At 36.9% G+C, this 72,089-nt stretch overlaps 1 protein-coding gene across 1 annotated transcript; it reads left to right on the top strand.

Moving 5' to 3' along the window:
• Nucleotides 1–25,193: 25,193 nt before the first annotated feature.
• Nucleotides 25,194–54,170, top strand: LOC150106984 (alpha-tocopherol transfer protein-like). Its single transcript, XM_090393529.1, has 6 exons — nt 25,194–25,322; nt 30,554–30,708; nt 35,704–35,862; nt 41,027–41,266; nt 43,928–44,124; nt 53,982–54,170. Exons 2-6 carry the CDS (start codon nt 30,564–30,566, stop codon nt 54,168–54,170), a joined length of 930 nt encoding a protein of 309 aa, XP_090249655.1. The 5' UTR covers nt 25,194–25,322; nt 30,554–30,563.
• Nucleotides 54,171–72,089: the final 17,919 nt, after the last annotated feature.

The following is a 72,089-nucleotide window of genomic DNA, read 5'->3' as shown; positions in this document are numbered from 1 at the left end:
CAAATCACTGTCGACACAATTTTCCTGTGTAATATTTCTAATTACATAGACTGTTATACCGTATCTGAGTAAGGATTCACAGATACCGTGATGTAGGAGTTTTTTTTTGTGTTGGTTGGAATAATGCCTTTTACTTGAAGAGTTTTGCAGCGATGATCCAGATTTCGGTATGTAGGTATTCTATATGTTTTGCGCATTTAAGTTGGCAAGCAATCTATATAGAGAACAAGATATTTTGCATGTATTGCAGGTTTGATTTCGGGACATTATAATAATAATAATAATAATAATGATAATAATAATAATAATAATAATAATAATAATAATAATAATCATTGAAGGAAACTGGAATACATCAAAATCAAATATCACCATACTTCGAAGGCGCTTTGTGTGATCTGTGAATTTCATGACTGATTAATTATCTCTTTAGAAACTTGCAGATCATTTATAATTTCATCTTAATTTCATTTTGTTTCTTTAAATAAAACATAAGTTGTTATACAGATGTAATTTAAACTCTTAGGAGCTTTTCAAAGATATGTAAAGGATCTCACTGAAAGTAATTTTCTCGCCTGGTTGGCAGAGTGAACAGCGTATCCCCTTTCCAGTCAACAAAGTAGATTGGGAAACAACCAATCTTGTTCATTGATGTTTGTGATAGAGTTTATGTGGAAGGTTATACTCACGACTATTAGCATAAGTATGGTCTCTAATAGATGTCTAAGCACTCCACTCAAAAAAATAAAAATAAAATAAAAATTAATTAATTAAATACATTTAAAAACTAAAACAAATAAAATAAAAGTAACAGCGATCTGCAAATCAGAAACTACCTCGTGTCTAAATGGCAGGCTTGTCCTAGTACTACCCAAAGAAATTAGCAAAAACTCTCTCTCTCTCTGCGAACGACATTCTACCATCACAGCAGATAAAGCTGGATTATTGGCATCTTCCATCACGTGTAAGGCATATAGGCCACCCTCTGCAATATCAAGAACACCGCATGTCTCCTTCTTTGCATAGAAACAGCTGAATCGTTTGGCTGTTCATATTTATTGTGCTCGAAAATGAAACCCATTCCGATATCGACCCTCAGCTTCCAAATGATTAGATATCCTTATCTGATAAAAACACCACTTCTTATAACTATTAACGGTATAAAAGTTTTTAAATCTGCCAACCTTCTTTTCAGGAATGTTGCATTCCGAAACATTCCTTAAAAGATGATTTCTGTAATATTTCTGAATTAAGTCACTTTATACACGTTCTAATTCTGCTGGATATTTAAATCTAGCTGTTCTACCAAAATGGTTTTATCATTCCTCTTCTCGAACTGAAAAACCCATTCAGCTGATGATTCACACTGTCTAGTTTCAAACTTATCAAACTACCCTTTTATCTTAATTTTTATTAAGTTTACGTTTCTCTCTGGAACTGTATTCCTTACATTTATCTTCTTTTACAGTAACCTTAAATTTAAAAAAAAGTCGGTGTTTCTTCTTTCATCTTAAAACTAAAACTTTATCCGACATGGTACTAATTATGCTATGACTCTCAAGTATGAGACAGGAAAAGAAAATAGAAACACAAGGAGAAATAAACAACACGAAAGTAGGAGAAATAATGCATTCTTCTGTATCCAATACGTCCTTTCTTCTAACTCTGATCTGAAAAGATTTTTAACTATTTAAATTTCAGATTTCTTTCTTTAATTTTCTAAATTTACGCACGTCTTTACCTTTCTCTTTTCGTTTTTATTTTTTAGTTAAATTCAAGACTTTTTGCCATACGGCAGAGTTAACTAATATTGGTCAGATTGGAAGAAGTTTTGAAAATCGAAAAAGGTTCACCCCCTCAATATACAAACAAACGCGCAACGAGAAGCAGTACTGACTTTCCTTGTCTGCACAAAACACTACCATAGAAAATGCTCGTCTGCCTTGAAGCCTTGTCTTACAACCTGCTATTACAGAATTTCAAAGAATCCAGCGAAGTTATACGCTCTCGATATACTCTTGACAAGGACGAAAGGCCCCATTGTGCCAATCGTTATACATTCATACGTTATATTAGACATCTGTTAAGCTAGCAAACCTCAAAAATCTATGCATAACGTGGAAGATGATTCGCTAACTGGATTGTCATATTTACATTTTCATTTTTAACAGCATTTTCAGTTTTAAGAGCTCCCCTTATTCTTGCCGGTTTGATTGTCCGAGTGGTTAGCGTATCCGCTCTCCAGCTAAAAGGCTGCGGGTTCGAATCCTGCCGTGGGCATGGATGTTTGTGATTGTCTGTGACAATCACAAACATCCATGTTTGACAGGAAGATTTGTAGAGTTGATGCCCTCTCTCGATGAATCTTTGGATTCCCTGGAGGTGTGATATAATAATAGTAATAATATATTTCTTTCGTATTTAATTCCTGAAGGTTTTCAGTTGGAAAAAGAGAAACATTTAGTTGTCATTCTTGTTAGTTTTTATTAAAAACGATTTCCTGTCTCCTGTAATTCTGATTTATTTATTTTGCAATGTTTGCATTTGATTTACAATATAGGTACACTTTCTAATTTGGAGCATTTTCTTGCAGACAGTTTCCCAGGTCCTCTTAAGCAGTTTCACATACTGATTATTCCAATACTTTTCAAAGCGCTTTATTCGGCAGTGCGATATTTACTTAGTGAGAAGATACAGAAGAGAGTAAGTTTTACTTCTTATTCAACAAAGTATGTGATTATAGTTTAATGTGTATTGAAACACATCAAAACAGTACACCACCACCACCAACAAAACTGTCAACTTTAAGGATCAAAGTCAGAAAACTATTTCACCTGTCCGGTGCACGATCACATAATCTCAATAAAGTCTCCGAAATGTCTGATGTCATGAGAGATAAGATCAATAAAGGTTCATGCTATCCCGCTGGGATTATCTGTTGTTGTAACTCGATATAATGAGCTTATTCTTCGTTATTGTGAAAATATTTGAATAAGCCTCTCGTGTTGAACATGGAGAGTTAGCCTGCATTTTTGTGATTATTAAAGACAGTATAATCCAGCGGCGTTCGGTGAAAATTTTAAGTAGGAGTGCTGCATATATATACAAAAAGAAAAACACTTTTTTCCATAACCAATAACGAATTTATTAATAAATAAATTTACATATTAAAAATTGCTTTATTAAAAATATTTCATCCTCACCACGAACAAACACCAATAATAAAAATTTCGTATTAATAGCAATGGCAAGTGCAAACTATGCGCTAGTATTCATGAGACAGCAAATTTGGTTTTATCTTTTTCTTTCTGCTCATTCTGCATGATAATTTGGTGGTAGTTCTTACTTCCTTAAATAATTCTTGATAAACACTTCATAATAATCTTCTTCTCTATAAAGAAATGAATTTTTCATTGGAATTGCATTCAGCTAGGTTTGTAATAGATAAATAAGCATTATTTCCCGATTTCTCCGAAGATAAGCATGAATTATTACTATTGCAAGGTTAACCAGATAATTGTCCATATTAAAGAATGTACAGGTAAGTTGGAAAGAAAACAAAACGGCAGTCAAAACCTTGTCAACATTGTAAATAATTTCACGAGAATGTTGAAGTTTGTAACGGTCAGTTTTGCATTTATAAATCTGTGCAGATGGTTCCGCAGCCATCCAGCGAACCTTGATAATCATGTGTTTAGAGAATATCATCCAGAAACTACTCGGAATTAAATATTCCTTGTTGTTTCTTGAAACAACATTAATTATTATGAAGAACAGTGTTCTAAAGAAGCCTGAAACTTTCTGTAGAATAGTTTCCCGGAATCGTGTACCACTACTCTTCGGTAAAGTATATTTCGCTTTTCAAAATGTATTGAACCGGATTCATTTTTACCACGAACACCCCCATTTATATACACGTTTTTATACACACTGACTTCCAATGCAGTAAGTTGAAAATTAGGTATAAATGACACACACACACACACACACACACACACACATACACACACACACATTATATGTGGGGGGGGTGGGGGGGGGGGGGGGTGGGGGGGGGGGGGGGTGGGGGGGGGGGGGGGTGGGGGGGGGGGGGGGTGGGGGGGGGGGGGGGTGGGGGGGGGGGGGGGTGGGGGGGGGGGGGGGTGGGGGGGGGGGGGGGTGGGGGGGGGGGGGGGTGGGGGGGGGGGGGGGTGGGGGGGGGGGGGGGTGGGGGGGGGGGGGGGTGGGGGGGGGGGGGGGTGGGGGGGGGGGGGGGTGGGGGGGGGGGGGGGTGGGGGGGGGGGGGGGTGGGGGGGGGGGGGGGTGGGGGGGGGGGGGGGTGGGGGGGGGGGGGGGTGGGGGGGGGGGGGGGTGGGGGGGGGGGGGGGTGGGGGGGGGGGGGGGTGGGGGGGGGGGGGGGTGGGGGGGGGGGGGGGTGGGGGGGGGGGGGGGTGGGGGGGGGGGGGGGTGGGGGGGGGGGGGGGTGGGGGGGGGGGGGGGTGGGGGGGGGGGGGGGTGGGGGGGGGGGGGGGTGGGGGGGGGGGCAGAAACAGCCAATAACATCAGACTGGAAGTAGCTAATATTCTCTCCCGTTCTTCACCTCCTAAAGTTAATTTATCTTCCAGTCAACTCTGCCCTCAAAAAATTACGGAAAGAAAAAATTATCGTCATCAACAGAGCAGATAAGGATAATGTCACTTGTTTTCAACGCCTCAGAATATAATCGTAAAATGGATATTATTCTCTGTGATCGGGATACCTACATACCACTGGAACACAACCTCACAAAAACTCAAGTTAGAAAATTAAAAAACATACTTAAAAGTTTCTTCCTGGCCTCCTGACATTACAAAAAAACTCAAACCATTCTGTTCTCGTTCCCCCCGGATATACGGTTTACCCAAAATCCACAAACCTAATTCTCCCCTAAGACCTACAGAAGATGCCACCAATGCACCTTGCGACAAATTATCAAAGCAGCTAGCTAACTCTTTGACACCCCCTCACTGGTCTTACCTCATCTTATGTAAAAACCACACCCATTTTAAAAACTTAATTGAAAATCTTACTTTACATAATACAGATATATCGGTCAGCTTTGACATGATCTCTTTGTTTATAAATATTCCCCTAATTGACACCTTAACACTCTTAAAAAACGTTTTTCCTTCTGATATCTTAGAGCGCTTTCCGTTTGACATCAACTCTGGTTATTGCTCTTGGAAGAACTAAATCTACAAACAGATAGAGGGAACTGTGACGGGTTCACCACACTCACCCCTATCGCCAATTATTACATGGAAAATTTTGAAAAACGAGCGATTGGCTCTTCTCCCTCTAAAACCTTCTATCTGGCTAAGATATGTAGATGATATGTAGATGATGTCTCATTGCCCAGACACATTAGATTCCTTCCTCAGTCACCTCAATAGTCTATATCCAAGAATCCTGTTTACGATGGAAAAGGAAAATAACAATAGTTTACCCTTCCGGACACCTTAGCAACACGCCTTCCTAATGGTAACCTTTCTTTCTCTGTATATAGAAAATCTACTCATACACTCAGATACATTTAAAAATTCTCCCACCACCACCTCTTCCAGCAATATAGCATTATTAAAACTCTGAACAATAGGGCCCACAATCTTTGTTCCAGTAAAACTGCCTTTTCAACCGAAATCAAACACGTACAGAACACCTTACTTTCCAATGGCTATAATGATTACAGAATTAAAAAAATAATGAATTCCTTTCCCATACCCCGTCTATCTCTTCAGAAGGACTTCTGAAATGCCATCACCATTCCTTACATCGGTGGTAGTTCAGAAAAAAATAGCCAGATCGTTAAAAAAGTGCAACCTCATTACGGCTTTTAAGCCCCACCGTAAACTTGCTACCCTTATCCACTCCACTAAAGACCAGCTCTCTCATTTGTCAGTGCCTGGTGTATGTAGAGTACCTTGTTCCTGTAAACTTGCCTACTTCGGACAAATAGGTAGGTTAGCATCCATCCGGTTATTAGAACATAGTTCTTACATCGGCAAACACGATTATGGTTAATCTGGCATTGGAGACTATGTTTTGGATACATCCCACAGGATTTCCTGGAAAAAAAATACCTTGCCCCACCTTACTAAATTAAAAAAAGGACTATTCTTTGAATCTGCATCTGCACTCAAGAATCAACCTAATTTAAACAAATACGGTTGCATTAAGCTTCCCAAAATGTAGGAAACTTTAATTATCAGAGATCCCTCTTTACATTCCAGGCCACTTGCAAATGCCCATAGAGGGCGCACCACCTAGATAGCACTTTAGTTTCACTTGGTATTGTATTTGTGTGTGTTGTTACAAAAACGGTTTTGTTATACCCGACGATATCTCTGTGACGGAGCGAAATATTGGAAGTATTAAAATTAGTTTTAATCCTTTCTCAGTGCTGTTAATATTCCATTAAACCTGTGACATGAATCATATAATTTTCTTCGAAGAAGATGCGATAGACCAAGAAATAAAACTAAGAGAATCAGCTCCAGTCATATTGGGTTGAAGTTGAATTTAAACAAAAAAGGAAGTAATTATGAATGACAATTTAATACAAAAAAATTAAACTGAGAAAGAGAGAGAGAGAGAGAGAGAGAGAGAGAGAGAGAGAGAGGGAAGGAGGGAGAGGCGAAGAAGGGATTCATATGTTTGTCTGGGACAATTACAAAAATGACAGATGGAGAGAGAGAAGAAGTAAAAAGTATACGATTGGGGTAGATGGCTTTTGTAAGGATGAAACATCTTCAAAAGAGAATTTCCCATTAGTTTGAAGAGGAATGATTTCGATTAGTGTGTCTTAGCTGAAATGACGTATGACAATGAAGCATGGAACTTGACTCCGAGTATGATTTACAAACTGAAAGAGTGAAGAATTGAAAGGAATGTTTGTTATGACATTTAAAGACAGAATAATGAGATTGAGAAAAGGTATTAAGGACATCATCAGTATATTACGGAATCATAACGTAGTTGATGACGTCCGTAAAGTAAAGAATGAGAACTAAAAATAGAATGGAAGGGAGAAAATTGTTGGAAAACGTTGTCCAGAAATGGACTGTTTGTGGTTGAAGACGAAGATGAAGACGGGAACAGTAAGGAAAATCCGAGAGGTTTTAGAGAGGACTCTCCTTTTATATAGTTCTGAATAAGGGATTCTTATATTAAATTCTTTTATTCAAATCCTCTAAGGATTTTTGAATGAGGTATAAAGAGTTTGTCAACTTCTGGATGATTTTATTGAAGGCATAATGAAACACTCCGTGGCATGATTTTGTACTTTTGCACGACACAGTGTCTGACACTCCATTCACCCATCCACGAATCGTATTGGGGAAACAAGTCGATATTTCTTTCCGAAAACGGGATGTAGTTGGAACTCTATAAACTTAAAACTTTTGGAAATCAGTTAGTATAGGTTAATCGTTTGATATGAATACAGTATATATATATATATATTTTTTTTTTTCCCCACCAGAGATCTCGGTGTTAAAACAATTTTTTTCAGAGTTACCAAAGAAGTTATTATTATCCAGGTGTCAAAACAAATTAATCCTTTCCCCAGTCTTCGACTTTCTTTTCAGCAAGATTTTATTAATGTTGTCAGCATCCCCTATGTTCGAAGTAATATTCCTAAATAAAGGCACCAAACAGAAAGAGAACGTCCATGACAAAAATATTGGAGTGGATCTGTGAGCGTAATGAATCTTCTCATAAGTAAACTGTCCTCATCTGGATAGCATGAATCATTTTACGAAGATAGAGGCCTTTGAGGACAATAAATATGAGGAAAGTATTCTAATAAGACTTTACGAATTTGGGAATTTTGTAATGTTGCGAGTTACACAATGTGCGAAGCAGTATTTTGAAAGCAAGGATGCTTAGAAAGCTATGGAAGTGATGTATTTTACCATCCGATGATAAAAACATGAAATCTAGTATTGCGGGAGTTTTCGGTATTTACGAAGAGGTAAGCGAAACTTTGTTTTACTAGCTTCGAAATTCAACGCGTTCTCCTTGCGCTCAGGTTAGAATAGCAAGGGTGTTTAAGACATCCAGTTAGGAAGATATTCATTTGTCGCTTTATCATCATCAAAAGGATAAAAAGAATTTAATGTTCGTGTAAGTAGGCCATTTATATGTAGAAGAAAGAAAGTAGGTAAAAGTATAAAGATGTGAGACGCTCCATTATGTTTTGGGAATTCTACAGAGATTTACAGAAACTTAATGAATGATCACAAATGAAAGTGTTGACTCGATTGAAAAGAGTGGTATAATGCTAGCAATTAGATAATTGCTTGGAAAGCAAGTCTCCATGCAAGACCGAATCAAATGCTGTGGAAATGGTAGAACGACGGTAAGTTTCTGCAAACTTTGCCAGGCCTTATGTATTCCAAAATAAACACACTTTTTAATCTTAACACACTTTTCATACAATAATTTTAACTCTTTCAAATAATAATAATAATAATAATAATAATAATAATAAAAATCAGCTAACGCCTTTTTATTCCCGTATACGGTGAGTAGGCGAGGCCATTTAGCCCTATCTAACTTTTGGAGACTGAGTGGGCAGTTCAATCTCCACTGGTAACAATCAGAGATAGATGGCCCAAGGCTATCACTAATTAAGCGGTACTCAGTGAAGAGAGACGGCGCAAATGTGCCGCCATCTCGTGGTCCCTAACCCTAACACAATATATTTAATGTCTGAAATAATGTGGGTTCTACGGTCGATTTTCTTGAGTTTACAGGACGAAAAACCCGAGTTTCCGGGAGGAAAAACCTGCTTGCCCGTGCCAGAGATCGACTAACTCGGGAACCGGTCGAAAAAAGGCGTAGAAACATTTCCTCCAGTCTGCGGCCAAGCGCCGTGGTTGGCAAACGCCACATCCACTGAGCTACACAGGCTAATAATAATTTTTTTTTTATTTTATTTTATTTTTTTTTATTATGTCTCACTATAAGTTACATACAATAATAATATTTACAGTATTTACAATAAGGATTATACAGAATTTTTTTTTATTTTTTTTTTTATGTCTCAGATGATTGCATACATAGTTGCTGTAGTAATTATATGTATATAATATTTATAACGCATTACAAGTGTGTATAACAGATACTTGCAAGTTAGTAATTTTCTTCCTCGAAGCTTAGCAGAGCTTATCTGGGGAAGATAATAGATGACAGAGGGTGGTGGTTTCATGGTTGTGTTCCTATGGTGGTCACAAGCTAGGTGTTGATTTTACTGTTTCTTGGTACGTGTTTGAAAGACTTTGACTGCTATTACAGTTGAACTTTTTTTTTTTTTTTGTGCAAATAGGGTTGGATTTAGACATGGTGTGTTTGTTTCTTTGTGTTCTTGTAGTGGTAGTTTTTTAAGAGGGGGGGGGTTGTCGTGGTTTGTGTGTGTGTATGTGTGGTGGGGGAGAGAGAAACAGGAATTGCTCTAATTTTCATTCTCGCTATAATATTTATATAGTGCCTGTTTCAGCTCTCTGTATGTTCCTAGGTTTCTGTTGTCGAACGGCAGTTTGTTTATCATGTCAGGTACGTAGAAGTTTCGGGTGGCTTTGCAGTGGTGATTGGTGTACTTATATGTTATGTAGTTTGTTGACTGTGGTCTTGTTATTTGATATGTTGTTCTGGTTACTCTATATGTTGGGCTGTAGTAGTGTTTTAGCATGACTGTGTAGTGGCGTAAGTGTTTCACCTTAAATATTTTGTGTTTTGTCCGTGCTTCCTGCATAAGAGTGGGTTGTTCCCAGAATATCAGTTTTATCATTTTATCTTGCAACCATTGTAGCCTGTTAAGTCTGTAGTCTGCGCAGAATGCGTATGATGTGATTGCATATCTTAAAATGTTTTCACATAATGCTTTATATATTAGTATTTTTATGTGGGTTGGGGCAATGTCTTTTAATCTGTATAGTTTGCTTGCTATTATCCTAAGCTTGGAATGTAGGTAGTTTGTATGGCTATTCCAACTTTGATCTGCATCGAAGTGAAGTCCAAGGTAGCGTGTTGTTTTCACCTGTGTGATGGTTGTGATTTTAGGTTCTGCACTTTGTGTATAGGAGGATGAATGTTTGATAGTGAGATATTTAGTTTCTATGGGCAGGGTTTGGGGGGTTTTGAATATCATTAGCTTTGTTTTTCCAGGGTTTATATATATGCCGTTTTCGGTTAACCAGTTAGTGATTTGATTGATGTCGTGTTGCATATTTTTGTAAGCGATTTTTGCAGTGTTGTGAATGGATACTATGGCAGTGTCGTCTGCATACTGGAAGATTTTACTTTTTAGGGGGAGTTGGCTTATGTCGTGTGTGTATATGTTAAATAGAATGGGAGATAGGACAGCTCCTAGCGGTACTCCACAGGTTACATGTACCTCTTTGCTCTGTGCTGATCCTATACGTGTGATGTGCTTTCTGTTTTTCGTGTATGCTTTAAACCACTGGAGTAGACGACCTCCAATTCCGATATGGGTAAGTTTCGTTAACAAGGTTTTATGTGTTAGTGTGTCAAATGCTTTTGTTAGGTCAATGAATACCACTAATGTTATTCTGTTTTTATCCAATGCAGCGTTTATTAGATCTGTGAAATCTTCCAGGAGTGTTGCTGTTCCTTTATTTTTTTGAAAGCCATATTGTGTTTTGGGTATGATTTGAAATTTTTCAACGTATGTGGAGAGTTTCTGATGTAAAATGCGCTCCATGATTTGGTTGATTACAGGCAGCGTGGCGATAGGTTTGTAATTACTTATTATGTTTCATTTTCCCTGTTTGTGTATGGGTGTGATTAATGCAGTCTTCAGTGTTTCAGGTATGTGTCCCGTTTCAAAGATTTTATTTAACAGTTTTTGTATAACTGGAAGTAGGTCGGTTGAGTGTTTCTTGATGTCTTTTGGTCTGATTCCGTCTATCCCCGGTCCTTTGTTAGGATTAATTTGTTGAATAGCCAGTGATAGTTCTTCTTTTGTTACTGTGGGGAACCACATCGACTGGGTTGCTTGTGGACCTAGTGGAGAATGTTCGTATGTGTGAGGAAAGGTTGTTTCTTGTAGCTTTTGGACAGAGTTCACGAAGTGCTGATTAAAGTTGTTTGCCAACTGTTTTAGGGATTTGGGGTCGCAGGCAAAGCTGTGTTTTATTGTTTCTGTGGCAGTGGTTCTGTGTATATTGTCCAGCATTTCATTAATCAGGTGCCAGGTTTCGTTTATGTCATTCTGTGCTGTTGTTAGTTTGTTGCTGTAATAGTTTCTTTTTGCCGTTCGAATCTGGGTTGTTAGGAGATTCCGTTTTCTTTTGTATTCAGCTTTTAAAGCGATATTGTTCGGTGACTTCTTAAGTTGTTTCCATAGGGCATCTTTTCTTTGTATGTCTGTTAGTATGTTGTCTGTTATCCATGGATTTTGTTTCGTTTGGGGACGTATTTTTATTTTTGTTAATGCTTTGTTGTATATTTTGTTAAATGCAAGTTTAAGATTATTGTATACAGCTTCAGCAGAGTCTAAAGATGCTATCTGCATCCAGTCTGTTTTTCTGATTTCATCGTTCACTATTGCTTCGTTTACAATGCTATGATACTGTTTTGTACTGTCAGTGATTTTTATGGGTTCTGGTTCAGTGTGTAACTGCAATGCTGTGAAATAATGGTCTGCTAGTTTGCATGTTATGACGGCTGTTATGTGGCTGTTTGGAGGGGCCCTAACATTTATATGATCAATGCAGGTTGAGGTTGTTGTGTTTCCGACTGTCTCTTCTCGTGTATACGACTGTATGGATGGGGTTATGTTATATGCCGATAATAGGTCTAGGTATTGTTCTGTGTTGTTATTTATGTTCCTAATGTTTATATTAATGTCTCCTATTATTATCAAGTATTTTGAGGTGCCTACTTTCGTGGCTGAAAGCCATCTGTTTAGTTCTTCTAGGAATTTTGTGGTGCTTAAGTTGGGTGGTCTGTATATTGCGTTTAATATCAGGGAGTTTTCTTGTTTGATGTTTTTAATTTCAATGCATATGTTTTCTGCGTATTCTAATTTATAGGTTATTTCTGTTACTTCTAGTTTATGTTTGGTAAATATTATTATACCACCGCCTCGTTTTGTTTGTCTGCAGTGTTTGTGTTGTTGGAAGTCTGGCATTTGGTAAGAGGATGCCTCTTCGTTTGTCGTAGATACTTCAGTCAGTATTAAAATGTCTATTTCGTCTATACCTTCCTTCAGATAAGCTTGCAGGGTCAGCCAGTATTTTTGAATGCTTCTGATGTTGATGTGGAGAATAGATAGTCCTTTTTTGGGGATTGTCAGTTGTTTCCATTCTGATATTGATTTCAGAATGTGGCAATTATCATGTTCCGGGGTGATTACGTCTGCTTGATGGTGTGCTTCCATGTTGGTTGGGGTGCTGGTCCTTCTTTACGAGTTGTCAATATTCCTTTCAATGTGACAGCCTGTTGAGGTCATCTACGGATTTTATTTCGATTGGTTTTGAGTCTTGTGTCTTTCTAAGGAATAGTTTGCTGTCTCTTATCCATTTAAACTGGTAATTGTTTTCTGTTTTTACTTTCCTTGCTTGGTAGAATATTTTCTGATAGTGTGGAGTAAGGTATTCAGACAAGTATATTGGGGTGTTGTCGTGGTCTCCTTTCAGATCCTTTACTACTGGATTTTTAATCTTGCTAGCTTTTATAAGTGTAATTTTTGTTAGGCTGTTGGTGAGTCGCACTACGACGGGAGAAGGACGGGTATTGTTTTCTCTTTTCCTTTTTTGTGGTAACCGATGCACTGACTGGATGTCTCTTGGTTCAATGGGGGAGCCGATTTTTTGGCTTAGTTGTATTACAGTGTCTCTTAGAGGTTCTGTAGCTATATCTGGGAGACCATTTATGAGGAGGTCATTTTTGTGCTGCTGTTGGTTTGAGAGCTCGTACTGTTGCTTTAGAGAGTTTAGTTCTTGCCGTAGGTCCGTTGTCTCTTTAATTAAATTATGCTGTCTTTCAGTTAGCTCTTTGATGCAGTTTTTAATTTCTCTAACGGTCTGTAACATATCTTCTATCGAGTTATTATTAAATTTAATAAATGCCTCGTATTGGTTAAATTTTTCTGTAATTTGTGCGGTATGTTTTTTAAATAGTTCTCCAACAAAATCGATTAAACAGTCTTTTAGGTTTTGTAATCTATTTTCAAGTAATGCATTTAAAGATGGCTCACCTGGGTTTCCGTTGTTGTTTTCTTTGGTTTTTATTCCCTCTGTTGTTGATAGCTGTTTACTGCCTGCGGTTGTTTTCTGCGTTGGCTGTTTTCCGCCTGCGGTCGAAGGCGACATTCCTTTGTTATCTCTGCAATGGGGACACTTCCACTCGTCACGATTCTTGTTTGATTTTCGCTGCCAGGTAGTCTCGGACAATCCTGAACATAAAAAATGCATGTTTCTTTGGCAGTTCCTACATGTTACGTAGTTTTCTTCGCCCGTTAGGTCTTCTTGGCATTTGTAGCACTTCATACTTCTTGTTTGACGATCTTGCTGTATTTTCTAATATGGCGTCCTCCTTTGTTCTCTTCTCGCTTAGTTGACCAACGTATACTTCGAACTTTGAATACTTATATTTTACTTATTACTTAACAGATACTTACAGTTTTTATATCTATATGTTCGTCTTGAAGAACGGAGTTCACTAATGTACTTTAAATTTTAATTCACAAGAAAAGATCTACTTTGCAACTTAAAATATTGGAGAATCGAAATAGCGTGCTTGCGACTGCTTGCTGCTAAAGCGCCCTCTGATTAATAATAATAATAATAATAATAATAATAATAATAATAATAATAATAATAATAATAATAATAATAATAATAATATTAATAATAATAATACACAGCTCAAACTGACAATAAATACCGCCGTGATCAAGTGGCCAAAATAATTCATTGGCATGTACGCAAAAAATATGGCTTGCCTATATCTGATAACTGATAGCAGCAAAAAATACAGACAGTATTGGAAAACGAAACTGCAAAAATTCTCTGGGAATTTTCAAATACAAACTGATCGGCATTTGGAACACAATAGACCTGACATCACAATTGCCGAACATCGACAGGTTTGGATTATCGATATCGCATTATCCAGTGATAACAACATTAACAGCAAAGAACTGGAAAAAAATTACTAAATATCGAGATCTGGGAATCGAAGTAGGCAGACTGTGGCTTAAACACACCAAAGAAGGTATCCAACTATTTACAGCAATTAAACTTCAATGAAGTGACCCCATATGACCTACAAAGCAGCATTACTTGGAACAGTCCATATTTTATGACGCTACCTGACAGACTATTCTTAGATTCTTGGGTGGATTCTGAATTGCTCTGTATCACCAGTCAAATTGTTGTTCAAATGATATCTTGTTTTGACTGTGTATCAATTATGAATAAAATAATAATAATAACCTTAGAATGTAATGATTACGCATCGAGGAGACGTGTTTTTACTCATTTAATTTTTACATTATATCTTCCGTTTACGCAACAATTTTTCGTAATATTAGTATCGGAAATTGTGAGCATTAAAAATGGATGTAAGTTCGATTATGTTAAATGCCAAGTTATCACTTTGACATAATGGCATATTATACTGGCGGGATTATGCTAAAGGAAATTGATCAAGCTAGCGATCGTGGAGTCTTAATTGGTAAAATGTTCAAATTCAAGGACCATATAGCAAAGACTATCGATACATTCAAGAGGAAAATTGTAATGCTGAAACGAACCTTGACATGAAACGATAAAGAAGTAATTTTTTTTTTTCTTTTCTTGTCTCTTTACAATGTCATCACATGATCTTACTTAGACTATTATGCGCAGCTCTGGAATCCTGGTTTCATTGATGATGCGAAATTCAGAGGGAGTGAAAAGAAGATATCGGGATTGTGGGATTTAGATTATGAGGAATTTGTAGAGGTGCAAACAGGAAAAAGAGGTGTTATATGATAGAGATTTACAACCTTTTGAAAGGATCATTACGGGCTACTGGTAGATATAAATTTTGATTTTATGGAGGGTGAAGAGATGGCATTCATGGAAGTGTAGAATGAATGCCGTGAGGAAAGCGCTGATAAGTACATTTTTCTCTGGTAGAACGGTACGAAAATAAAATCGTTTTTCTTTGAACGACGTGTGGAGTCTATGGTAACGATGACAACAACAACAACAACAACAATAGAAAATCATTAGGCCGTTTTGGTGTTTTGGTTGCATGTTCACAGTACATAACCCACTCTCAGTAGCTATTTGATTTTATTTGAAAAAAAAGTAAAATACAAATATTGAACATTTTTTTCAAATCCACATTTTAAGCCTTTCTGTGCCGGATAAAACATGTGTCGAAAGTGGCGTTACTTATATTCCTTATCTGCAAAGTTCAGTTAACTCTAGAGAAGAATGAAACCAAAATAAAAATAAGACTTGAAATAGCTCCTTCAGCTGGTGACTATAGCAAAGTTTTTAAGTCTTTCTTCAGTAGAATAGTGACATTGAGTTAACCTGGAATTTACGCAAACAACCATTTAGTGATAATGTAAAATATTTGTATTCCAAAACGACATCGCTGCATGCCCTGTTTTTTTTTTTTGAGCATCCGTTTTTCAATCGACGGCATCACCGCAAATGAAACCCCGCCATTTTTCCCAAATAGACAACATCATCATCATATTGTAAGCTTTATATTTTAGTACGAAATTTTGACAGTCATTTGTGTAACCTAAGAGCAATAGCTCGTCCAGGTTAGGATATAGATAGTGTTTCAAAACGTTATGTAATGCATTATCATTACATACACATATGCGCATTCATATAATATACATATTATTATAAGATAATAAAATAATAAAATTACAGAAAGCATGCCAATATTTACAGAGAAAGTTGCATAACATTAATTAAGAACAAAAAAAGTAGTTTAGAGAGCATTTAAACGTTTTACATTTTACACCTGAAACCGGATCCTTTTAACACAAATATACAAAAACCAATTCTTTATACAATTGTTTTAAACAGAGCTTCCTCATTTCTGTGGTAAAATAAATACTCTTTCATTAGAGTTTTGTATTTGTTTGGGTCAGTTTCATGTCTTATTGCTAAAGCTAGTATGTTGAATATTTTTCGCGCTAAATAAGTATAATGGTTGTGTATTGCTTCTTTATTTGTTTTAGGAACTATATGTTTTAGGGTCTTACGTCTACTAAGGAAATCATCTTGTTATGATAACTTGATATCAATGCATTTTTCCCACTGTGAAAAAGTAGGATATTTCTCATCTTCAATGACACACATGCTACATTTTACCAGTCTCGTTCAAATGGATCCGGGAATTTGTTTTTCTTGACTATTTTCAAAAGGCAGTTCACATGATAGCAAGATTCTCCACATGGAAGAGAAAACTAAATGAGCACAAAAGTGCTCGTTTAGGTTTTTATGTGAAATATGTTCTTAAATTAGTACAAATGTACTAATTGTACTATACATAAACGAGGAACGTGTTCTAACTTTCGATATAATCCGAATTTTATAAATGTACTCCCAGCGTTATTTTCCTTCGACTAACTTCATCATGGGCATCATACATACAAAACTGTATTGTATTTAAATATTATTTTTATTACATATAAAATTGCATTATATACTGTATAATACAGTAATCAGAAAATATGTGAACAATGATGGCCGTATGAGCTGATAAGCATGGCGCAGGGCAGTAATCTAAGATAATGCGAGAATATATTTTTCAATTATAATTTCCTTTAATCTACAAAATGATATTCTAATATTTTGTCCGCTGTTACTGGGTGTATCTATTGGCAAAATTAGACAAAAATATCTCAGTAAGTAATATGTCGAAAATCAGTCCCTGGCCCACTTGAAATAATAAATGTTTCACTATAAAAGAAATGAAAAGCACGATCCTTTTTCTTAAAAAAAAAAAAGATTTTGTGCATTCATTTATGTACTTATCCTTCATGTTTACAGACGTATTTGTTTGGGTATTTTCGTTACTCTGAACGAAAATACCCACATATTGTTACCTGACGGCTTTTGTCAATGCTCAAAAAATAAAACGTGATAAGAAAACCAAATGCACTGTCTGGTCGGTGTGACCTCCAAAATTTGTGCATTTCCTTCGTTCTGAGAAAACCTGCATTACATCCAACCAAGAGTTCAATATTATAGAATATCTTCTATATTTAATTCTTGGTTGCATCATTTAGTAATCATCATTAAGCATGCGGTGTGGCGTTTGTTTGTTACCGAGAATATAATATGTTGTTGGATATTTTTGGATAATAGCTTTTGTCACCACCGTCCAAAGCAGTTTCATAAAGATAGCATACAGGCTTGTATTTTGCTCGAAAGGAACGTTTCAAAGAAAGAAAGAGTGACTTCCACTATCTTCATTTGGTATGTAGGTTTCTTACTTGGATAACAAGTAGTTAATATTAAAACAGTTAAAAGATGTCGTTAGTACCTTGTGTTAAATAAATATTAAAACTTTAGTTTCATTTACAGTAATCAAAGTTTGTTTTCCACTTTAGTTTTAGTGACTTTTAATGGGGTTGTTGACAGTGGAGGCTCGTGGGTTGAAATTGTGGGGATGCTGCAACTTTCGAAATATATATAAACACTGTAAGTACAGTGTATACGGGTTTGGGTAAAATATCAAAATTATGGTAAATATTAAAAAAAAATAAATACGAAAAAATATTGTTTATTATCGATAAAATTATACAGTTTAGTATAATTCAAAATTACTTAAAATAAAATCGATTATCATAACCCCAATAACGTTCTAAAATAAAAACTATAACAAATGTTATGTCTTTCATTGTAATGTCCAAATATTTAAAGAGACGGAGTAAACACGATAAGCGCTACGAACACTCAACTGGCGCAAACTGAATATAAATGACAGTGGAACTCAGCGACGGACAGTTCCACATTATGCTAATAGCTCGCATCTCACTATGACGTGCATATGCTTTCGCGCATAATAATATGACACCGTGCTAAACACAGTGCTTCTAGCGTTCCTTTGACCTCCTAAGTGCTACAAGATGGATTTTTATTATTTTTATACAAAATAAGAGAATTGTATAGGATTGTTGATGATAAAATTAAATATTACAAGCAAATATAAATAAATTAATAAATATATTTATATATCGAGAAAAATTGGGGGTGCTGCAGTTCCTCAGTGCCTATGCACGAGTCGTCTCTGGTGTTCGATTCCTCAACCTCACTGTTCCATTAAACTCTGACTTCAGGTGTGCCCTCTGAATGAAATTTCCAAAATATGATGATATGAGGCACACACACACGCACGCGTTTAATAATTTTGAGGCATAACAAAGCTATGCGTGGTGTAGAAACTCATTACTTTCAAATGCATACTCAATAAGGTGACGTATGGCAAAACACGTCGGTTCAGCAATGAATTTTTTTGAAATGACAAAATGTTTACATCTTGTTTACAATGTGTATTGCAAAACGTTTGTCTGAGAAATAAATCAGACTGAACATATTGTTTGGGAATTTTTCTTTTTTATTAGATCGCATGTTTAAATTTGAATATATTTAAATTGAAAAGAAAAGCAAACCTGCTAAGTATTGCAGTGACTGCAGAACTATAAGCATACTCTCGTATGCCTCCAATGTACTGCTGAGAATATTAAATCAACGATTGTATAATAGAGTTGTTGTGTCCCATTCTTGTTCATTTATATATTTCCCATATTCTTTACTTTCCTTTATATATATTATCCCTTTCCTGCGCGTGTCGTCACTTCCGTACTAGAAATCTAAGCTCTTGCTCCTCTTAGTATCCTCAAACATTTATTTTTTAAAGCTGCGCCATTTAGGACATTTAGTTTATAAAGAAATTTAAAACAAGAATCAATTCCTAAATAAGTCTAGAAGAGAATAATCATGCAGTCATAACCTTGATCTCGTAACTTAACTTTTTCTTCTTCCACCCCCCCCCCCCGCGCGCCTAGGTTCGTACTTTATAACAAGCGGTGCATTGAATGGCAATCTCAGACAACTGAATATTTGATAAGCAAAAATTTATTGAACTCATAAATACAATACAATACATTAAATTCTAAAAACTCCAATTCAATACTAAAATGATACAATGTTAATACGGCTGGCAAAATACTAACAATAAAAATTTCACACTAGCACGTGGGATAAACTATTATGCCTCCACAAAAGACTCTACACACACAAGATAAAGGAGCTTTCCCGTCAATGATTAAGTTGGCTTAAATTTTTCACCCTCTGTAGCACAATAATATGAAACAATAATTCAATTAGACACAAATGGATTACACACATTAATTCACAAGAGTATATGAGGGCTTAGCAATTTCATTGCTACAATGAACGCCACATTCAATTTCTTTGACTTTCTCAGTTAAGGGTAAATTACATATACTAGTATCTATACACACTATCGCTCGTTCAGTAATGCTGATAAACTAATTCCCTCATTCTCTATACTATGAAGTGAGTTAAAGTCCTAGTTCAACTTTCATTCAAGTCCTTCAATTTGCTTAGTGATACGAACTATAATTACAGCCATATTAAATTAGCAAATTATCATAAAATCTTTCACAATACCGTTTGATGAAGCTCTTCTACTAGACGTTGTTTGTCTGCGATTCCTGAAGAAATATTCCTTCTGTAGTGGGACATAATTGGGGTACTTCGGATCATGAGGGCCACCTCGGTTACACCGTATCAGGGTTCTTCTAAGGAATCACGATCTATCTGCTGTTCTGCAGTCATCAGATTCGCCATGAGGATATCCACAATTTCTATTGATGATCTCCTTCCTTTAGACCAGGGTTGGCTTAGTATACAGTAAATAGCTTTCTTCCCGACCATGTGGCGGCCTTCGATCTCGATGGTAGGAAAATAGAACCTAAATCCCACTTACTAATATTCCATGTCATGGCAGACGGAGGGGGCTCCGGACCTTCACAATTTTAATTAATATCATGCAGATAGTTCATCTATTGTATTGTGCAGCAAAATAACGCTGAATATATTAATTATTAATTGTTTTATTTGCTTCAATTAAAATAATTCCAGCCAATGTTCAAATTTAAACTGACTACCTATTCACAGACGAAGTGGTGAATATCGAATGTAAGGGGAACGTACATTTTGGTCGAAATAAATAAATGAAATAAATAAATATATAATAATCAGTTAAATATCATTTATTATTTTATTTATATGTAATTATATTAAATATAATTAAATAAATATACATAAATAAATATAAATAAATATATATAAACTTGAGAAAATCGACTGCAGAACGTACACTATTTTAGACAATAATATATGCTATCGTTTATTTTATTAAAATAAATAAAATAACACAAGATTGAAATTGAGACCTTGTGTAGCTCAGTGGATGTGGCGTTTGTACACCAAGGCGCTTGGCCACACGAAGGAAGACTTGGTTTCGAGTCTAGTCGGCGACTAGAGGAAATTTTTCTAAGCCTTTTTTCGACCGGTTCCCGAGTTAGCCGATCTCTGGTACGGGCAAGCGTGTTTTTCCTCCGGAAAACTCGGGTTTTTCGTCCCGTAAACTCAAGAAAATCGACCGTAGAACCCACATTATTTCAGACATTAAATATGTTGTGTTAGGGTTAGGGACCACGAGATGGCGGCATATTTGAGCTGTCTCTCTTCACTGAGTACCGCTTAATTAGTGATAGCCTTGGGCCATCTATCTCTGATTGGTACCAGTGGAGATTGAACTGCCCACTCAATCTCCAAAAGTTAGATAGAGATAAATGGCCTCGATTACTCCCCGTATACAGGAGTAAAAAGGCGTTAGCTGATTTGATTTTTTTTTTGAAGATTGAAATTCCGTCTTTTCCAGCTATGCAGCTAAAGCTTTTCCTAAGAAAGACTATGAAATTCATGTTTTCTGTTGGATTAGAAAAAGCCATGGGGGGGATAATAAATCAGAAATCAATTTTTAGAGAATTAAATGTTAAAAATATGGGGGGGGGGTGGGGGGGGGGGGGGGTGGGGGGGGGGGGGGGTGGGGGGGGGGGGGGGTGGGGGGGGGGGGGGGTGGGGGGGGGGGGGGGTGGGGGGGGGGGGGGGTGGGGGGGGGGGGGGGTGGGGGGGGGGGGGGGTGGGGGGGGGGGGGGGTGGGGGGGGGGGGGGGTGGGGGGGGGGGGGGGTGGGGGGGGGGGGGGGTGGGGGGGGGGGGGGGTGGGGGGGGGGGGGGGTGGGGGGGGGGGGGGGTGGGGGGGGGGGGGGGTGGGGGGGGGGGGGGGTGGGGGGGGGGGGGGGTGGGGGGGGGGGGGGGTGGGGGGGGGGGGGGGTGGGGGGGGGGGGGGGTGGGGGGGGGGGGGGGTGGGGGGGGGGGGGGGTGGGGGGGGGGGGGGGTGGGGGGGGGGGGGGGTGGGGGGGGGGGGGGGTGGGGGGGGGGGGGGGTGGGGGGGGGGGGGGGTGGGGGGGGGGGGGGGTGGGGGGGGGGGGGGGTGGGGGGGGGGCATCATTTGGATTTCAAAAAACCTTTGTTGGATGAAACATAAAATGTGTGTGTGTGTGTGTGTGTGTGTGTGTGTGTGTGTGTGTGTGTGTGTGTGTGTGTGTGTGTGTCATTTATACCTAATTTTCAACTTCCTGCATTGGAAGTCAGTGTGTATAAAACGTGTATATAAATGGGGGTGTTCGTGGTAAAAATGAATCCGGTTCAATACATTTTGAAAAGCGAAATATACGTTACCGAAGAGTAGTGGTACACGATTCCGGGAAACTATTCTACAGAAAGTTTCAGGCTTCTTTAGAACACTCTTCTTCATAATAATTAATGTTGTTTCAAGAAACGAGATGTAAGGAATATTTAATACCGAGTAATTTCTGGATGATATTCTCTAAACACATAATTATCAAGGTTCGCTGGATGGCTGCGGAACCATCTGCACAGATTTATAAATGCAAAACTGACCGTTACAAACTTCAACATTCTCGTGAAATTATTTACAATGTTCACAAGGTTTTGACTGCCGTTTTGTTTTCTTTCCAACTTACCTGTACATTCTTTAATATGGACAATTATCTGGTTAACCTTGCAATAGTAATAATTCATGCTTATCTTCGGAGAAATCGGGAAATAATGCTTATTTATCTATTACAAACCTAGCTGAATGCAATTCCAATGAAAAATTCATTTCTTTATAGAGAAGAAGATTATTAAGAAGTGTTTATCAAGAATTATTTAAGGAAGTAAGAACTACCACCAAATTATCATGCAGAATGAGCAGAAAGAAAAAGATAAAACCAAATTTGCTGTCTCATGATGATACTACTATTACTAACGCATACTACCACTAAATTTGTAGTATGCGTTATTTGTCAGGACAGGGTTGCGTATTGTACTCTTTATAATTAGGAGGGTGTTCTCAAAAGTTCTCGGCCTAACAATGAAAAAGAAAATTATAATTTTAAAATTATTTTTATTTTTCAACATACTCTCGCTTAAAACCAATGCATTTTTTCCAGCGATGCTCCAGCGCCATTATCTCGTCCCTGTAGTGCAGTGGTGTTCATTCTTTTTTACTAGGCGAGCTACTTTTCTATAAAAAGTTATTCGGCGATCTACTCTCTTATATAGATCACGTTCCCCCCAACTTGATATCTGATTACGCACAAATAAACAACTAAAAAAATACACAACTAAAAACTTTATTTGGGTATTTAACAATTTATTTATGACTTAATTATTTTAATACAACAAATATTTTAATACAACAAAAAAATATATATTTGAATAAAATATTTATTTCTCTATTTTGGAAAACCAAAGTTAGAAAAAACAACAGATTGATTACAAACTCACAAGTTACAGGAAATGCTGGTTGATTAAATGAAAAAAAAAAGTTAATGTGAAATTTGGCATTGTTTGGACCTCGCAATATTTTCCTAGTCAAGTTGATATGAAGAAGTGGACAATCGCAGACAATCATCCAAACGATCATTTGTAATTTGGTTTCTTAATTGATTTTTTATGACGGTCATATTTGAAAAAGCGGATTCTGACAAGTATGTCGATCCGAAACACGACAGAATTTTTCGCGCAATATCAGTTAATATTGGGAATTTTTCATTTGCATACTTCCAAATGACTTCATTGTTTATTGATTTTAAATGTCAACTATTCTGAACGTTTATTATCTGAAGTTCTACTTCAGCTTGGTTTATATCAAACAGCCCACTAATTTTATTTGAAATTTCTGTGATGTTCAAGTTTTCTTGAAATGGATTATTGATAAAAGATACAATCATTTCAGTTTTATTAAAATCTTTAATTAAGAAATTTCTTTCTTTCTCAACTAATTCTATTTTACGAATAAATTCTTTTAAATCATAGCGAAGCATTTCTTGATTTTGTTCAAAAATGTTTAATAAATATGGGAGATGTCTAAATTCGCGGTCATTTATATTTTTCCTTAATAAAAGCAAGTATTGTTAGAAAGTTTTTATTGAACTTAACATGTCAATTAAATTTTTATCTCTACCTTGTAACTCTAAATTTAAATTGCTTAATTTCGTACAGAAATCTACTAAAAATGATAAGTGTAACAACCATCTTTTATCACTCAATTGTGGATAAATATCTCCTTTTTCATCAAGAAAAAATTTTATATCGTTAATTAATACAAGAAATCTTTCTAAAAATTGACTTCTTCTGAGCCAACGAACATTATTGTACAACAGACGTTCCCTATCATCATCATCTGCCTGTAATTTAATCACACCTTACAGTCTCTTAGGTCAAGACCACATGATCGCTTTCCCCAAGTGGAGACATTGTAACTAATCACTCTTGAATCTCTTATCCCTTACATTACATGCTGCCTCAGGTAGTTTTCTCTTAAGAACTGTATAAACTTCATTTCCTTTGTTCCTCGTGACCATTCCTTCTTCCCATGTATGTCCCCAAAGTTAAAATTCCCCATATTAATTATTCGACCTTCACTCATCATGTTAATTTTCCAATGCAAGCCGTCTACATTCTCCCCTATACCCACTGGATTACAGCAGCAAACGATTATATATTTCACCGTCTTGATCCATATCTCACACCAAACAGCATCGAATGAACTGCCCTCTACATACCAGTCACCTTGAGGCACTTCTAACCTATTTTGGCTTTAACGAATCGTTCATCATTAGTAAAACCCCTCCCCCGATTCTGTCCTCTCTCTCCTGCCTGAAAATACTGTATCCCTTACATTCAATCCCTGTAATTACATCATTTTTAGTCAACCAAGTCTCACTAATTCCTATAATTTTTAGCCAAGTTGTAGTAAGTGATGACAAAAATTCTTCACACTTATTCACACTTGAAGTTAAATAGTAGGCACCTTGTGGAGACCACAGTATCAGTGTATATTATCATGTACTCGATATCCTTCCATCACAATATGACAGTACGAATGGAAGCTGATTTATGCAGTTGATCGAGAGACTTCTGATGTGTTTTAATAAAATTAAATTCCGTTTTCTCACTCTAAATAGGTTAAGGTTTAATAAAAGAATCGTGACAGAATTCTTTTGTATTGGCGAAACGACATCAAATTATAATAATGTTTACTTTTTGCTTTTTTGTGTACCAATTTTTGTGCTCATAAATAGTCTTGTTAAAGAATGGTTTTAGGAAGGGCTTCTTTTTTGTGATTATAAGAACATATATTGACATTAAATATTTTAAATTTATGTGTAATGTTTGCTGACCAAGAGAAAATCATTTTTTCTTCAATTTAATTTAAATTGCTTTTCTGGGTTAATTATATTTCATAATTATTTTAATTTTTACGTAATATTTGCTGATCAAGAGGAAAATTCGGTTTGATTTTAATAACTGAGATATTGTCCTCGTTTTGAAGCACTCTTTATTGTAAGAAAAACAACTTGATAAAAGAAAATCGTGACAAGAAAAGCAATTGCGTTACATGGCCAGTCTGATCAACAGCCAGTTACATTAATTCCCCACTTGTATTTATCGAAAAGGAATAATTTCTCAGTATTAATACAGATTGGCCTTAAACAGACGTCACTTTGGGTAAACAAGTGCGACTGGTTTGATCCAGAGGATAACGTCAAGGTTTTGCATTCAGTAAAACTTTTTCACCACAGCAACCGAGACAGTTCGTGAAAAGACTTTGAAGTGCTCGTGTTTTGCTCAAAAGTACCTACGCAAAGTAAGACCAGTTCCCTTTTATTCAGAGAATAATACTTAGTTAGAATGTGCGTGTCTTATTTCGTTAAATTCGATAGCATGTTTCAGCAATACAAAATACTCTAGAAATGAAAATCATAAATTAGTTTAAAGACAGTGAATATTTGATCGTAAGTATTTTTATAACGTCTTATGAAAAGGTACGGAGAAAAGACATGAAATGTATGAAGTTAAGAAAATGTCTGTGAGTCACCTTTGTTTAAACGTTGACGCCTCTGGTAATGTTTCAGAAATATTCTCTTTGGTGCGGTGTTTCATTCTTGAAATGTTCAGTTTCTCTCCATTGTGAATCACTCTTGTGTAGAGAAGACAGTGGCATTGCCAATACTGCTGAATTTTTTTCATTTCATTCCATGCTTCATCAGCAATACAATCTTCATTTGTGGCAGTCGAGGACTGTTTCATATTTTTCAATTTTTTTGTTCATTCTTCGTTGGCAAACCATATTTATCTTTCAACTACAAGTCTCGATTTTATATATATAACATTTCTAACTTAAGCATTTTCATAAAGACACGTCATGTGATATTTATTCTCTTGATGCACAGACTGACAAAACAAATCCGGAAGCTAATTTTGTGAACATCGTGAATCTAACAAATACTATTTGCTGTTGAGGTCCTAATATCTTTGAATATATCGAGTTTCTTGATGCTCACGTGATTGGAAATGGCGATCAAGAAACAACTTTTGGATTATTCACCTTTAACAGCAAAGCACGGGCAGAGACGATGACCGACAAGTTCTTATATTCGTTTCATTCTGTTTTATTGGCGCTGACTCACTACTTGGTCTACTGTTGTATAATTTGTATATCAATGATATTGGAAATGATTTTACAGGAAATATTCAGTTTTTGTGTTTTTTTTTTTTTTTTTGTTGATGTTGCTAAACTGGAAAGAGCAATGGTAAATGAAGGTGATGTGGAGATCCTACAGGAAGTAGGTAGATTGGTAGTATGGACAAATGTAAAGGGCTGGCCTTTTAACGAGGCAAAGTGTAAGGTGATGCACAGTAGGAAGAGGTCATTAGCTGTGCACAATACCGATGGAACTGAACTGCAGGAAGTTGAAGAGGGCATGACTTGGTTGTGATTTGGATAGTGAGTCAAAGTTTAGAATACATATTGCCAAGATAACTAAAACAGTACATCAGATTAAATGGTTACTGAGAACACACTAATAAGCAGGAATACGTAAGTTATTTTTCCTCTATATAAGGTTTTAATAACGCCACATCTGGACTACTATGCACAGATATGAAAGCATATGAGTTCATCGGAGATGAAGAAGGGGTACAAATGATCAAGAGCGAGTCACGAAGATTGTGGCAGGCCTATAGAATGCTCCCTATGAGAACAGAGTGACGACCTGTGTGTTTCAAAAACTAGATGAAAGGGGAAAACAGGAGACATAGTAGGAACATTTAAGTTATTAAAGCGGTTTTATAAGATTGAAACTGAAGAAATGCATAGGAAAAGTAGATATTAAATATCCAACATTATTTAAAAGCCGAATGGTTGTAGAAACTTATGAAAAGTTCGTAGAATTTGACCCGAGAGCTTTCAAGAACAAACCTGGGCATCGGATTTGCCTTAGCTTGCACTACCTAAAAGAAATCAGCGCTGCCCAAGGGTCCCCTGGGCAGCGCTGTTCGCTCTGTTTCGCTGGTCCCCTGTTCGCCCGTATACCATATTATATTGTCATATTCTTGCATATGTTCAATTCACTGCTGTACATGTTCCAAAAAAAAAAAAAAAACACTAGTTTAGGCTTACCCTCAAGGGCGGCCAATTATTTCTAGCACGCAGGCGTCTAACAGTCTAAAACCGGTCCTGCCCGGAGGCATAGGGATAGCCATCTTATCCTCGGAAAGGTACTTTACGTATTAGGCCTACTGGCCCAATACGTGAAGGGGAAGAAGAAGAAGGAGTTTGTTGATCCTCAGAATGAAGCTTAAGAATAATATTTTGTGTATGTGTATGTTGAAGAATAATTATTATTTGATGGTCTCATAGGCTGATTGAAACCATCCAGTGTCCAGTCTCTGCTTTCTGGAGAAAGCAGATTCAAATTCCACTATGGTATAAATGATTGGGAATGTCTTTAGGCAAGTGATGATTTTCATTTTCTGCTACGAAATCTTCAATCTCCTTATCAGCAAAAGGAAACTTTAAATTTGCCAGCCAGAGAGAAATTTTCGGATTATCGAACTTTGTTATTTCACAGTAATGAGTGCATTATATGATTCTAATATTTTATGAGTGTTTTTCCTATAAAAACGATGGTTACTTCAGATGCAACCAACATCAGTCTTCCGATAACATCTTTGAGATTTTGTGGAAATGTTTCCATAAGATTTTAGTTTAGTGTTCGAATAGCAAAATTTAAATTTGATAACCATAACTGAGGTAAAATGAAAATAAGCAGGTTATTTTCTTTTTGGACTTCAAATGAATGTATTTTGTTCAGCTGCAATTTTGAGGATGATCTACTATTAAATAGGTAACAACATGACTCCTTTAATTTTAATTAGAACTTTTAGTAAGAGAGTCTTCAATAAAGTTGGCAACAGTTAATTATTAACAAACGAATTGCAGCTCATCAAAGAAAATGATCCACAATCTTATTCTTAAATTTCCAATTGGCTTCACGATGAATATAAATTCAGTTCACTTTGAAGCAGCTTCTTTTGTTATTTTAATATATTTATCAATAAAAAGTTAGAGAGAATATAATATAACCTTTTAGTGCTTCAAAAATATACCTTCTTCTAAGAAGAAATAGTAAAATTCGTAACTTTTTTTTGACTGAATGGAAATGAGACAGGAAAAACGATGACATCACTTAACTATTTTTCCAAAATAAATGTGAGAAAAATGTTTATTTTCCATAACTTTACAATGCGCTCGGAGTTTATAAAGAGTGTTACAGTCATTTCTAAATTTATAGGCGTTGTTGACGAAGATGCGTATATTTTTTTATGTTGCTCCCACGTACGAGAGATTACTTGAAAACCTATACTACCTTTGGTACTGTGGTGGACTAAGGAGCTTTTTTTTCTCATCTATTTTTATGGATTTCATATATTGTTTTGTCTTTTTAATTTATTTACATAGTCCGGAAGCCAACTCGAGAATCTTTTTGAAGTCACTGTAGGCTTCCAATAAGCAGGCAGTCAGTACGACGCCTGACGATGTAATTCGTCTTTTACCTAAAGACAATCACAAACATCCATGTCCAAGACGGAATTCGGACAGGCAGTCTGTTAGTTGGAGAGTGGGTATGCTAACCACTTGGCCAATCAGGCCTGCGATATATTTATACTTTCAGGTATTGTTGAAGAGCAAGAAAGGAAGGATAAAGACAATTATAAGTTGAAATGAGAATCTGTCAAATTCTGTTTTCTTTTCTTTTCTTTTTTGGTAAAAAAAAAAAAAAAGTTTATTTTTGAGCGAAAAGAAGATTGGACTTTTTCAATGGCCTCTGAGCCAAGTAATTCGGCTTTATTGAGCAGGGCATTTATAAGGGCATTGACGAAACCGACTGAACTAGGGATGCTCTCATAACCTATCTTTAAAAATTAGATTCCCGGATAGGAAGAAAATTCTGCAAATTCACAAATCTTTCCAGACCTTATTTACAAATATACTAATGTAGAACTACATATTAAGATACCCCCCCCCCTACTGCTGGATGAAGGAACATGAAAATGGACCAAACTATGCTTGGTTGAGGTGTATGGAAATCTCGCAGGTCTAATACGAAAAGTATTAATCGCAGATTAAAGACAGAGTATATAGGAGTTCAGGGATTAGTAAAACACACAAAAAGTACTACACAGCATAGATGTATAAGGTAGATCAACTGCACCAGGTTATTGTGGAATGTCATGTGTATAAGTGAATTATACAACTATGAAATTTAGAGAATGTCCGCTCATTCTAAATGAAAATTTGCATCTTCCAATACCTCTTGTGATCCTTTCAGAAGATTGTTCGTCTCTAACAGCATCGCATCACATCTCGTTCTCCCATTTGCTAGTTTCTGCATTCCAGTAAGTGTAAATTTCTCCTGATAATTTACATTCCACAGTCCCAATATCATCTTTAACACCCTTATGTGCACTCCCTCGGCTTCACCCTGAAAGTTAAAGAGGGAAAATGACTTCCTTATTCTTACATATCAAGGATAAGGAAGTCAGTTATCCTCAGATTTGTATATGTAATCTTTTCTCTATTGCCCTTAAACTTCAATTTCCTTTCTGCTGATACTTCAATATCGCTAGTTTGATCAGTTTCTTCAAGTATCCCATCAAAACAATCCCAGCGCATAATTCCACCGCCATTGGATATCTTATTACTCCAAATTGCATAACCCTACATTAACATTGAAATGACGGCAATTTTCACATGCCCACTATTCAAGATTATTCAAATTATTCTGCAAGTACTGCATGTCAGTTGCATTTCTGATTACATTGCCAATCTTTGCGTCATAAGCAAATAGCTGCATGTCACCATTTAAATCTTTCGACACATCATTAATATGAAGTTTGAATAACAATGGACCAGTTACTGACCCTTGTGTTACTTCACTTGTCACCACAAATCTTTAAAACTAGCATCCCCATACACCACGTTTTGGTATCCTTCAGTCAGTCATTTTCTTAACAAAATCATTCGTTTATAATCCAATTTCAAGTAATTTTTCCCTAGTAATTTATAACCCATTTAACCACATGCGTTCACATAAACTCTCAAGTTCGTTTTTAAGAATATCATACAAATTTAAATTAAAGTATAGTGTGTTGACAAACAACAAAAACGTTTCTTTATATTCCATACAAACAGTAAAACTGGTAATAGTTGCTTTTTATATGTAAATCTCTCTCTAGGGTCAAATTTATATTTAAGAAAAGATGTTGGCTTAGAAGGCGATTTTGAGCGAGAGCTCGTTTACTTAATAATAGAACATAAGAAATAGAAAAATTGGTTACCAAGGTAGATATGAATGGGGAATAATAAATGTCTGTTGCCATATTATAATGTATTTTTTGTTTATTCCTGAAAAAATTTAACAGATTTATTAATGCATATAATGTTTTCCAATTATTTATAATTTCATTGTACCATTCTATAAATCTGACCGTACCATAGCGGATTATCGTAATCCGTGTAAATATTCTTATTAGGCGTTGCTCAATGGCGTGCACAGGAATTTCCTATAAACCTTTGCAGGAGGATCATTTCTTACAGGACACAGATATTGAAAAAGTAGTGAAAAGAATATGCGAAGATCCCAAAGCAGGAGCCACATGCATTCAGCAACTCGAGAAAGTGAAGCCCGGTGAGTTCTACTCGGCTTCAAAATTAATTCATTATTAATTTAATGAGTTAAGCTTTTTGATCTTAAGTTTTAGATTTTATATTGCGTTCGAGGCTATATTGTGGTTCGTCGTGAATGTTTTTCCCTGAAAAAATTAGTGCTTTATAGTACACAAGTATACATTTTAGTGTTGTAAGTTTTAAATGGCGCCAAAATCGCAAATCATAACGCTAAACAGAGCAGCGAAGATGAGAATAAGAAGGCTTTCCCGCTAAGTAGGATCTTAAAGGTATTCATTTATTGAAATGAATTAAAACTCCAAAATAGCGAATTAAATCAGAATATTAGACAGACGAAGTGACAATTACAGAAAGTCTAGCGGCGTTTGAATAACAATAGGGAGGATAAGAGAATTAAGCAGCAGAATAAGAAACAACAAAGCACGGAATCAGTAAGTTAGTAAGTGAAGAAAACCAGGTAGGAAACGTTCATTTTAAAAAGTAGGATATTATTAGGAACGGTGACTCTATAATAAAACATGCTTTAGATGAGCAGATTTTGCTCCGGAAGAACTTGAATTTTTTTGGAGCAAAAATTAAAAATATAACAAATGCAACTGATAAACAAAAAAGAAAAGTAAACGAGATCGTAACCGTAGTAGGGACTTAACTAGCGATAAGTTCAGTATGAGAGAAGATATGAAAGGGTTGTTGGAAGAGGCGAGAGAGTGAAGAGCGAGAAAGCGAATGACAAAATATATTGATATGACAAAAATAATTTAAGAAAGGCTGTGATGGCAAACGATTCAATGCATCGGCTGAGTAGAAGGAATGGATACGCGATTTTAGATGTGTGGAGTACGTTTGAGGGAAGATTGGACTTGTATAAAAGGGATGGCCTTCACTTCAATGCGTTTGGAATCAGGATTCTAGAAAAACTAATAACTGGTATGAGACCTAACACATAGAATGGTGAAACTAAATTCTGATGAGATTTGTCGAACTGAGTCACGCAGAGTAGCGTATACAAAACTACATGCAGATAGCTCATTACATCTGTGAACGAATTCTAAGAGTATCAGAAACAAAGCAGGTGAATTGGTTACTAAGTCAATGTGCTGGGACTTCAGATTGTAGATATTAGTGCAACCTGGCTATCACAATCAGACATATTAATTGGTATCGAAAATAATGGACACAGTATTTTTAGAAAGGATAGACAGAATAGTAGGGAACGGGGAGTGCTGCTAATGATATCGGATGACTTGAATGCAGTTAGACTTGACTGTAATAATAGAAGCAGTTTTTCATTTTGCAGTGAGTTGAAGCCATTTGGTGTGAGCTGGAATCTAACAAGATCAAACACATACTGGAGTGTTATTACAGACCTGGTGAATTAGTTGCTAATGATCAAAAAATGCATCCCCAAATAAAGACCATGGGCGCGAAAAATGTAATCATAATGGGGAAACTTAATGATTCAAACATTGATTGGGTAGTGGTAAAATATCACGAGAATAATGAAACTGAATTTATTGAGTTCTTACGAGACAACTTTCTCAAGCAGCATGTGACAGAAAGAACTCGAAGTCAAAGAGTGTTATATTTGATTACAGTGTCAGAGTGTGTTCCAGTTAAAGACGTAGCCATTCTACTTCCGGTTGATAGCAATAATAATGCGGTACTCACTTGGGAAGTGACTAAGTTTAGGAATGTTTCATTCAGAAAAAGTTACATGCTAAACTACAAAGCAGGGAATTATGACCAGCTGAAGAGTATAATAAATTCGTCGCAATGGTATCTGTTGCTGAATGGGAAGAATATTGACAGTGCATGGAAAGCAATTAAGCAATACTTAAATGATTCTATATCATTTAATGTGTCCCGTGCTTCTAAGAATAAATAGCATAGGAGTTCAAATGGATGCATAATCTTATCAATCAACAGATTTGTAAGAAAAGGGTGACTACTGTGTGCATAGGGATGATGTTTTGAGAATAAAGCATTTCAGAATAAAGCATTCCCGAAAAAACTCGGATTTTCTTTCTGCAAATTGGATACACTGAAGTCATAGACAAAAATAAATAAATACATAAATACTATTGTTATTCGTGGACAGTAGATGGCGTTTGTATCTAAGTAGTGTCGGAGAATTAAGTAGGATAGACGGTGAGATATGTCCTCGGGCGCTGACTTTTAAACTACGTGGGACATAGTAATAAAATCTAGCGATTTAATTACCACTACGGTCTGAGTTGAGGAGAATATCCCTCTCGGAGAATACTCGCTGCGTACGGGAGTCACGTACTTGGTAGGGGGCGATTTCAGTGTCACTGGAATTGACGTCATTATAGCGACCCGCACGCTGAGAACTATATTCTCAGAAGTTAGTTTCCATGAAAGCTGTTTTCACACAAATCTCCGGTCTACAAGTTTTATCTCAAAATTTCACAAAAATTAGGCAAGCTTTTATTATTATTATTGTTGTTGTTCTTATTATTATTATACTGCTTGACTTAACCAAAGCATTTCATACACTTGAAAGTGACATACCACTCACCAAACTATACTCAATAAGTATAAGCGGAACACTGCATACCTGGTTCAGGAACTACCTCTCAAACAGAACACAAGTAACAAAAATAGGTGCATATCACAGCCGTGGTATACAAATGAAACAGGGTGTCCCTCAAGGCGTCATATTATCACCCCTCTGTTCAACATATACATTAACGATGTTCATAACCTGGCTATAAGAAGTCAAATATTTCAGTACGCAGATGACATCGCACCACTAACAATCCACACTGACCTCAACACGGCTCTCTCCAAAGCACAACAACAACAACAACAACGAAATGATATCCCAATATACTTCTACCAAAACGCAATTGTAATCAACGGCACCAAAACACAGATGTTAATAATACACAACCCGAGAATTATGCGCCCCGCACCGCAATCGATACACTGTCACACATACCGCTGCATTAACAACAAAAAAAAACTGCCATTGTCCCGAAAATACCTTGGGTTTTACATAGATTGTCACCTTAAATGGACAAAACATATAGAATACCTACATACCAAACTCCGAATCATCGCAGCAAAACTCTTCCAAGTAAAAGACATTATTCCATCTAACATAAAAAATAAATAAAAATAAAATAAAATAAAAACTGCTGTATCAGGTATGTACGAATCCCTACTGAGATACGGTATAACAGTCTAGGCAAAAGCATCAAACAGCCACCTAACAAAATTAGAAATATTACATAGAAAAATTCTGTTAACAGTGATTTGGATACCTTATACACAACAGCCAATATCCGACCAGCACATGGCGATACACAGAATTCTGAGCATTAAAAATCTGAAATACTACATAATATTACTATGGAATTACTTCAACATCACCTATAGAAAAAACAGAGACACATATCGTATAACACAACCCACTACAACTCTATACATTCCTACACCCTTCAACAACTCATGCGGTTCTTTTATGAGATCACATCAGATACCCACGCTATACAACAGCCTACCAAGAAACTTAAAACACATAGACAACTACAGAACATTAAAACACGAACTCTGAAAAGTATACCAACAAAGTTAATATACCAATAACACTAATATACACATCACAAATCACCAACATCGAATGCCTATATCCCATTAATAAACAGTAACAACAAAATAATTAGTGAAGGTTATCCCACTCCCTTCATAAAGGTTAACCCAAGCTACGAATTAGGTGGGATTAAAATGCCTCACTCATCCACACGTAATCCTCATAATCAAAGACTGCAAATTACGTAACAAGACAGTCAGTACGGCGTATAATAATAATGAAGATACAGATATAAAAAAAAAGTATATGAACAACTACCCAAAGAAAAAAATATTGAATAGAAATAATGTGTCATAAACTGCATACAGCATAATGTTCAGAGCATCAAGTGTAATGTGCACTAATTGTAAATATTTAAATACTCTGTACGATGAAAATAGAAAACATTTTATTTTATACATAATGTGTAAACATGCAAAAAAAGTCTGTAATCAAAGAATTGTATAGTGTATTGTGTACTGTATTACTGTATTGTAATAGTGTATACAATGTATAAATATTTTAGCTAGTGCTAAATGTATATTGATATTTAAAAAAAAATTCATATACTCTGATAAAAATTCATTTATGATGAATAACGCCTTTTCAGGAAATCAATTTCTGAAAAGCAAGTACAGTACCGATAAATCATTTCAACTGCGTAAATCAGTTGATCATATTCAGCTTATGTTTCTCTAGATCACTATAGATAAACCTGTCCGTTACAAAATGCTTTATGACACATGGAGTGAAACTTTAATAAAACATATCAACACATTATTTTTTAAATAAAAATAAAAATAAAATATTTTTAATTAATTGTTTCGTAATAAAAAGCAAGAAACGGCATGAATTAGAGATATTATCGTGACTAATTAAAACGAATTTAATATCCAGCCAAAAATAACTGCAAAATAAATAATTCTGAGCTCAGCATCCACAGGCTTAAGAACTTCTATAATGCCACTAGGAGTTCAGAATATAAATGTAAATTTGCAAACTGCTAAAAATTGGTTACGCTGGAATAAACTAACTTTCGACAACACAAAATAATAAATAAAATAAATTTGTATAATTTTAAAGTACTGTACAGAGCCAAAAGGCGTCAATTTGGCAGGCATTAGCAAGATATTAAGATTTAGGATATTCGAAGTAGCCATATCTAATAGCCGAATATAGAAAGAAACTTAAAACTTTAGTACACAAACTTCCTGATCGCTACTTTCATGTGGCTCCGGTAATTTTTTGCTGTCTTTATTAGAGGAGCCACAAGAAAATAAGGTTTAGTAAAGTTCTGTATTAGCATCCTTTGCCCATTCAAATAACTGTTCCCCATTGGCCAGATATGCAATTTTATGTGTGTTTGCCTTTTGATGACTGTTATTTATTGATATCCCTCAGACGTTCAGCCAATCAGACTGAGCGTCTCAGATTCAGAATTCAGGACATTCGATGATGATGTTCTTACTGATGGAGACCTGAAGAAAGCAGAAGAGGAGCTCAATGAAAATCCCGAAACCCGAGAAAAATGCATTCATCAACTCCAGGAAATGCTATTAGGTAAGATGACAATGACGTTACTGTAAAATGTTCAATCCCATCTTAATTTTCTGTTCGCAACTTTCTGTTCAAAGTAGAATCCATAAGAATATACTGAACGCTTAAAACTACCGGTTGAGTGTTATTATCTGACAGATGATAATGACTAATAGCTATTGAGCAGGGCGGCACCCTTCAAAATTAGTTGTAATAAAATAATTATGAACGAAATAATTGATTCATTCGACATTTGTCTCCTGCTTCGATGCATAGTTAACATAACATCTCATATTCCATCTTGAAGTCGGAGATATTAGGGTACTAGTTGATAATGATCACAGGGGCTCCAGCTTCTGTCGTCCCTGTCCCTCCCTCTCTTCTGGCAGTGTGAGTGACACTCTTCAAGAGGGTGCATAATATGCATAGACATCCCTATTCCATTTTGAGGGTACATCAATTAAAACAGCGTTAACGCAGGCCGTCCGCCAGATACACCATCTGATCAAAAGTATCCGGACACCCTTCTGTAATTCTTAAACTGATATCTAGATGTCACTACAACATCACTTATCGGTATAAAAGGAGACACGGAGCTGTGTGTTGTTCAGTGATAAGAGTATCACACAGCTAAGAAGTACGAGCAGAATGGATAGGTCAAGGGAGCTCAGTGACTTCGAATGTGGATTAGTTATTCGTTGCTACATCAGTAAGAAATCTGTCAGAGACAATTCATTCCTTCCCAAGTTATCCAAATCAACAGTTGGTGACGTCATTGTGAAGTGGAAACGTGAAGGCACATCCACAACAAATCCACGGTAGATTAGGTCGCGTTTAATAACAGACGGGGACCGTCGAGCGTTGAAGAAGGTGGTTACCGGAAATCGCCAGACATCGACTGAAACAATCACCCGGGAGTTCAGTAGTGCTACTAACTGTTCAGCCAGCACCATGACTGTGCGTCGAGGGTTAAGACAGTGGTGTTCCATGGTCCAGCAGCTGCCCATAAACGCCACTGGACAGTGGGCCACTGGAAACGTGTTATTTAAAGTGATGAATAACGCTTTTCCATATGGCAGTACGATGGAAAGGTCTGGGTGTGGCGAATGTCCGGAGAACGATTCCTGCAAGAATGTGTAATGACAACAGTGAAATTTGAAGGAGGTGGTGTTAGAACGTGTGGAAGTGTTTTTCATGGAATGGACTTGGTCCTCTCGTAACACTACAAGAAAATCTATATTCGGAAGGGTACAAAGACATTTTGACCCGCTGTGTACTGTCTACAGTAGAAGATCGATTCGGTGATGACTATTGGCTATATCAGCAGGACAATGCTACTTGCCATAAAGCAAGATCTGTGATGGAATGGTTTTAGGACAATAACGTTCCAGAAATGGATTGGCCAGCCCAGAGTCCTTACCTGACTCCCATAGAACACCTTTGGGATGAATTAGAACTCGGACTTCTCTCCGGACCCCAACGACCCACATCACTAACTGCTCTCGCTACAGCTCTTCAGGAAGAGTGGACTGCCATTCCTCCAGAGAGGTTCCGACACCTAAGTCTCTCTGGTAGAGTTAGACTTGTCATAGAAGTAAAGGGTGGACCCATTCCGCATTAATGTCTACTAATGAAAAGTCTGATTACAGTTTGGAGTAGGTGTCCGGATACTTTTGATCAGATAGTGTATTACCTGCATGTCAGTAACGAGTCAGGAGGCTTTATTATCAACTGGTGCGTAATTTCGCTGCCGTATATTCCTCTAGGTCGTGCCTGTAAAGGGAGCCCAATTATTGCTATGCAGAAGTCCAGGACAAGGATTGGCAAAGAGACTGGTCCCTCTTTGCATGGGTGCCGTGTTCATGGATTCACCTCCTCTCACTGAATGTCCCCATTCTTTCCTTTCATCTAACAATAAATCAGAAATGAAACAGACAAAATTTCAAACAGTCTTCAGTCTGTAAGTGAAACAGACAAAATTTCAAACAGTCTTCAGTCTGTAAGTGTTGATGAACATAAATTATGTTCATCAACACTTACAGACATCCAAACAAGATCTCTTAACAGAAATCCACATTTCGGCTACATTACCACAGTTCAACTTCAATCCCCAAATTACACTCTTCATTTCTACAAGGATGGCTCCTGTACGTTTATGCGTTCTGATATTGCCTGCTAGAGAATCAGAAATTTAGAATCCCCTGCTTTTGGTCTCCTCTGGTTTCCTTTTCTCACTTAAGGAAATTAATTTATGGCATTTAATGGTCACCAAACTCTGAAAAGCACTGAGACCCCTTCACTTTCCTGTCCATGAAGTTCGACCATCTTTAATCCAGCTATCTAAACAGCAACCTCATCGTCCCGAGTGATGAGGTTGTTCATAACTCCAACTTGTTCCGCTTATCCAATAATGTTTCTCAAAGCTGGACGTGCTGCGGAAATGTTTGTTATAAGCAAAGACCAAACCAAATCGTACTCCAACCTGCCTACCCGAATTGCCTATATCCTCTATATTTTCCCAGTAACCTTGTTCTTTTTGATTCGTTCTCCCTCATATTGCATAGGTCACCGCTCCTCTCGGCAACTCAGACCACAATCTTGTGCAGTTTTGGAGACTCACAGACCACTCCTCCTCTGACCATAGCCGACGTCGTGTCCTTTGGCACTATAAAGTTACCAAATGGAATGACCTTCGGAACTGTCGCTCTTGCTTTCCATGGCACGACTGTTGCTTCCTCTTCTGACTCCTCCAACAGAAGATGTATAAAAGCGGTTGAAGAAAAAAAAAAAAAAAACGCTACTTACCGCAGGTAGTCTGCATGAAGTGCTAACCTAAAATATTCAGCATATAGCAAAATATGCCATAAATGTTAAACAAATATCTGCAATTCTAAATCCACTTTATAAAGACTACTAGAGGAAAACTGAAGCTATATCTTTTGATCCCTCGTAAAAGCCATCGGAGGTAACTTCTCCTCACTTGTGATACACCCTTCTCCCATTCAGACGGTACCACTGATACAAAACCCAAAGCTAAAGCTGACCTTTTTGCATTGCCCTTTTCCTCTAACTCCTGCATAGATGATGAAGGCAAATCACCTCCTTTCATGCCAGTAACCGAAGAGCTATGCCTCATGTGGGCTTTCAGCAAACAGTCATAAGAAAAATATTAGCCAATCTGGACATTACAAAGTCTTCTAATCCTACTGGTTGTGCTCCAAAGTTAATACCTGTTTTCTATCAGCTCATATATCTTCTATATTCAGATGGAGCCCCCATCATACGAGAGCAAGCATATATTCAACCCATCTCAAAAAGAGGGGCAAAATTCTACCCTCTAACAACCGGTGAATTGCAATCCCCTTAATCTTATCTAAAATAATGGAGAGAGTAATCAACAGTCAGCTTCTTAGCAACCTGAAAGCTCAGTACTTAACCAGCGGGAATCATTACGCATTCCCCCAATCCAGATCCACGGTTGATTTCAGCCTACATCGTCCACCATTGGACACGTGCAATGGAAAGATTCGGAGAAATGCACGCTTAGCATTTCCAGGGATTTCGATCATATTTACTATCGAGGCCTGCGTTGCAAGCTTCCTTCGGTCTACCTGTCTATAAGGCTATAGCCAGCTTTTACTCTGGTCGTTCATTGCGTGGCGTGGTTGACTGCACTTTCTATTCGAGATTTTCCACCAAAGCAGTAGTGCATCAGGGCTGATTCTATCACCTTCCATCTTCCTTTTATACATAAATGATTTATTCTGAATCAACACCAGTAATTCTATCCACAGCATTGCCTACGATAGCACATTCCATTCGTCCTATTCCTTTGACAAACCATTTAGTTCTCAGGCATCACTAACATCAAGATCAGGTGTAACCAGTTTCCAACAGTGAATATCCATACATTCGTTGCGACAAGGGTTACCTAGTCGGTTCAATGCTGCCAAAAAAGCAGCCCTGCCTTTTATCTTGGGGATAGGATCGCACTTCATTTTGTTTCATCCTCAGTAATACCCATATCATCAGTAAGCATCAACTCGCTCTCCTTAGACTAACACAAACACATTACATTAATAGTATACTCGCTTCTAAAAACTAAGCATTCTTTTCCACTCAATATGCTATTTTACACCTACCCAGCTACCTACCTGTATAAATCCTAAATCCGTCTATCCTTAGAATACTGTGCAAACATTTGGGATGGTGTATATGTTGATGCTATCCGGAAAAAAGCAATTCGGCTCATAGATGACCCTTAGCTTACTTTTCAATCTTTTTTACTGTAAATTAAAAAACATATCAAAAGAAATGTTCACATCATCTTATTATGTGAGTTATACCAGCTCTTTAATGACAACCTTACAAATCCCATAAATCGAATGAGACGAAGAAATATTTGCCTCTTTTTAAAACAGTGAATTTAAATATATGGGAAGCTCGCAAGGTTTTATTAAGGCTTTATGTGCAGGTGAACTAATGTCTCATATGAAAATAACAGGACTGTTCCTACCCGAAACGCAGCAAATTTGTTTTGCAAAACAGCTACCCCGTTTATAAAACAAATAGAACTAAAATCGTATAGTATGCATCCAATGCATGGCTTCAGTTCCTGAGGCTGTGATTCCAACTAAACAAAAGCAATAATAGCTGTCTAGGGTGTAAGAAATGCTCAGTTAATCATACAGGGATGATTAAGTATTTCTTCACTAAAACATACAACCTTGCCCGAGAACACACATATTAGTGGAACGTAGAACATCTGCTTGCTTATTATTTAGAAATGAGGTTTATACGATCTCAACTTATTTGTCCTTAAAACACGCTATTAGGAGTATTATCAAAACTAAGATGAATTGGAGGGAACACACACACACACACACACACACACACACACACACACACACACACACACACACACACACACACACACACACACACACACACACACACACACACACACACACACACACACACACACACACACACACACACAAATTATGCATCAGTTGCGAAGCGTTGACTATATGTTCTAAAATTGGAATCAATCATTTCATTGGACTAGCTGCCTGTTATGGCTAAAGGTGCAAATTAGTTGCCACCATTTTCAAAATGGCTTTGCCTACTCCATAATATATATAGTGTAATATAAAATATAAAATGATTTCTTTTATTTTTCTTACAGAGGAGAATGATTTCGTTGCATGCAAAAATCCCAAGTTTCTTTTAAAGTTTCTTCGTGCAAGAAAATTTAATCTGGAACGGGCATTCACCGCCATTAAAAACTTTTATAAATGCACCAAGGAAAATGACAATTACTTCAAGATGGACTTTACAACGATTCCACTGGTTATGTGGCAAAAATATGTAACAGTTCTACCATATCGGCACATTGGTGGGGAATCCATATTCTTATGTCGCTTCGGTAAGTATGCTCCAAATAACCATCACATAATCTAACTAGGTGATCTAATCTAATAAAAAAGCATCACATAATATAATTATGGTATAAAAAGTTATTTTATGAGAAAAAATCTGTGGAAGGTTGTGTAAATAATTTTGAGACTCCTTGAACGGAACTGTTTCGTGTACTTCTTTCATAATTGAAATCATTCACAATTGTAATTTGCCTTTATTTTGATGTGTATGGGTATTGTCTGTGATTGTGTATTGCGAGTGATAAAAAGGAATTAATAATGTCCAGTCTTCTCCTCAACATGTGCCACTCCTCAATTTTCTTTCAGTGGTTTCTGCTTAGAAATATCGCAAAAAAAAAAAATGCAAACATATTTGAATAACTCTGGTAGGTAGACTTATGAGATTTGTTTTGATCTTTCTGTATATTATATTTAATTTTCATATTTAAACAACAAATTCGCAAGATTCTGTTCTAGACTCCGTAAACAGTTTTATGCCTTACACTCATAGGTCGGTAAAAAATTGTGGTTCCATGGATCTGGACTTTTGCAACAAGATGGCCCCAGTGTCTCACAAGGGCTATATTGCACAACCATGGTAGGGGAATTAATATTAATAAAAATGAGTAAATAATTCTTAATAATATTTTATTAATATTAATTTATAGCACGCGGCAACAGTTTTTAATTGGTAATCCGCCGACTGTTATGTACTTTGTAATTCCATTTCTTTGAACTGCTTGTTGTCTACGCTGATGATATACTATTAATTTCAGTACGAAATATTTGTTTCACTAAAGTTAATTACTGTGTAATTAACTTTAATGAAACAACCACAGTAATTACCTTTATTTCATTAAAGTTAATTATTGTGGTTATCGTGTAATGTATTACACGATAACTACAGTAATTAACTTTAGGTTGTTCATCATCATCACCTTAAAACTAATAAATGTTCATTATGATATGCATAATGAACATTTAAGTTCAAAATGTGTACGATGCGTAACAGGTTGGTCGCTTAACAGCTTATAAGAACACATGCACTTTATCACTAATACGTCATCTCTTCTTATGGAGGCACACACAACGTCAGGAACAATCATAATACGATCCACAAACGCACGATAAAGAAATGAGCATGAATTCGAAATTTTTAAATGGGTGTTTTAGTGTACCGATTGCACCGGACAAGTGCCGCAACCATTATATCTCTGGAAGTCAAAGATTGCGTAATTTAAATATATTTTGCTGCAATAAGCTGGTAAAATTCTAGCAAATTGCTCATCTGCCAAAAGAATAAAAGTACGATTCATCTGTCACTGCTCTCAAACAGTACAGTGAGAGTTCTTAAAGCAAATGTTTCGTACAGCTATCCCTTCTTATAATGCTTGTACTCTTATCCTTTCTTATAATGTTGTGTCCTTTGATTTTTGATTGCCATAATCATGGACATGAGGAGCAGAAGACAACGAACTATTTCAAATACTTCCCTCACGTGCTGCGTAAGATCAGCAGTCAAGCACTCAAAATGGACCTAAACGGGCTGCTTATTACAATGTGTATGGCAAAATGGTTGCTGATGGCATAAACAGTCGCATTATTTAAGTTTTGCAACTGAATTTAAAAACATCAAAACTCTAAGGAGAAATGTGAAATGTCTCCGCTTCCTTAAACAACATTCACTTGAAAAATAACGTATATGTCTGTCTCTACATATGCGATAGGCGATTAGGTGCCAGCAGAGACATAAACAGCCAACAAGCAAAACACCTAGTAATGGCTTCCACACAATTACATAAAACAGAAACCTATTCAAGGCATTTAAATAAATTACTGTGCCTCAGTTTTGTGGATTACAAAAATTATATACATATTGAGACCATAAAAGTTTTTTGTTTGTTTGTTTTTAGAAACCAGGGAAATACAACACCATGTTGAAATGTTTGGGTCATCCCTTTTCAAAATGAAGCATACTGGAATATTTCTAGCATCAAGCTTGGCCTATGGCTGAGAAGTAACCATGCGGAGATATTTTTGGCGTAGACTCGGGTTAGACCATATCCTTTCTGTAAGTATTTCCATGAACGTTGCCCAGCTGAAGTAATCTCCGCTGTTTCTCCAATCTCCTTGAATCGTATAATTTGAACGAATATTTAAACATGAACTAGTCAAGTTTATTTTACCGTTCAGCCCGACTCACGGAACCAACTTCTCATCCGCTTTCTTCATACATATAACTGTGTCCTTTGGAACGTTCTTTTCATACCATTTTTCATAATGAACACCCACCTTCCAGAAATAATTAAGATATTCCTTTCTCCTCTTTGCTATCTTACGCATACATGGCAATGTCGTTTATAAGTCTTGAAACCTTTCGTGTATGGTGTAGATATATTTAAACAACGAGTTTAGCATTCACGAGCATCTCATATAGTAAAACTTTGGTCAAATCTCAAGAACAAAATATGTTATTGCAGATATTTTGAAAATATGCCATCTGAAATATTTGAATGACGACTTATATTTAAACAAATTTTGTGATTCAAATAAAGTGATAAAAAATAAATCATGGAATGTATTTAAATGCAATATTTAAAAGTTCTTTGTGCCATCACTAAAAGCTCCGATTGGAAATCAACTCATTATTATTAACAATATCTTTCTAGAATACATGAGTCTAGAAGAATGTACAGCTATCAAATGTATTCAAGTATTTATGTCTCTATTCCAATGGATCAGCGACCATGAACTTACTCAGATACATGGCAGTCTAATCATTGCCGACTGTTATGGAGTAAACTGGAGTATTTTTCACAAGCACATTGAAGTTCAAGCATTCATCAACGTCCTTAGAGTGATGTTGGTAAGTATCAACAATCAACACTAATTTAAAACGAGTTATGGAAAAAGAACTGGATTTAATAGTGGTTGAGCTTAATACAAACGACTGTTATCGCTATAATGAAATGAACGGGCATCTTCTAATGGTGTTAAATGGGGTAAACATTATTAGTCCAATACAAAATTTAAAACTAAAAACTTGTCCAAGAACGAGGTGCTAGTAATGTGTACCACTGCAGTAAGTCTTCCAAGACGGCTGTAGGTGATTGTTGGAAAAACTGAAGTCAGTGATGTTGAGAGATTCGCTCAATGATTTCCAAATCTCACCGAAGTCGCTATGTTTTGTTCAGGGACCCATGTGAGTGAATGACGGTGTAGTTTGATACGGCGAGTAAAAATGCATTCTTCGAAGCAAGGCATCGTGGATTTATAGAATAACAGACATGTCCAAATTTTTCTTCTCTTTTGTGTGCCACTTCGCTGAGATGTTTCTTCTTTCTTATTTAAAAAAACTTTAAGTCTGATGTATGTAAAGAACGTTACACGGACAATTAATTTTGTAAACACTCGGATGTTTATAAAAAGAGTTACTGTCTGTTGTACATCGAAGGAAGTTACGTATATGGCTAGGATGGACTAATAGACAACGCTGGCTGACGATAAAGTGTCGTCATTATTTAAATCCAGTTCTTTACACTATATGTTATATGTATATCGGTCTTTTCTGATTTTCATTGTATTTAAAATGCAGTTTTTTTTTTAATCTAAGTTGTCCAGTATTTTTTATCATTTTTAATACTCATCTAGCTACTAACAGCAGTTGCATTTATTTCAAAATATTTTTCTTATTCCAATAACGAAATAATTTTGTTGTTAACATAAATAATTCAAGCACTGCAGTTGTTGAAATCCACTACCAAAGGATATCTTTCCCTTTCTGTAACAGCAGCTGGCTTAGCTTAGCAGCCGTCGACGAAAGGATGCATTATACGCTGAACTAGGAAAATATTCCAGCCTGATTGAACAAAGCCACGAAGAATGGTCAACAATTCTGCATATTGAAATACATTAGCAAACATTAAATTTCTCCAATTAGGATAGCTATGAGGAATTCGATTTTTAATGTACTTAAAAATCACTTTCCGACGACAGCGGATTATTAGTATTATCATCATCATTATAATTGATACGCAGTCAAAACAAGATATCATATAAACAACAATTTGACAGAACAATTCAGTTTGTACTCAAGAATCTAAGAATAGTCTGTCACGTTGCGTCGTAAAATATGGACTGTTCCAAGTAAAGCTGTTTTTTTTTTTTTTTGCAGATCACTTCGTTGATGTCTAATTGCTGTAAATTGGTAAAATTGCACCAAGTGCACCTATAACTATTGGGATAAATTTGGTGTGTTTAAGTCACAGTTGGCCAACTTCGATTGCCAGATTTCGATATGTAGTCATTTTTCCAATCTAATCTGCATTTGCTGTTATTATTGATGTACAACATTTTTGCTTTGATTGCATTAGTTTGTAATGCCTGTTTTTGAGCTGCTAGAAGAAATTCTTTTGTTTCTTTTTCAATATATGCCTATTGTAGCTATTGCCATGTCTTGTTCACGTCACTTCTTTCCTCAGTGTCTCGAAGAAATTGGCCATGCAAGGGTTTATTTCTCCAGAGCACATTTCGGTTATTTTGTGGTTCCTTTTTGTAATCGGATTTGTTTCCTGTTGCTCGTAGAAGGCCCTCTTGTGTAGTTGCTTGAAAAATTGCTCAGAGCTATTGTCGATGTAACTTTTTAAGTTAATTTATTTCTGTAGACAATATTATTATTATAACTATTATTGCGTGACAGCCTCCGTAGCTCAGTCGATTTCGACAATTTCATTTGACCGGAAACAAGTTGGGTTCAAATGCCGTCTAGGATGCCACGAACCTTCATCCGACTTTTCATCTAAAGGTGAGTTAGCGGGTTTGAAACCTCGGTGGAAGGGTTTCGTCTCCTGAGACCTAGAGTTTTTTTTATCCCACAAACATGCCAGGATAACACATGCAATTTAATGCAAAAATATACCATAAGCATAGGGTTGATCACCTTATCCTGGAATAGGGTGGTAAGTCCTATTCAATGTTAGGAAGGTGAGGAAATCAATAATGCTTGGAAGGTTACGAGCATGTAAGGGCCTACCGAAATCACAGGAACATGCAGAAGATACCATTTCAGAACATTATTTAGAATCAGCAGTGTAAGTTATACAGAAAATATTAATAAATATTCTAGAGCTGATAGCATTCTCGAGATGTTTAACAACTTATTTTGCACCAAGAATAACTGACGAAGGAGGAAGAATTATTTCATGAGAGAGGGGGAGAGAGACAGAGAGTGAGAGAGAGAGAGAGAGAGAGAGAGAGAGAGAGAGAGAGCTGACGAAGGAGGAAGAATTATTTCATGAGAGAGAGGGGGGAGAGAGAGAGAGAGAGAAATGTTTGGTCAATTGATACATTAACAGTTGAAAATCAGACCTCAAATCTGCAAGCAAATGCTCCAGGCTGTGATGCCAAATAATTAGAGGTCGTTCCATACTAACGCCTTTATTAAGAATTGAACGATCCATAGCAAAATAATAAATTTCTAAAAGTACGGAGCCTGCATTTTGTATGGTGGGGGGGGGGGGGGGTGGGGGGGGGGGGGGGTGGGGGGGGGGGGGGGTGGGGGGGGGGGGGGGTGGGGGGGGGGGGGGGTGGGGGGGGGGGGGGGTGGGGGGGGGGGGGGGTGGGGGGGGGGGGGGGTGGGGGGGGGGGGGGGTGGGGGGGGGGGGGGGTGGGGGGGGGGGGGGGTGGGGGGGGGGGGGGGTGGGGGGGGGGGGGGGTGGGGGGGGGGGGGGGTGGGGGGGGGGGGGGGTGGGGGGGGGGGGGGGTGGGGGGGGGGGGGGGTGGGGGGGGGGGGGGGTGGGGGGGGGGGGGGGTGGGGGGGGGGGGGGGTGGGGGGGGGGGGGGGTGGGGGGGGGGGGGGGTGGGGGGGGGGGGGGGTGGGGGGGGGGGGGGGTGGGGGGGGGGGGGGGTGGGGGGGGGGGGGGGTGGGGGGGGGGGGGGGTGGGGGGGGGGGGGGGTGGGGGGGGGGGGGGGTGGGGGGGGGGGGGGGTGGGGGGGGGGGGGGGTAGAATAAAATCCTTTACGCAGATGTACAGTCACCAGAAAAATCAACAGAGGAACATTAGAATCCGACAGCTTGAAGAACAGCTCAAGTATCTTCTCCCAGAAGAAAGCCCTGAACATCATTCTGCCTTCCAAGCCATACAAAGACAGGCAGAATTATTGGCAAAAGGTGCCCTACGTAGATCGCGGCATACACAAATAAATCTTTCAGACGCCCCCACAAAATATTTTTTCTCTTTGGAAAAAAAAGGCCAGGCAGCAAATTTCATCTCTGCTATCAGACTTCAAGATGACAGCATCACTGAAACTGAAACAAAAACTGAAAAGCAATATCAACAGCTGCAAGCCTCCATTATAAAAGCCTATCCAGATATCGCTACACCTCAGGAAATCCGTATTCTTTCTAGAAACTGCTCGGGGACGATATTTCATCTTGTACAATCTCAAGCCTCACTCCCAATCTTCCCTCCAACTACAAGAAAATATACCATTTCCTCATGTCAGTGTCTCCATCCTCGCCCTTCTTATATATTGATCCTTAACACTCTCATCTACAAGGCTGCACATGCTACTCAGTTTTCAGTGGAATCTTCCATATAAATCAAAGTGTGCCAAACCAGATTCCGACAGACAGTGGAGACTATGGCATAACATCTTGTCAACTCCTTCTAAGCTATACAAATTTCAGCTAAGAGAAACGGATCTGTGTCTATTCTGTGACGTTTCAGGTACCTTGGAACACTCATAATCTAACCTTTCCCGCAAACAAAGTGATAATCACCTATGCCCTGAATACTGCTTCTAACACTTGTAACTACGCACACAGCCAAGAAGACTAGTGGAATTTAGTCCACACAGAAGAAAACAGACACAGAACATGCAATTTCCTCTTCATCTGCCCTAAGGCCGTCATCTACAGCTTATACCTAAAACAGACAAGAAATAACCAGCACCCATCCATCACTGAAACTGCACAAACCCTCATGTATATTCTCCGTCGGAAACTACAAAGCATGCTTTCACTGGAACTTAATTATAACAAAGAAACAAGAACTGTCGCGAAATTCATGGAGGAGTGGAATCCAACTGGTATCCTCTTCTGGATTGACGACAACAATGTGCTTCATCTGAAAGATAACTCAGACTGAAAAACTGTAAATTTTGAATGCGTTTATTGCATTCTCTCTTGTATACCCGAAAGGAAAATGTTTTCTTTCTCTGTAATATATATACTTATATACTTATAATATGTAAATAGTCCTTGTTACATATCGTCTAATGTATATTTTAAAATGTTAAATAAATAAAATAAATAAATAAATTTTTTTGGGGGGTGACATTCTTTCTCCAAGCCTCACTTGGCGCTTTCCAAAATCGCTCGAAAACCTGGAATATGAGAATCAGTCTGAGCAGATACATAGTGTAAAGGCCGCTTTTCAAGCCGCTGTGCCTAATAGCATAACAGAAGTGGGGCTTTGTCCTCCCAACTCAGAAGATCCGGCGCCTATCTTTCTGATAAAAACCAATAACTCATGGGAGAAGAAACTTACACCCAGCAACACCAACAAAATCTACAGCACTCTAACACAACAGTCGAACGAAAGCACTTTATTGGAAAATCCTGCATCATCTGATCAAACACTATTTCAATGGGACCTACCATATCGCGCAAGAGCCATCAAACCTGACGCAGATATTCAGTGGAGAATGTGGCACAACGTAATACCTACTCCAACTATATTACGAAAATTTACTCAAAGTCTCAGATAACTGCCTGTTCTGCTACCAATTAGGAACAGTCCGGCATATCTACATGGAATGCCCAGTCAACACTAAATTAATCCGTTTGTCTCGGAAAACGGTAGCTCTCACCTGTGGTAGTCTTCATACAGAAGGGGAGTATTTCAATCTCGTCTATGCGGAGTCAAATAACCATTCATTCTGCAATTACCTCGTCATCACCGCGAAAGCGGTAATATACAACTTCTACCTCAGACATACAAGATCAGACAGCACAGCAACTTCACAGAGAGAGAGAACTGACCAACTCATTGCAACCTTCCAATAAAAGGTGAGAAGTCGGATCCTACACGAGCATCACCACCACCATAGGCAAAACAACACCTTAGATCTTTTCCACCAAGACTGGAATCCACAGAATCAACTCCTGGCTGAGCAGGGCGACTGCATCCACTTTCCAGCATAGAAGTGACATCATCCCCCCCCCCCCCAAAAAAAAAGAAAGGGGAAAGAAAGATTGTTGTGCTTAACAGTGCGAAAATTAATCAACTGGCACTCTCATGCAAATAGATAATATTGTGCTACAGTAACTTTTATGTTCTTCTACAGTATCATGTTAAAATAACTCTTAATGGCTTTAATCTAAAAAAAATGTAATTCGCCTTATAAGTGACTTCGATGTAACATACCTCAACAAGAGTATGAGCACGTAACCTCTCTACTTGACTGCAGAGAACCAAAAACCGGTTAATCCTGTATATAAGATTGTTATGTTCACAATAATATATATATATATATATATATATATATAGCAGTAAAGTTCTTTTCAAATGCAGCCACGCATCCAAATCAACTGATCAAACAAGCTTCAGCCTAAAATGAATATGAACCCTACAAGAATAAATGATCCAAAGTCATTCTAGCTATCCAATGAATACGTTTAAATCCCTCAGCCCCCACAGGGCGAGCCTGATGCTTCCAAATTACTCTTAACAACTCATCTTCCTAATCAGACAACGGGGAACACAAAAAGCTTCACACTGGAACGTTCGAACTGAAAGATCACTTCTGGGCCTGGCTCTCACTTTTGAGACTTCAATAAAGGGCGAAACCGGTCTGGGTATGACCTTTCCCATAACACTATGCATTATGAGAAATGTCACTGTGAATGAACACTATGAATCTAGAGATGAGTAAGAGAACATAGTCGAGATTTCATCAACTCCCTACCTGAGCAGGGGATACTGCAGAATGACACTCTTCTAAAAATGTGAGTGATAAAGAAATAGTAAAATCAAGCATTAAGTTGGGGCGATTTATTTTAAGAAAATTCTATTTGTCGCAGAGATAAAAAGAGTGCTTTTTAGTAGCGTATTATGGTATTGATTGCAAGCTTTTAGAAATCTATTTAGAATCACGAAATCTGTCAATATTTTAAAATAATTTACGTTAACATTTTGGTAAAAATATATAATAATACTATGTCCACCAGCTGATATTTCCAACTATAACTATTAAATAAAACATGCTTTAACTTATCAACCGAAGTCATATGTTAAATTACCACTTATATACCGGAATTGTCTTTCTGTGTGCTATCATAACATTGAGTATGCTTTTAATGGCATACTCAATGCGATTTCCTTTCCACATTGACATGTGCAAGTGGAAAGGAAATCGAACTTGTGGAAGAATGGAAAAGGGCCACGTGTACATAACTGGCATTAATGAGCCAATGCAGACAAAAACTACATGACTGTAAGAATCTGTCTCCATTCAAGAAAAATGGTTCAGTAAATTAGTGATTCAAGTCCAGCATTTTCTACAAAAACAGACGTCGAGAAGCAATTCTGCTCATCTCACACTCATCAGAAATCTATCCAGCCCCAAAGAGCGAGCGTGAATGTTCACTAAAGCTTCATCTGGCATAGGGGTGTTCTCTGTTCAGCTAACGAAGAATAAAAGGCCATAATGCATGAACACATCTTGCCATGCTGTTATCCATAATGGTTTGGGAAATACGGCAAGAGTGGGATCGATCTTTCTCGCTTACCTTTGAATGGATAATCTTCCTAAAATTCTGATTCTTCTTTAAGTGAGAATTCATTCAAATTAGGAAGACTATACATTCAGAAATAAATTCGATAGATTAAGACCAGTCTAGTTTTCATCCCCTTCCATCTGAGACTCACTGAAGCATCTTCTGGATGTCTTTTATTCATCGCCTGCAGGTTCTCTGAAATGTTGTGGGACTGCGTTTTAAGTTCACATAAAAATCTGAATTTTCTCTGGTGAATTCAATTCCCGATAATTTCGCCAAGTAAAGGAAAGAATTCATGCAGTTAGTGGATATTGAACTGAATAATACCACGAAGATCATAATGGAAACCTAAGACGAGCACTCATCCGATGTCTCTGAAATATCTTTCCACTTAATGTGTCGATTTATTTTTACGTTTGCTTGAATAAAAACAGTTAGCGTGTTTCTGTCCGTTTTCCGGATAGATATGATATGATCCTTCTTACTGGAAGTATTTAAATAAAGTGACGGTCCATAATCATATTTGTCGAATGAAATCAATGCTGAAATCATAAATGAAATTATGAAAACGCGGGAAGCACACTTTTGTATGATTATCAGAAATTTCTTCTTGATTTCTTTATTGTGATGATTTTAGCATTTTCTAGGATAAGAAACAAATGAAGATATCAAACTGAACAGCGTTATTGAACAAATCCGTCTTGTCATATTTTTGTATTCAATATTGAAATACCAATAAGTTTTATTCGGTGTCTCATATCATGCTATTTATTACGTTTAAGGAACTTGACCTCTCTTCTCTCCATAAAATCAACAGTTGGAAAGATAGGATTGATCCCATCTCTGGAGAGCAATGTTCCAATTATATAGAGAGAGAGATAGAGAGAGAGAGAGAGAGAGAGAGAGGGGGGGGGTAAATAAGAATTCGAACCCAGGACTGTCCAACAGAAAAGCAGCATCGATACCACCTGAGCTATGGAATCGTTTAGAAATGCGTCAGTTTCCGGGTTGGAAGGAAAGGCGGGGGGGGGGGAGGGAAGAACTTGCTCTTCTGCGAAAACCAATTGCCTTCGACTTTATAATGTCTTTGTTTACAAGTCTTTATAATGGTACCTCTTCTTCTAACGAGATGTCAAATTCAGCTATTTGTAATAAAATGTGTTGACGGTTAACAGTCCATCAAGGACTGGACAAAAACGCGGGAATGATGTTAAGAAATGGTCGACTACAATATTTGTCATAGAATTATATCAACAGTTCAACGGCTTATTAACGGGGAAAGACCCAGGTTCGAATCCGATCTACGACGCAAGGAACATTTATCCATGTTCCATATATATGTAATTTTTTAAATTTCTACACATCCCTGCAATGTGTAGAAATATAAAAATCCTCATTGAATATGCCGTTGCTGATAGCGATATCATCACGCTCTGGTTCAGGACACAAGACGATGAAGAGTACACGTCTTACAGAAAGATATTCAGATTTTTGGAAGGTGCAAAAATGGAGAGAATAATATCAAAGAGTTCACGTGAGGTTTTCTTTACAGGGATCGGAATAGGTTAATTTGGTGGGGGAGAGAGGTGAATACGATTTCACATTAATGGTTGTCTCTGTAAAGTTTGCACCCATGGTTAGAGAAAGTGGAATGCAATTGGCTACAAAGAACAATCTTTTCCAGGAGGTTTCCTACAAAACTTTCTGGAAAAGATTTTCTACCTTTATTGAGGTCTCGTCAGTGGGAGCCAGACTCAGAGATGCCAAGGTTGGAGTAATGCACAGCTTATATTGAGGTCTCGTCCCACCTCAATCAAGGTCGAAACCGGTCTGGGTAGTGGCCCTTAATGCATAGCATCATACATCTCGGCAAGGGGATGTGCTTTGCATTAGGGGAAATACCAAGGGAAAGTGATCAGAACTTACTCCACCTTTACCACGAGTTGCCTCACACCTGAACATAGTTCAGACGCAAACTTGACTTACTTGTCTGTTTGCTTACCTGGGAAAAAGGATTAAAACCAAGTTTATAAAATTGCTTGATATCTTTAATGTATAGTATAACCGAGGTAAAACACTTTCTATAACATTTATAATGTTGGTAGTGTTATAGGGTGATTTATGGAGTTCGTACGTTCCAATGTCCTTGAACATCTCATTAATAACTTTTTTCTATAATTTTGAAGAAACCAACTTGGATTTATGAAATTCCTAAATGTAATATTAAAATTTCCCATCTGCTGTATATATCGGTGACTGGAAGGTATATGGAAAGTCGAAACAGCAAATAGACTCTTTAGTGAACGGAGTTCGTATTTTCAGTCACGACATCAACATGGCATTTGGTTTAAAATGCGCAATTTTATATATTAAGCGAGGAAAAATTAATAACACTAGTAATTTTAATTTTGTTCAAGAGAAATATATAAAAGAAATTTCAGCTAACGAGAACTGTAAATACCTAAGAATACTTGAAGTCAGTGATATTCTCTACTCGAAAGTAAAATTATGAACGTCAAAAATAACAGAAAATGCAGATTATGAGATCAGAAAGATGACACGATAGAAGAACTAATCAGTGCCTGCAGCAAGATAACTCAAACTGATCGTAAACACTGCCATGATCAAGTCATCAAAATTATTCGTTGGCACGAATGCAAAAAAGTCGGTTTTCCTATTTCTGATAATCGGTGGATTGCAGCATAAAATAGAGACAGAATAGGAAAACGAAACAGCAAAAATTCTCTGGTACTTTAGAATACAAACTGACCGACCGGCATAGGAAACAAAATAGTTCCTTCATCACAATTATTCAACATCGACAAATTTGGATTATTGACATCCAATACCCACCATTAACAATATTTATTGTACATGTTTTTAAGTTCTCAAAATATATTTTATATGGAATATAATATTATTTTATATGAACTTTACGGTAGTTCTTTCTGTTCTTTCTCGTTTGCATCCTCACTTCAGAACTGAAAATGATAATCACAGATCTTAATATTGTTGAAACTATTCCACATCCAATATTTCTTTGTATCACGTGGCAGAGCAACGTACACAGGAAAACCAATTCAGACAAAATGACTAGAGTTGGGAAAATACTGAAAATAGGATTCATTTGAAGATAATTAGCTTCCATCTTGGTGTTACCAATGGCGATTAATGATTAGAGATACGATCCCATTCTCTATTAAAGATGAAGTAAGATCATGTGTATTAGAGCATCTCCTAACGCCATTGAAAGATGGAAATAAGACGATACAAACACAGAAAGTGCAGAAAGAATTTTAATTTTGAAAAAAATTAAAATTCCAGCGGAAAATTTCATATAACTCTCTAAAGGTTTCGGACAGTGGAGTCTAAAGATATCCTGAAGAAATATCGACAGACAACTTACCTCTCATATACGATGTGGCTTCGTCCACATTCTGTTTTCTTCTTTTTTTCTGTAGTAGAAAGGCAAATGGTGGATTTTTCAGCATCTTCCGCTTTTACGTTTTTTCCCTTATGAGCGTCTTTCTTAAGATTGGCTTTTATTTCTTCTGGACGGGCGTCTGTAGGTGTAGCAGAACTTATTTTCTGTTCTTGTGCATCGAGGTAAGATTTCACGTCTTTTCCCTTCTGCGCTTCTTTCTTGAGATTGTCTTTAATTTCTGCTGGACGGGCGTCCGTAAGTGTAGCAAAACTTTGTTTCTGGTCTTGTGCATCATATAAAGTTGGATCTAGAGATTCTTTTCTATGCAAATCGATTTGGTTTGGTGTTAATCTTTTCCGGTCATCATCGTTCAAACTGTTAAATGAAACGAACAAATTAATTTCTTCATTTTTTAACATCAAACGAAAATACTATTTACTTAAAGAACAGCTGGAAATATATTTGAAGCGATCTGCTGTACTTCAAACAACGCATTCTTTATTGTATCGCTAAACTTCGGAATAAGCGTTTGAAACGTGGTCTATAAAGCGAACTGGACTAGAGTGTGTCATATAATCTCACCCGTGGCGAGCTCATATGATGTAATATGTTTGCAACGTGATAAATGTGTTGTCACATTTATCACGTTGCAAATTTATCACGTTGTTCCTTAGGGAAGACAAACCAACAGAAAAATCATCGTAGCGTTATTAACACATCATTCTATCATTTGATTGTCCCATCGTACATTTGGAATAACGTAAGGAATGGGATATGACTGCAGCATGCAAGTTCGTGAGGGGGTAATATTATTATATAATATTACCCCCTCACCAATAATATAATATAATCTAATATTATGTAAATATCTAATTTCAACTAATTGTAAGTGCCTCGAAATGGGCGCTTTCAAAGTAGACTTGAGAATGTTCGTTTTCCTCCAGTTGTGCCAGGTCATTTCCGTAGGTGTGTTGTTTGTGTGAACAAGTTTACGGTGACCTTTCCCGAAAACGTAAGAAGTTACGTTTTTGGAAAAGGTCACCGTAAACTTCTTCCCGCATTCGCTGTATTTTGCTAAGTAAGCAGTACTGGAATTTCCATCGTGAAATGGAAAATTCATATCAACCCTACTAAAGGTTTAGGACAGTGCAGTCTAAAGATATCCTCAAGAAATATCGACAGATAACTTACTTCTTTGGAACTGTTTGTTCTGTTTCTCTCCTAGATTTAGTGACAGAAGTACAAGAAATAAATACAGTGGAGTTTTTATCAACTTCTGTTTTCACATTCTTTTCCTTATGAATGTCTTTCTTCCGTCTGTCTTTGGTCTTGTTTTCTAGTGGGTTGGCATCAGTAGAAGCAACACTATTGGATTTGTTCTGCTCTAATGGACATGATTCAAGAGATTCTTTTTCATGTGGATCAATATCCTGTGGTTTCACACCAGTCTGGTCATTATTCCTTAAACTGTTAAATGAAACGAATTACATTAATTTCTTCATTTTTAATATCAAACGAAAACACTATTTATTTAAATGCAGTTGGAAATATATTTAAAGAATATGCTGTATTTCAAATAACGCATTCTTTATTGTATCGCTAAACTTCGTAATTAATTAGCATTTGAAACGTCTTCGTGGTCTATAAAGCGAACAGGACTAGAGTATGTCATATTATCTCACCCGTGGCAGGCTCAAGATGTAATATATTAGCAACGTCGTAAATATTTTGTCAGTTATCCTATCTAATTTTCGATTTTTGTGAGAAAACTCATGAAAACTGGCAGTAAAATTAAAGAAATTCGAATGGATTTAGCGGCTGGAATAGAGGGATGTTGCTATGTAAAGCAGTGTATCGAAGAAAGGTGAGAACATGTGTTGTTGAAAGATTCTGTTCTAGATATGAAATTGTTTGTTTTGCGTTTGAACGATCCACCGCACACCCCTGAAGGAGAATATTCATATTTTTAGAAGTGATGCAAAATTGGATACAATAATAGCCACGACTTCTGTTTTGTTGCTTCTTTACGAGACGTGGATTAATTTTGGTGTTAGGGAAGACAAACCAACAGAAAAATCATCGTAGCGTTATTGACACATCATTCTAACATTTGATTGTCCCATCGTACATTTGGAATAGATCCGGGTGTATCCTCTTTCCTGAAGGTCTAGGGTTGAGCCACCGATCTATTTCCATACTGAACAGTCCACGAGCCTTCTACAATGTTAGTAGCTCTTCTCTGGACATTCAGGAAAGAGGATACACCCGGATTTATTCCAAATGTACGATGGGACAATCACATGTTAGCAGTGCTCTTATTCACGTGCAAACAGTACCACGATGGGTTATCTGTGTTATATCTTCCTTACCAATAAATGAATAAGCGCTTGAGTATGAGGAATTAGATAAGACTGTAACTTGCAGTTGGTAAGAGGGGTTTTCTTTTGAAGGATAACAACGAAGGAAAATCGGGAGGTCATTATCGGAAGCACATTTGGATGATGCGAACAAGGAAGCACAAAACTGCGTGGAAAGTGATAAGTGAAATACGTTGCTTAACGACAGCGAGTGATGGGCGCGAACCTCTAGAGATAACTACAGGGATTTCAATAATATTACGTAAATATCTAATTTCAATTAATTGTAAGTGCCTCGAAATCGGCGCTTTCGATGCACCTGCATTCCAAAGATCGGATGAAATCATAAGTCCCTCTGGTGTCGAAGTGTTTATCTCTCTACTGGGCATACAAGCTCAGTACAGGAACTGGTTCCGATACATACCAAAATGAATAAATGAATTTAAATAATCTTATATCAAAATAATCGATATAATATTATACTTACCAAAGGTCTTGAACCGTCTTAGCAAATTCAATTTTACGTGCACCGAATAGCCTAAACGATATCAGAAGTATGGTTTAGAAATATTTTTGAGGAACACACACACATACATAACACTGCTTTATATCTGTAATTCTACGTTATTTCTAGTATAAATATTAACTGCAATTGCCTGCAGATGTCAGCTACTGTAACATTTTTATACAGCGAACAGCATGGATGGTAGAGTTTTACATCCATTACAAGATGAATCCCTTTTTTAATTAATTTCCCTCAAATACATCGGCCGAATGGTTAGAGTATCTGTGGATATGAATCCCAATATGGATGTGGAAGTTTTGTGAATGTCTTATAATGGGAATTCAATTTCACCGGCCGGTGTGAGTCAAAAAGTGTGAGTTTTTTTTTTTGGACAAAAAGCGCGATTCTTTTTACTTATGAAATGCTAATTCTCCAGCTTGGTGAGGATTTGCTTGTTCAAACACGTGGGCAAAGTGATCTCAGTTGTGAAAAACCAATCTAATGAAAGTGAGTGAATGACGTAACGTAATGGGAGGGGTAAATTTCAGTTTACATACCAATCCACAAAAACCAGTGCAACTCAAGTGACGTCATTTTTGTACTGTTTTACGTATATGAAGTGACGCAGTTTATTACTCTGGAGGATGAGCGGGGTGCACTTTCAGAAATCTCCGATCAGTTCAATTCAGGCGAGACAGGGTGGCACCGCACAGCCCTTCTATCCCTCCGTCATCCAAGAATGGGGGAGTTCAGATGGGAGAAAAGCAAGGAAGCGAAATTGACAAAGAATGCAAATGCTGTTTCGGATTGTAATTTGCAATTAGCTTATTCAGTCACACTCACGAAGGAGATTTTGTGAAAAAGGCAAGTCGAATTTGGTTTTAGTCTTTTGGGTGGCAACATGCTAAATTAAGAACGTGCAGTTCTTTAGTAATATCGAAATATTCACTTGAAAAAGATGCGATTAACGGAGTTCAAATAGAATTAAACAGGGGGATTCTTTCCTCATTTTTGTAAGGTGGGGGGAAGCATTTTTTTCACACTCTCGCAGATTGATGTCTGTGATTCCCCGCAAATCGACAAGGTCATCATAATAGACAGACAAGACAACGAAACAATGCTTAGAATATCGGAAACGATAGCCATAAAATGTGGCGAAAACTCCATCAACGTCCACCGACCCTACTTAATCTCCCAGAGTTGGAAGCTCCACATCATAAAAATTAGGTCACAACTCCGACCCATAGGCGACAACACAAGCACCTCAAAGGTAGAAACACCAAGCCGACATGACATAGCCCACACTTATCCGAAGATATTCCGACGATGACATACGGTCGAAACGGCTCGCACCCCGTTAACTCTCTCCCCGGGCTGTCTGTCCCTAAAACGCACCTGCAATGCCCTAAGAATTCTTGAGAAAAAGCCAATGATTTTAAAGAGAGGGCCACTCCTAAACGAAAAGAGCCCTAAAAATAACCCCTTAATATTTCATTTTGCACGAGTTTTCGTACTTGCGTACGATGAGTCTTAATTAATTCCTTGAATGAAAGGGAGGGGGAGGAGTTTGTTCGTTGGTGGGCGCGGTTTTATTTTTTTAAAGACGTTTCTCGTTTTCAAAGTAGACTTGAGAATGTTCGTTTTCCTCCAGTTGTGCCAGGTCATTTCCGTAGGTGTGTTGTTTGTGTGAACAAGTTTACGGTGACCTTTCCCGAAAACGTAAGAAGTTACGTTTTTGGAAAAGGTCACCGTAAACTTCTTCCCGCATTCGCTGTATTTTGCTAAGTAAGCAGTACTGGAATTTCCATCGTGAAATGGAAAATTCATATCAACCCTACTAAAGGTTTAGGACAGTGCAGTCTAAAGATATCCTCAAGAAATATCGACAGATAACTTACTTCTTTGGAACTGTTTGTTCTGTTTCTCTCCTAGATTTAGTGACAGAAGTACAAGAAATACAGATAGTGGAGTTTTTATCAACTTCTGTTTTCACATTCTTTTCCTTATGAATGTCTTTCTTCCGTCTGTCTTTGGTCTTGTTTTCTAGTGGGTTGGCATCAGTAGAAGCAACACTATTGGATTTGTTCTGCTCTAATGGACATGATTCAAGAGATTCTTTTTCATGTGGATCAATATCCTGTGGTTTCACACCAGTCTGGTCATTATTCCTTAAACTGTTAAATGAAACGAATTACATTAATTTCTTCATTTTTAATATCAAACGAAAACACTATTTATTTAAATGCAGTTGGAAATATATTTAAAGAATATGCTGTATTTCAAATAACGCATTCTTTATTGTATCGCTAAACTTCGTAATTAATTAGCATTTGAAACGTCTTCGTGGTCTATAAAGCGAACAGGACTAGAGTATGTCATATTATCTCACCCGTGGCAGGCTCAAGATGTAATATATTAGCAACGTCGTAAATATTTTGTCAGTTATCCTATCTAATTTTCGATTTTTGTGAGAAAACTCATGAAAACTGGCAGTAAAATTAAAGAAATTCGAATGGATTTAGCGGCTGGAATAGAGGGATGTTGCTATGTAAAGCAGTGTATCGAAGAAAGGTGAGAACATGTGTTGTTGAAAGATTCTGTTCTAGATATGAAATTGTTTGTTTTGCGTTTGAACGATCCACCGCACACCCCTGAAGGAGAATATTCATATTTTTTTTTAGAAGTGATGCAAAATTGGATACAATAATAGCCACGACTTCTGTTTTGTTGCTTCTTTACGAGACGTGGATTAATTTTGGTGTTAGGGAAGACAAACCAACAGAAAAATCATCGTAGAGTTATTGACACATCATTCTAACATTTGATTGTCCCATCGTACATTTGGAATAGATCCGGGTGTATCCTCTTTCCTGAAGGTCTAGGGTTGAGCCACCGATCTATTTCCATACTGAACAGTCCACGAGCCTTCTACAATGTTAGTAGCTCTTCTCTGGACATTCAGGAAAGAGGATACACCCGGATTTATTCCAAATGTACGATGGGACAATCACATGTTAGCAGTGCTCTTATTCATGTGCAAACAGTACCACGATGGGTTATCTGTGTTATATCTTCCTTACCAATAAATGAATAAGCGCTTGAGTATGAGGAATTAGATAGGACTGTAACTTGCAGTTGGTAAGAGGGGTTTTCTTTTGAAGGATAACAACGAAGGAAAATCAGGAGGTCATTATCGGAAGCACATTTGGATGATGCGAACAAGGAAGCACAAAACTGCGTGGAAAGTGATAAGTGAAATACGTTGCTTAACGACAGCGAGTGATGGGCGCGAACCTCTAGAGATAACTACAGGGATTTCAATAATATTACGTAAATATCTAATTTCAATTAATTGTAAGTGCCTCGAAATCGGCGCTTTCGATGCACCTGCATTCCAAAGATCGGATGAAATCATAAGTCCCTCTGGTGTCGAAGTGTTTATCTCTCTACTGGGCATACAAGCTCAGTACAGGAACTGGTTCCGATACATACCAAAATGAATAAATGAATTTAAATAATCTTATATCAAAATAATCGATATAATATTATACTTACCAAAGGTCTTGAACCGTCTTAGCAAATTCAATTTTACGTGCACCGAATAGCCTAAACGATATCAGAAGTATGGTTTAGAAATATTTTTGAGGAACACACACACATACATAACACTGCTTTATATCTGTAATTCTACGTTATTTCTAGTATAAATATTAACTGCAATTGCCTGCAGATGTCAGCTACTGTAACATTTTTATACAGCGAACAGCATGGATGGTAGAGTTTTACATCCATTACAAGATGAATCCCTTTTTTAATTAATTTCCCTCAAATACATCGGCCGAATGGTTAGAGTATCTGTGGATATGAATCCCAATATGGATGTGGAAGTTTTGTGAATGTCTTATAATGGGAATTCAATTTCACCGGCCGGTGTGAGTCAACCACCCTGTTTATTGGAAGCCAGAAGTTGCTTAGAAAAGTTCACTCGAAGAATCACCCAAAGCTACGAATACGAATATTCTGTACGCCAAGAGACTTGTTTCTTGATAAATTATGAGTATTCAATTAAAAGTCGTGAGAATAGAAGGAATGTCTGTCTTCGGTCTAATTTATTGAAAACAAACTGCAACATTCTGTAGCAACACATTTTCCTCTTCTTCGTCTTATGTGGTTTCTGGGAGGATAAAACCTGCTGATGAGACTAACAGCGAGGCTTCAGTTATATTCACCATCGAGCATATGTAATTACGATATGATTAAAAAAAAAATCAGCTAACGACTTATTATTCCCGCATATATATATATATATATATATATATATATATATATAAGTGAAGAGTGACGGCTCAACAATTGCCGCCATCTCGTGGTCCCTAACCCTAACACAATATACTGTATTGACTGTCTGAAATAGTGTGGGTTCTACGGTCGATTTTCTTGAGTTTACGGGACGAAAATCCCGAGTTTCCAGGATTAAAAACCCGCTTGTCGTGCCAGAGATCGACTAACTCGGGAACCGGTCGAAATTATATGAAAACAAAATGTATAAATGAACTCTAAAAATGAAATTCAACATTTCTTTGAGAAAACATCTATTAATAAGTTGACAGTGTTGCCTTGACAACTATAGATTTAGCTATGCAATTGGTTAGCCTCAAAACTCGTACTACTACTTATAAACCTATCCTGAAAAGGAGAACGCGTGTGCGGTTTATATCCGCAGAATTATTTATACTTCTCGCGATTTTGCATCGAAAAAATAGATCTCAAAATGTTCATCGCCGAAAAGGTTGCGAGTTCGAATGCCGTGATTGATTCACAGATGTCTATGAATAATTGGAGGCAGATAATTTTTATCTCCTGGTGTGAGATCATCTCCCAGTTTACTGGAGATCTGTCTATCTATATGTTCACTGGGAATCTACAGATGCCTTATGGTCACTCCGATGCTCGGTGATGGACCACACCAGGCCTCGCCATGTAGTCCCGTTGTTTGCTTTTCTGGCGACCTCAACTCTCTGAAGATTAGTAGCTCCACACACACCATCCATTCATCTCATTCATGGTCTACCTCTTCCTCCTCTTTTTCCCAGGAACTTTACATTCTATTATTGTTCTGAGAAGTCCTCCTTCCATCCTTTCAATGTGTCCAAAATATTTTAACTTTCTTCTGTCAATATCCTTAAGGAGCCTTAAAGTTGTGCAGATCTTTTCTAACACCCCCATTCATTTCTATGCCTCTCAGTGTATGATATCCTCAACAGCCTTCTGTAACACCACATCTCAAAAGTAGATATCCGTTTCTCATCTGACTTCTTTAGGTTCCAAGTCTCACATCCATAAGTCGCTGTTAGAAAAACAACTGCATCCAAAATCCTCAAATTTGTTCGCATGGAGATAGATCCATCCTTCTAGATTTTAGACAGGTCTCTGACTGTTGTTTTAGGAAGTTTCTTCTGATTTCATTGTTTCTCAACAACTTCTTTGTTTGTATTTCCTTTGAGAACCATAATCTTTGTCTTGCTAGTATTAATTTGAAGTCCTCTGTTATTACTGATCTTGTTAACTTTGTCAAGAATTAGTCCTAGTTCTTCCATGTCATTACAAAGGAGTATTGTGTAATCAGCATACCTCAAATTATTGATCAATCTACCTCCTGTCCTAATTCCTGTCCTGAGCTCATCCAACAACGCTTCACGCATGATGTCCTCTGCATATATACTAAACAAGTGAGGAGAAAGTAAACATGCTTGCCTAACTCCTTTTCCAACTTGAAGCCAGTCAGTCAATCCAACACCTGTTCTTACTGTGGCTTCTTGCTCCTTATACAAGTTGGCTATCAACCTGATAGTGTGTTGACGTAAACCCATTCTTTTCATTACTTCCCACTTTCACATGCTCAACACAGTCAAACGCTTCTTTATATTCTTTCTTTATTTTGTCTGAATTGTTTATATTTTTCTGTGATCTATCGAAGGCAAAGACTCTGCTCTCTTGTTCCCTTACCTTTCCGAAAACCTGCTTGTTCCTCGGGCATCTCTGCCTCAACTTTGGCCTCAATCCTATTTAGCATGATCTTGAATAAAATTTTACTTGCATGAGATATTAAACTAATAGTTCTATAGCTTTGCATTAAGGGTAAATACTAAGAATAGTGATCACAACTTATTCCACCTTTACCACGAGTTGCCTAAGACTTGCACTAAGTACGGCTCACCGAGACTTGCACTACTTGCAGGCCCAAACTTGATTTTCTTATCTGCTTGCTTACTTGGGAAAGATTAAAACCAGGTTTATATTTAACATAACTTGGTATCTTTAACATATATATATATATATATATATATATATATATATATATATATATATATATATATATATATATATATATATATATATAGATAGATAGATAGATAGATAGATAGGATGTTATTTGTGTGCTTAGATTTCAGGCTAGAAATCCGATACCTCCAGAAACTTATCTTCACAACTCGCGAACTCGACGGGAAGAATTTAATCAATAAAAATTGCTTCAAATAGTAGATGAAACTTCTACAGATGGCGCACCCGACGGGATTAATAAATATTAATAAATATACATATAACGCCTTCCCACTCTAGAAGTGAGTTTCGAAATTATCAATCCCCCCCCCCTTGCATTACTAATACTAATTGATGCCCTGTAGGCTGACAAGCTGTTGTCCAATAAAATTTAATTTAAAATTTAAAATTAAATTTAATAAATTTATTTAATAAATTTATATGTTTTTATAGGCTTTATAAATGATATTCCTTTTCAGACAGGATTGAAACCCAAGCTCTCCGAACCAAGCAGCATCTTCGCTCCTCCAGTATTATTGAATATTTTTTTTTTTAATTCACCAAATAATTTCTTTTGTCAGAAAAGTTTAGTCGGACATGACACGTCCTTTTGTAGAATAATCTAAGATCAGATATCTTTAATTTTTTTTCTATTCATCTTCCGTGTTACAGTCCCATTTAACGTGGCCTTCATTTGCCCAGCGGAAGAGATATTTCAAGGCCGGACCAATTCGGTTCATTTTGTGTCCATTTCTGGATTAGGATGTGAAGTGCTGCTCGTGACAAAAACACTTTTCGCATTAAACTGGATTCAACTCTTTAGAAATGTTCTTTTTTTATTTTTATTTTTGGGGAAAGTCCTTTTGGCCGCAAGAAACGCATAACAGCACGCTGTTCGACAGTTACACCCCTCGAGAACAGTCGCGAACACAAAAATTATTCTTGCTTGTCTACTACACATACTGCTTATCGTCCTAGACTGTGCTGTCATCTAGGGATAGATACTGAAACCATTTTCCCGTCCAATTAATTTGTTCCGCTTTTGCTTGTAACTTACCCACTGACTTTCCCTCGTGTTTAAGAATGTCGTAATGAAAACATGATATCACTAATGAAAATCATTTCAGTATGTGCACTGGATTGGTGGTGACATTGACGAAGCAATTGTCTTAGAGGGAAAGCAGGTTTTGAGAAATGTTCTAAACTGCAGAAAGAATTCTAAATTGATCACGTACATAGATATCTCTCCTTAGAGATCTTCGCTGATGTTCAAGTGAAAAGCTATATATGGAAAATATTAACATTTCAAAAATATTATAAATACTACTTACATTCTAAAGAATCTTGTTGTTTCTTTTCGTTGTTCATGCATCTGAACTTTCCTGAAATATTAACATATTATTATTATTATTGCATTACATGACATTAACAAGGAATTACTTCAACATCACCTATCGAAACAACAGAGACACATTCGTATAACACGACCTACAACAACTCTCTACATCCCCACACCCTTCAACAACTCATACGGTTCTTTTGTGAGATCACATCAGATACCCACGCAACTCAACAACCAACCAAGAAAGTTAAAACACATTTGTAACTACAAAACATTAAAAAACAAACGTTGGAAAATATACCAACCAAGTTAAGATACCATTAACACTAATATACACATCACAAATCACTAGCATTCAATGTCTACATTCCATGCATAAACAGTAGCAACAACACAAACAGTGAAGGCTAAATCCCACTCTCTTCATAAAAGCTAACCCAAGCTTCGAAGTAGGTGGGATTAACTTGCTTCACTCATCTACAAGTAATCCTTATAAACAAATGCAGAAATGTGTTTGTATAATCACTCTTTCTAAAACTTTGAAAAAAAAAATTACACAAAAAATTCTGTATAATCTTCATTGCTAATATTAGAAGAACACGTGTTGTAAATACATAATATAAAGGCAAAAAAGTATTATTAAAATTTTAATTGAAATCCAAGATGTCACACAAGATGTTTGTTGTATCCATAAATATTTTAGCAATGAATAAATTATTATTATTATTATTATTTTAAAAAAAATATTGTGGAGTACCACAAATAGCTGTTCTATCTCCCATTCTATTTAACATATACACGCATGACATAAGCCATCTTCCCCTAAAAAGTAAAATTTTTCAGTAAGCAGATGACACGGTCATAGTATGAATTCACAACGCAAATATCGCTTACACAAATCTACAACACGACATTAATCAAATCACTAACTGGTTAACCGAAAACAGCATATATATAAACCCTGGAAAAATAAAGCTAATGATATTCAAAAACCCCCAAACCCAACCCATAGAAACTAAATATATCAGTATGCAACATCCATCCTCCTATACGCAAAGCGCTGATCCTAAAACCACAACCATCACACAGGTGAAAACAACACGCTATCTCGGACATTGCGCATTGTACAACGTATGAGATAAACAGGAATCTGAATTGAACCACAAGTGAGAACTTGTAGTATCATCTCTTAAATTGAATGTAATTATATTAAATTGTGTGTATTATATAAATATGACTTATATGTATTATATAAATTCATAGAGTCCGAAGACTCATTGCAGGAGCCCCAAACTATCCACACAATCTCTCATATCTCTCCTTGAACCCATTAACAAAGAACTCACAACTGACTCTGTCTACCGATTCCAATCATTCACCGCTCTCCAAGCAAAAATCTAGTCCTCACACCACTACTGACTCCACCTTTATTCAAGTTCCAGAGATCACCCTTTGTTCTGGTCCCTTTAGCCAAGTTGAAACATTTCCCTTGCATCTATCCTATAAAATCCTTTAAGCAACTTAAATATTTCTATCGTATATCCACTTTTTCTCCTATCAGCCAACTTCTGTAATCCACACATACACTTCAATTTATCCTGATAGGGAACATCCCACAAGCGACTGTCTATCGTGGTCACTCGCATCTGAATTCTCTCCACCGCTTCCTCAAGAAATTCTCATCCCCAAGAAACACAGGGGACCAGTTTTGAGCATAGTAATCGAGATGTGTGCGTATCAATACCTTATAAAAAGGTATAAAAACTTGTTTATCTCTACTTGTTAATGTGTTCTTCCATAGCTTAGTAATCTTATGGGCTACCTTAGCAACCTTACAATATGTACTTTAAACTGTAACCCTTTGTCTACCACCACCACTTCTAAATCTCTAGCTTCATCTATTTCCTTTAATATGCCATCAATGCGACACATGACTTGTAATCAATTTATCCGACATGCATAACTTTACATTTCTTGATATGAAACTGATACCCATTAACTTTTGCCTCTACCGACAGCCTATTTAAATCGTCCTGCCAGCTCCACATCGTCTTGATTAACTATTACTCTACCTAACCTTTGCATCATCAGCAAACAGCTGAATGTTTCCCTTCAGGTTATTTCCTATATCATTTATGTACAAATAAACAGCAATGTTCCCAGAAATGAACCAGGCCAGGCGGCACACCACTAGTCACCTTCATTAGCCTCGAAAGCAGGTGACTATCAGCCACCCTCCTGTCCACTTAACCAGTGTCATATCCATCCCCATTTGTTCTAATCTGCGTAACAAAGTTCTATGTGGTATTCTGTCAAAGGTTTTTACAAAATCCAGCAAACTCATCGTGTATCCAACACGGCTGTTACTCTTTTATAAAACTTTAGTAAATTACAAATGTATGACCCCCGCCCCTTCACAAAGCCATATTAACACGGACACAGCATCATATTTTTATTCTACCCATGCTTGAATTCTCTTTCTGACCATTTTTTCCAGTACTTTTACCATCATGCTTAATGATCTATAATTTATTGCTGCTGCACTCTTAGAACCTCCCCAATGCAAAGGAATACTTTTGCCCTTTATCCACTCTCTTGGAACTCTACCACAGCTGAGACTTAAATTAAACTGCTTAGTCAAAGTTCATTGCCATTTCCCTTGCACATTCTCGAAAAACCTGAGGTGAAATCCCATTTAATCCCACAGCTGTATTTAAATTGAGATTCTGCAATATCCTAAGAACCTCGAATTCATCCACCTCTGTTCCCACGTTAGTGTCTGCCACATACGTTAAAGCAGTAACCTCACTAGGAAGATTGCAAAGTGGTCACTCAGTAATTCAACTATTTTATCCGCTTCCTTCTCCTTGTGACCATCATCACTTGTTAAGGTTAATCTTCCATAGTCATTCTTCCTCTTACTTTCCATATAATGGAAAAATCTCAAATCATTTGTACCAACCAAGACCATCATTTCCTTCGACGTACCTTTTTGAATCCGGATGGCGTGGCTAATATCGTGAATTTTTGCCCCTTGGAAGCAAGACTTTGTCACACTTTCGTTAACCACTCCCTCCCCCGATCATTCAGTGTCCAAACATACTTTTCTCCTTCACTTGTTTTTCTTGTTTGTTTGGTCGATCTTTATTATTCTTTCGAATTACTTGCCTCTTTCTTTCTCTTATCATCCCTTCTTAACCCTTGCCGCTTCTGCAAATTTTCAATTTCGAGATTTGTTCTATGAACGATCACATTTAAGCGCGCTGTTTCTTTATTACTATCCATTTCTTTCTTCTCTGTTTCCAAGATTCGACATTATTAACACTTATTGCTATTGGGAGGGAAACGCAAAACACACACACACACACACACACACACACACACACACACACACACACACACACACACACACACACACACACACACACACACACACACACACACACACACACACACACACACACACACACACACACACACACACAGAGAGAGAGAGAGAGAGAGAGAGAGAGAGAGACTCTCTCTGGTCTCCTTTAATGTTTACTTATGTTATTTCATAAACAGAAAAATTAAGAATGCAAGACTTTGATGATTTTCCATCGATCAGACATTTCCTATTCATATTGGTGCTTTGAAATCATTTTTAACTGGAAAAATAAAATACTGTCTTTCCTAAAAGGCAAAAAATTAATTAGTGTTGATTTCTGTGTAGTATGTTTTTTTTTCCATTAATTTTTAATCGGATGACGATTAATTATATAGTTTAGGATAGAACGTTTTGAATAGAACGTGGAAACCATATCTTTAGTTTTTAGGAGAGCACATTAAGAAATATAACTCTGCTATATAATCCCATTCAAAGAGATTTAGATTATTATTATTATTAGTAGTAGTAGTAGTAGAGCTATTAGTACTACTAGGCAGTAAGCCTTGTCTCGTGAATAGGCTGTTCTGTCTCCTCCACGTCACATTTCTCCCTAAGGCTTTCACTCACTACCTTCTCCGCCATCATTATCAATTTGCAAGTGGGATTCTCTTTCTTGTCCTCCCTCCTACAAGGTCTTGAAAAATCTCTGTATTTATGCTTCAAAAATTCTGGGTTTGTGACTATTTCTTCCAGATGGTAATAAAAGGCATTTTCCAGTGTTTTGCAATCAGTTGCTGAAGCCAACCTTATTTAAATTTAGAAAGAAAATCACGTATTTAGAGTATAGATTTGCATCTCAAAAAACACTTTGGTATGATACTCACTTGTCAACTTTAAGATTTTTGGTCTTTTTCCGTTGCGGGACGTTCGCAGGCCTAAAAAAAAATAAATATTAAATATGTTGAAAGCTTATCTCTGCACGCAATATTCATTAATATTTTCATTTAAAATATTAATTATTATTATCTGTTTTTTTCGGGTAAAAGGGTGATGTTGCTGAGTTGAAATACTTTAAATACGTGTTTATTATGGATGTTTTGAAAAGAAAAACTTCTCCAAATACTCTTTCATATGAAACTTACTGTTTAGGTTTACTGCATTCAAGTGGCAGATAAACAGAAAAAACGAAAGGAAATTCACACTAAATCACTAGAGTTGTATATGTTAAATTGTGAATGAAACTATGTTGTGTAATTTATTTTTTTTCATTCACATTTAACATTGCTTATTATATATTAATCATGATTTGTATAAAAATTATTTATTGTTCCTTAATTAAGGATTACTATTTAAATATTTATTCTAAACTTAACCTACTATTAATTTATTAAATAATAATATGTGTAGAAATTTATGATAACTAAATATATATGTAAAGTAACGAAAAGTGTATTATAAATAATTGTATACGTAATGAAAGAGCTGATTAAGTAGCTCAAATATTCTGTTTATTCTTATTTGTGAAAATTTAATGTTATGTAATCACTTATGTAAGAGTAGAGCGTTGTATTACACTAGCGAAATATTTACGTTCATGCGTTGTCATGGAGACGCATGAAATAAACAACACGAGTCGAAGAGTGCGTGACCTTGGAACCAAAAAGGAGAGGAAAGATATTATATAGAAATAGAAGATTATTAATTAGAGGGAAGAGAGGAAGTTTTTGCGGAGCGGGAAGGAAGGTAGGATACAAGCAAAGGAAGTAGAAGAAAATTATAAGTTCTCTAGGGCAGAAATTCATGAGAATAGTGTTTAGAAGTGAGCCAAAACATAGTGAATCATATACTTAGCTGCAAGTGAAGTCAGCTGTGTTGTAAAGGAAAATTAATGCCGTATCCGGATAAATAAAGAACTGGACATTCAATGGAAAATTCTGATTAGTCCCAGTTAGTCTAGGATTACGTCTTAATTCTATGCTGCCCTGAGAAGAATTATATTGAAATTAACTAGTTTGAGAAAAGTAAACAAGGAAAGATATCAGTGCCTTATTGATGTGTTTTTTTTTTAGATTAGTGAAGCGCGATTAACAGTAGTTCAGTTAAATCGTTGGAGAATTTTTATTAATGTGTTCAGCTAACGTAAATAAGTTAATTCATAAGTGTGCTCACAATTAATTGATGTATTGAAGATTGTATCTGGTAAGAGTAGTCATACTTGTTTGTTTATTCTAACATTAACATATCTTCGAAGTTCAAAGTCCGAAATAAGATTGCTTGGAATATTGTCTACCTTGATTAGTGCTTCCTGTGAATTTAAACATTAAATATAGCTGATGGATATGTGGAGACGAAGTTCTTTTTTTTTCAGTTAAAAAAAAGAAAAGAATAGTATAAATAAAGAAAGAAAGAAGTAAATTAAACAGGCTTTATTTTGGTAATTAAATTTTTTTTTTTTTGTATGTTTGGTAAGAGAGAAAATATTTCTCTTCAAGTTCCGTAAGATGGGGTTACTTTGCTAAAGTTTCTTACCATTTTTAAGTAATTTGGGGAAAAAATTGTTTTCAGAGGTTTTTATTTTCTGAAATATATTTTTTAATGTGCAGAGTGTACTGAATGCCCGTATGTATTTCTTCTTTTATTTTTTCAAAAAGTTGGAGGATGGGGATACTTTGCGCTAACTAGTAAAAACTACTAATTTAGATGGAATAATGGGAATGGAGCAAAGTAAGACTATTCATAATATAAGCATACACAACCTTTATTTATTAGAACATAAAATAGCACTCAAAATTGTTGAAATTGCTTTTTTTTAAGATAAATTGGAAATGAAAATATAAAAAATTGAAAAATTTAGAATTCAGGCGTAAAAATTAATGCAAAGTTAATATGTAGTAAGTTCTAAAAATAAACTATGGCAAAAAAAGAAAAAATCATTGGAATTAAGAACTTTTGGCCCAGGGATTCCAAATGTTTTCCAATTCTGGGACAGAAAACATGCCTCTACAAGTTATCATTTTTGGGGGGTTTAATACGACAAATTATGTCCTCTAAGGGATAAAATATTTCATCTTTTGGTGCAGGCTATTTCCAGGACTTGACAGATTTCTGCATTGCGCTTATTTTTGCTTCTTCCTTATTTATTTGGGAAATTCATCCAAGACAATATTTGCCTTCATGCGTGAATATAACATACTGCCCAACTGATGAAACAAAAGTATTTCTTGTACCTCTTTTCCACTTGTAAACTTTTGATATGCTTTCTTCTTTTCCTTCACTGCCTCTTTAACTTCCTGTGTCCACCAGGGAGTGCTGATTTTTTTATCCTTGCAGACAACTTCACCACATGCCTCTCTGGCTGAATCAATCAGGGTTTTCTTCAGAGTTTGCCACTGAATCTCCAAGGTTTGATTCCTGTTCTCAAACTCTTTCATTTTTTTTTTCAATAGTCTTTGTGTATTTTAGTCTACAGTTCACATCTGAGAGTTGCTCAACTTTTATTCGCTTTAAAACTTTCTTACATGTTATTCTTTTCAATATGAAATTCAATTTTATCCTGCTCAAGACTAAATAGTGATCACTTCCGATTTCAAATCCTCTGTACACTCTGATGTTCTGCACCAGGGAGAAAACATCACTATCAACAATAACATAGTCAATGAGACTTTTCTTATTCCTAGCCTCTTCTCTCCATGTGAATTTGTGCACATTTTTATGTTGGAACATGGTGTTAGTAA

Source organism: Typopeltis vanoorti, chromosome 5, assembly GCF_054136105.1.
Source record: "Typopeltis vanoorti isolate ZY-2024b chromosome 5, IOZ_Tvanoo_1.0, whole genome shotgun sequence".
In the NCBI taxonomy this organism is placed as follows: domain Eukaryota; kingdom Metazoa; phylum Arthropoda; class Arachnida; order Uropygi; family Thelyphonidae; genus Typopeltis; species Typopeltis vanoorti.
Note: the sequence above shows the minus strand (reverse complement) of the source record. Positions and strands in the feature narration are given on the sequence as shown.

Bases quoted from the DNA above. Each gene is read 5' to 3' on its own strand.
- LOC150106984 (XM_090393529.1), top strand. From the start codon at position 30,564: ATGGCGTGCACAGGAATTTCCTATAAACCTTTGCAGGAGGATCATTTC. The intron at 30,709-35,703 runs GTGAGTTCTACT...GATATCCCTCAG, and splicing joins ACTCGAGAAAGTGAAGCCCG to ACGTTCAGCCAATCAGACTG. The intron at 44,125-53,981 runs GTAAGTATCAAC...ACTTTACGGTAG, and splicing joins ACGTCCTTAGAGTGATGTTG to TTCTTTCTGTTCTTTCTCGT.